At 43.9% G+C, this 72,089-nt stretch overlaps 1 long non-coding RNA gene across 1 annotated transcript; it reads left to right on the top strand.

Moving 5' to 3' along the window:
* The first annotated feature begins 26,480 nt into the window (after positions 1-26,480).
* On the top strand, positions 26,481-43,548 carry LOC115091558. The gene is made up of 3 exons (XR_003856769.1): positions 26,481-26,865; positions 42,680-42,775; positions 42,872-43,548. It is a non-coding gene; the product is annotated as an uncharacterized LOC115091558 (long non-coding RNA).
* The last annotated feature ends 28,541 nt before the right edge of the window (positions 43,549-72,089 follow it).

Below are 72,089 nucleotides of genomic sequence, written 5' to 3'. Positions count from 1 at the left end.
GCGTGGTCCGGCTATTGATATTGCTCTTTTTCTTACGGTAGTGAGTTTGGCGGTTGTGACTGATGGGATGTCAAGTTGGGCTTTCTTTGTTGATCTAGTGTTATGTTGAGTAATGTGTTTTTGTATTATGGTGTTTAGGCAGGTGCTTTCGCTGTTGTGTATTGCATTGTGAAAGATGGCTAATGGGTAAAAAAGGAAATATCTGAAAAGCTATGTATACTAATGCTCTTAGTATGAGAAATCAAGTTCTGGATCTAGAGGCAGTCAAGAAAGAGGCTGACCTGGATGTACTGGTTGTCACATGATACACAGAAAATCATGACTTGTTATGGGGAGCACTGGGAGAGCGGTCCACCTTAGAGGGAGTGTGCCCTTGGGCCCCTGGCACAATCCCAGGTGGGTCAGGACCATGCCAAGGGTAGGTGTAGCGTGTGTCAGCGTGGGTGGTGAGAGATGGCCCAACCCCCAGCTGGACCTGCATGCCTCTGGAACCAACTATGGAATGTTAGTAATGAACAGTCCTCCGACCATTCCCGGCCCTTTCGGACCTGCCGCTGGGATAGCAAAAGGAAGCAGGCCGGACTTAGGGCATGGGCAGACGGAGGTTCAGGCACAGAAGATGAAGACTCGGAAATTGTAGACGTAGACTCAGGAACTTGGAAGGTTCAGACATTGGCACGGTCCCTCAGGGTGCCCTACACAGCCAGTACCACTGGTCTGGTCACGGACCACACTGTCCTACATCCACGGGAGCGGGACCAGTGCAGGAAGGGAACGAGGTACTAAAGACAAGGAAACAGGAACAAAATGCTGCACACCGGCAGTCCAAAGCAAGGTACTACACACCGGCAGTCAGGAGAAAGGTACTGCACACCGGCAGTCAGGAGCGAGGTACTGTACACCGGCAGTCAGGAGCGAGGACTGGGACAGGAACAACAGGAACCAACATCAAGGAACATCAGGAAACATCAGGAACGTGCAAGACACTGGACACCTAGCTGGAACAAAGAACGAAGACCTGACGGAGCGCTGGAAGAGGAGACATCCAGAGAAGAGTAACTCCAATACAAGGCAATGCATGAGTGCTGGAGAAGAGCTTTTATACCCCAGGAGCAAGCAACTGCTTTGGAGGAGTCCAGATGGGCCACACCTCTCTGGCCCTACAAGAGTGGAGAGGAGCCATGGGCCCGCCCCTAGGTGAGGGGCGTGGCCCACACCAGAGCATCCAGGCTGCAGTGGAGTAGGCATCGGGTAGGCCCTGCTGACACCGAAGGCCTCCCAGGCTGTGGAGCAAGATCCGAAGGATTACTCAGGCGAGGCCCTGGCTTTGGAGCAGCCTCCAGAGAAGGTGAGAGGCCTCCCGTGGCACAGCTATGGGAGGAATCATAACATGACTGGCATATAGTTATACTGGGCTACAATCTATTGAGGAAGGAAAGGATAGAGAGAAGAAGTGATTATAAAAATAATATTAAAGCAAAAGAACTTCAGGGCATGAGAGGTAAATAGAGGCACTATGGGTTAATCTGGAAACAGGGAACAGAGCATCTATTTATATTGTTGTAATATGCAGGCTTTTATGGCAGGCAAAATAATTGGATAGAGATTTATTGAAGGGTATTCACAAAATTGATATGAAAGAGAAGGAGCTATTGCTAGGTGATTTCAATCTTCTGAATGTGGTGCTTATAGAAGCAGGGAGATCCTGGATTTTCTGTAAGAACTGTTTGTCAGCTGGTAACAGAACCCACAAAGGAGGGGGGCAATATGGACCTGGTGCTCACCAATGGGGAGAATGTTTTTCATGTCATGGTGTGGGTCAGTATTAGAACACAGGCAGTGATGGCTCACTCAAAGGCAAGGGTCCCAGACCTCATGAACACAAAATTTGCTAAGATGGAGGAGTCATTAGCTGGATGGGAAAATCTAGGGAAAGAAGAAGAGTGGTGGGCAAAACTAAAAGGAGATATTTTAAGGATAACTAACAGAGAAACATGTTGGCACAAAAATATGATTATGGTCCATCTAGTCTGTCCATCCACACCAACTAATCAGCTTTACGATCCCAGCCACTCCCTCAGAGATCCTCTATGTTTATACCATGCTTTCTTGAATTTAGATACTGTCCTTGTCTGCACCACCTCCACGGAGAGGTTGTTCCATGCATCCACTACCCTCTCTGTAAAGAAATGTTTCCTTAGATTTCTCCTGATCCCTTTAGAGGTGGGAGCAGTTCCAGAGGATTGGAGGTAGGCAGATTTGGTTCCTCTTCACAATAGTGGAAGTAAGGAGGAAGCTGTAAACTACATGCTGATTAGTCTGACCTCTGTGGTAAGCAAATTATTGGAATCACTATTAAAACAGAGGATAGGGCAGTTTCTGGAATCAGTGGATTACAATATCCGAGGCAACGTGGCTTTACCAAAGGAAGGTTTTGCCAAACAAATCTGACTAGGTGACCAGCGAGGTGGATTAGAGGAGAGCGTTTAGGGCTGTTCATTTTTGGCTTTTATGTTTTTTTTAATGACAAGAACAAAAACAGGAGAAAATCAGTGGAAAAATGTGATTCATTATTTTTCTAGATAAATATCAGAATTTATTTTGGTGAACAAAAGCCAGGACCATAAAACAATATTAAGCAGATTCTCCTATTCACCAACTTAGCAGCATCCCTATCTCTACCTCTATGTCCTTTCCAGCATTTCTTTTTCTTTACTCACATCTCCAATGAAAATCTTCCTCATCTACCTCATTGCAACAGCATTCATCCTTACTAATGGTGGCTCCAGATTATTATTATTATTATCATTAATAATGATAATAAAAAACGGGCAAGTGTAATATAATAAAACTAAATTAAATCACAAGCAATCAAATACAATTCTTAATACAATTACCTAAAATAAACCAAAACAGAAATAATATACACATTGATGATAACAAAAAAATAAATGCCAGCAGCATGACCTGTTTACAGTTAAAATTGTTTGCAGGGAGATCTTAAATACCTGTTTACAGGGAGGCATTAAATGCCTGTTTAAAAAGTAAAGCTTGAACATTCCTTCCTGAACTTAGTAAAGTTAGCCTCAGAATGAATTTCCAGTGGTAATGCGTTCCACAGCAAAGGAACATAAGAACATGAAATATTGGGTCAGACCAAGGGTCAATTAAGCCCAGCATCTTGTCTCCAACAGTGGCCAATCCAAGCCATAAGAACCTGGCAAGTACCCAAAAACTAAGTCTATCCCATGTTACTGATGCTAGTAATAGCAGTGGCTATTTTCTAAATCAACTTGATTAATAGCAGGTAATGGCCTTCTCCTCCAAGAACTTATCCAATCCTTTTTTAAACCCAGCTACACTAACTGCACTAACCATATCACCTGGCAACAAATTCCAGAGTTTAATTGTGTGTTGAGTGAAAAAGAACTTTCTCCGATTAGTTTTAAATGTGCCACATGCTAACTTCATGGAGTGCCCCCTAGTATTTCTATTATCCGAAAGAGTAAATAACTGAATCACATTAACCCGTTCTAGACCTCTCATGATTTTAAACACCTCTATCATATCCCCCCCCTCAGCCGTCTTTTCTCCAAGCTGAAAATTCCTAACCTCTTTGGTCTTTCCTCACAGGGGAGCTGTTCCATCCCCTTTATCATTTTGGTCGTCCTTCTCTGTACCTTCTCTGTACCTTCTCCATCGCAACTATATCTTTTTTGAGATGCGGCAACCAGAATTGTACACAGTATTCAAGGTGCGATCTCACCATGGAGTGATACAGAGGCATTATGACATTTTTCGTTTTATTCACCATTCCCTTTCTATTAATTCCCAACATTCTGTTTGCTTTTTTGACTGCTGCAGCACACTGAACTGACGATTTCAATGTGTTATCCACTATGATGCCTAGATCTCTTTCTTGGGTGGTAGCTCCTAACATGGAACCTAGATCTCTTTCTTGGGTGGTAGCTCCTGATAGGAGCCTGATAACTGAAAGAAGAATCCCTAAGTCTGTAAATGAATCACAGAAGGCGAAGGTAAAGAAAGTAGTTCCATCTTATGTTCTTCTGTTCTTAGAACATGCTGTGGTATAAGGAGATAAAAGTTTAGCCAGATATAATGGAAAAACAGAATGTAAAGCTCGAAAAGTAAGACATAGAACTTTAAAATGAATACGATAATTAACTGGAAGCCAGTATAATTGTATTAAAATAGGAAATATGTGATCATATTTCTTGAAACCAAAAATCATTCTAGCTGATGTAGTCTGGGAGCACTGAGAGGAGAGGATCACCTTGCTGGTGGCTGAAAGGAATCAGTAAGTTCTGCTTGGGAAATTTTTTTAAATTATTGGGGAGAAGTAAACTATTGGGGTATATTATTTAGTGTGTTTGTGTGTTTGTGCTTTAAATAGTCAGTAAGGCAGCTAATAAGCAAAAGTTAGTGTGTTTGTATTTAAAAAAAAAAAAAAAAAGGTAGCCAGAAGCTAGAAAAAAGCTAGGAGCAGTGTATACCTATGTAAAAAGGTTGAAAAGTTTAATTATTCACCTTGGAAAGGTGTTAAGGTAGTGTGATTTGGTTTGATTAGGTACCAACATTTATTAATCAGGACAGCAGTGAGTCACCCAGGACAACTAACTGTAGTGTAAATCTCTAACTACCTAGAGATGAAATTGGAAACCAAGAAAATGTGCCCTGAAGTTATAGAAGCAATCCTATTTGTTTGGACACCACTCACCTGATTAAAAAGGACTACCAACCTCACCTCAATATGTTGCCTGTATAAATAACACCTTAAGCTTCTGAAAGAAGCTGTTTGGCACAATGCAAATATTTAAAAAAGCAGAGATTGAGATCAGACCCAACATACTATACCCTGGGTTAAGAGTGGATAATTCATGTCATTGTATGTGCAAGACAAACCCAATATAACTTCTGTACCTTAAGTTCTGTAAATATATATTTTATAATCACAGAAACCCACCCCCAACACACACACACCCCTCTACTAACGGGAGCAGGGCAGGATATTTTCCCTTACACCTCACCATACAAAAAAGATTCTGGTGCCAGCTAAATAACATAAGATTTGCTATAATGGGTCATACCAAAGGTTCATCAAGTCCAGTATCCCAGGGATAAGCAGTGGATTTCCCCAATTCTACCTTAATAATGCTTTATGGACTTTTCCTCCAGGAACTTGTCCAAACCATTTTTAAACCCAGCTACACTAACAGCTTTCACCACATCCTCTGCCAGTGAATTCCAGAGTTTAATTATGTGTTGAGTAAAAAAGTATTTTCTCTTATTTGTTTTGACTGTACTAGGTAACATCATTGCATGTCCCCCTAGTCTTTGTAATTTTTAAAAGAGTAAACAACTAATTTGCATTTACCTGTTCCATTCCCTCGTTATTTTATAGATCTCTATCATATCTCCCCTCAGCCATCTGTTCTCCAAGCTGAAGAGCCTCAACCTCTTTAGCCTTTCCTCATAAGGGAATCTTTCCATCCCTTTTATCATTTTTGTTGCCTTCTCTGTACCTTTTCTAAATCTGCTATATCTTTTTCAGATGCAGTGACCTGAATTGCACACAAAATTCAAGATATGATAGCACTATGGAGCGCACAGAGGCATTATAATATTCTCTGTTTTATTCTCCATTCCTTTTCTAATAATTCCTAGCATTCTACGATAATGCCTATATCCTTTTCCTGAGTGGTGACTGCTAATGTGGAACCTTGCATTGTGTAACTATATTTTAGATTGCTCTTCCCTATTTTGCATAGGCTCGGCGGCGTGCGCAAGCCCCAGGATGTGCATATGTCCTGGGGCTTTGAAAAAAGGGGCGGGAAGGAGCTGGGCCGTGGGCGTGGTGCCAGTCTAGAGGGCGGTCCGGGGGCGGGACCGAGGCCTCCGGCACAGAGGCTGTGCCGGGGGATGGTGCGCCGGCACGCCAGAGGCAGGCGTAACTCCTGAAACAAAGGTGGGGGGGAGATGGGTTAGATAGTGGAAGGGAGGAGAAGGTGGAGGGGAGCGGAAGGAAAGTTCCCTCTGAGGCTTCTCCGATTTTGGAGAGGCCTCGGAGGGAATAGGGAAAGCCATCAGGGCTCCCCTAGTGCTCCCCCTTGCACCCCCTTGCAAGGGGGAGCACTAGGGGGAGTGTGCACCCCCTTGTGCGCGCCGCCCCCAGATTTTATAACGTGCACGCGACAGCGCACGCATGTTATAAAATTGGGTGTAGATTTGAGCGTGCAGGGTAGCGCACACAAATGTACCTCGTGCGCGCCAATTCAAAAATCTGCCCTTATGTGCATCATTTTCCACTTAAGGGGCAGATATAAAAGCTATGTGTGGGTGAAGATTTGTGCGCGCAATCTGGCGCGCACAAATCTACGCCCGATTTTATAACATGCGCGCGCAGCCATGCGCATGTTATAAAATCGGGTGTAGATTTTATAACATGCGCATGGCTCCGAGACCAGCAGCAGGATGCTGCTGGTCTCGGAGCATTGCATCTCTCTGTAGGCGCGAGCGCATGCCTCTTGACTGTAAAGGGACCACAGTGGGAAATTCCCTGTTCTCCTACTGATGACATCAGCGCCAAGGCCCTATAAAAAAATAATGTTCCAGTCTCAGCTCGCCTCAGCAACTGGTCTAGCTGCATCCTTGTAGTGCATGTTGCTTCTTTGTTCCAGCCTTGTCTTCAGTTCTTCATTCCAACCTTATCTTTGTTATGCCCGTCGGTCGCAGATGGCTGCGATCACTTCTGCTCACCTCTCTCTTTTCTGCAGTGACTCCACTGGGGAAAGTGGTGGCCTCCGCCAGCTACTGCCAACCCACCTGGTCTTCCCGGGACGGCGTGGGTGCTGCCAGCCGCCATCTTGACTCCGGGATCACATAGGCACGCGCACGCACACACAGGTCAAGTTAAGCACAGCTTGGCGGGAACCACAGGGTGTCCCCCACTGATGACATCTCCACTCAAGGATACTTAAGCTGACCGAACCTGACCACTGACAACTTGGCAACGAGTTCCCTCATTGCTGATTCCGCATCTCACACTACGGACTTCCTTCCAGCTCCTACTCTGGCAAGACACCCTCTGGTTACATGCTTCTCGGGGGCCCTTCCTTGTCTCTGGCTATCCTCTCCTCGGAGGGCCTTCTGCCTTGGGCTATGGCTCTATCCTGCATCCCAGGATTACTGCTGGAATGCACCTTGCCGTGAGTACTCAGACTCTTTGGATCTACTTCTTCTTTCTCTGGTGTACCACATGCTGCGGGCCACTACCACATTCATCTGCATAGGACCCTACTATGTGCACCTTATCCTGGGGACCTCCACCATACCATCATCTGTGGGAAACCTCTGGCGTACCCCATGCTGCGGGCCACTACCATTCCTGATCTTCGTGAGGAACCCCATTGGTGTACCCTGTGCTGCAGGCCACTACCAAGCCATCTCCACGAGAGGACCTTATTGGTGTACCCCACTCTGCGGACCATTACAGGATTGCTACTAGGAGGTATTCCCTCTGGGTATACCTCACCACATGAACATTGTGTTTGCTTTGCACTACCCAGTCCTCGGGCAGTGTCTCTCTCTCTCTGTCTAATAAAGACTCTATTCCACAGCTGTGTCTGAAGCCTGCCAAGACCTCACCTCCCGACGGTGAGACTCACAGGGCTCCTCCCTGTGGTGGTACCATTGCTCCCATTGGCCCAGGGGCTCACAAACATACAAAACCCTAAAAATCTTCAGTTTTTCATCAGCTTGTCTCCAGCCTTGCCCCTGCCTATTCTTGTCCTTACCTTCCTGCCCTGCCTATCTGTCCCTTGTCTCCTCCCTTGGACGGTCTTTGGCTTGACCATTTTCTGCACCTTGGATACACCTGTAGTCTAAAATAAATCCTTTATTGAGGTGGAGACACAAGAGTAGCCCGACTCTGGCCGAGTTTCGCCATCACAATACGGCTGCCTCAGGGGCTTACATCAATCGTCTTGGGTTCATCAATCATATACACATTAAAAGAAAGTCGTTTGACTTCACAAGTGGAGATCGATATTTGCGAGTGCTATAAGACGGAGCAGCATAAAAGATCATATAGTTATCTATACGATCATCTTTCTTTTAATGTGTATATGATTGATGAACCCAAGACGATTGATGTAAGCCCCTGAGGCAGCCGTATTGTGACGGCGAAACTCGGCCAGAGTCGGGCTACCCTTGTGTCTCCACCTCAATAAAGGATTTATTTTAGACTACAGGCATCTATTCTTTTCTTTTCATCCTGACGGCTATCATAGATTGCCTTCCTTTGTGTTTTCTGGGTCCTTGGATACACCTGACAGCCACCTGCCTCTGACCATTGCCTGCACCTCAGATACACCTGACTGTCACCTGCCTCTGACCATCGCCTGGACCTCAAATTTGCTTAACCGTCACCTGCCTACAACCCAAGCTATCCACGGACATCCATTTCTGCCACCTCAGAAATCCCACCTAAGACCTTCTTGGCCCGGCACCCAAAGGCTCAACCTGAGAGGAATGAGAGCTGGTATAGGTGAAGGTCCCGCTAGGTCTCTGCTTCATCTCGGTCCACCTACCGATGGTTGGAACCTGCAGGGCTCTTCCCTGCAGGTAGCGCCAATCCTACCTCTGCCCAAGGGTCCACAAATGCAACATTTATTTATCAATTTGCCTTATTACATCTTCCAAGTTCACTGAAATTTGTGTCAGTTCCTCTGAATCATCATCTTTAAATATAATTTCTGGCATAGGTATCTCCATTAAATCTTCCTCAGTAAAGACTGAAATAAGGAATTAATTTAGTCTCTCCACTATGGCCTTGTCTTCCCTAAGTGCCCCATATTCCCCTTACATAACATTGTAATAGTAAACCCATTGATCATCTAATGGTCCAACTGACTCCCTCACAGGCTTTTTGCTTCAAATGTATCTGAAAAAAAATGTCATTATGAGTTTTTGCTTCCATGGCAAACTTCTTTTCAAATTCTCTTTATGCCTTTCTTATCAGTGCTTTGCATCTAATTTGCCAGCACTTATGTTGTTTCCTATTTTCTTCATTTGAATCCCTTTTCCATTTTTTGAAAGATGTTCTTTTAGCTATAATAGCCTCTCTCACCTCACCTTTTAACCATGCCTGTAGTTGTTAGCTTTCCTTCTACCTTTTCTAATGCATGGAATACATCTGATCTGGGCTTTCAAGATGCTGTTTTTAAACAGGATCCATGCCTGATGTAAACTCTTAATCTTGGCAGCTGCTCCTTTCAGTTTTTTCCTAACCATTTTCCTAATTTTATTATAGCCTCCCTGTTGAAAGTTAAATGCTATCACAATAGATTTCTTTAATGTCCTCCCTCCAGTTATTATGTCAGATTTGATCATGTTATGATAACTATTGCCAAGTGGCCCCAAAACCGTTACATTTTGCACCAAATCCTGTGTTCCACTAAGGACTAGATTAGTACTTGTACAGGTTGTTCCATGAAGCAGTAATTTATTTCATCTAGGAACTTTACCTCCTTAGCACGTCCTGATGTGACATTTATCCAGTCAATACTGGAGTAATTGAAGTTGCCCATTATCAATGTGCTGCTAATTTTCTTAGCTTCCCTAATTTCTTTTAGCATTTCATTGTCTGTCTGTTCATTCTGGCCAGGTGGATACACTCCCAATGCTTTTCTCTCCTTGGCTTGTGCGGGTGCATCTTTCTTACCTACAAGCCAACTGTCACATAGGGGCCATCTTCAAAATTTTCATAGAGGCTCGATTGCCTAAGTATAAAGTAATGGTGCGCGGCTCCCAGAACCTGGCCACTACGTCAAGGATGCGCATTTGAGCATCACAGACCATTTGCATGTTGAGGGAGTGGAAGAGCTTTCTGTTGTGGAAGATCTCCTCCCTGTTATGGGGTGGAATGATGGCTATGTGAGTGCAGTCGATAGCTCCCAAAACATTGGGAAAATTAGTGATGCCATAAAAGCCTCTCTTCAATTTCATCAAATCCTGCCTGTCCCGAGGAAATGTTATGTAGCAATTAATGCGGTCAGAGACTACTGTGATGACCTGGTCCAGACAGCAGGAAAATATAGTTTGGAACATGCCCCCGATGACCCCTCCTGTCGTTTGGAAGGAGCTGAATACCATGAAATGCAGGGTGGCCAATAGTTTGGTGAGGCCTGGCACAGCGTGGGACCTTTCTGTGACCGGATACAGAATCCCTCAGATTTCTTCATATAATTCCAGTATAGCCTGAGAGCTGAGGCGATACCTACTAACCACATAATCCTCTGGCATGCCCAGCAATGATGCTCGTGGAGGAAAGATGCGCTCTCTGTACCTCCTTCACCATGCGCTGCCGTGGGCCCCAACCCTTTCCCTGCAGGGTCAGTGGCTCAGGATCCGCTGCAGGGACTTCTCTAGGAGGGCTTGGAACTTCCTTTGCATGTTCTTGTGGTTGTTCTTGTTGTCTGCGGAGAACATCCTGAAGCATCCAGTATCCCCTAACAAATAAACTTGCCACAAACATAATAGGATTAGGAGAACAGGCCACATAGGAAAGGTGGTTTTATAGGCCCAGGAGGGCATGGTAAGTGTATTTGATAGAAAGCCTCATTTTATTTCACGCGATAATAGCCGTGATAATAGCTGCGATACATGATAACGGGCATGGACATGCGCTAAAACATTTTTCCCTTCTACCACAAAAAAAAAGGTGTATTTATTTCTGAAATGAAATCCTGTGTTAGTGTGCATTAATCTATTGTGGAATGCAGTAAGACACCTTAATTTGCATTAAGTCCTCTCACTTGCATATTAAAATTAAAATTTGCATGTTAGTTTGTGTTGCACGCAACGCGCATTAGACCAAATTTATTGCTCCTTAAGGCCCTAACACAGTTTAATGAATTAGGTTCCTAATTTCATCTGAACTTAGGACCATAAGTTTTCAGCTGAAAGTTCACCTAAATTTGAGTCCCTAAAACTTACAGTCCTAAATGTAGGACTACTATTCATTTGCCCAGATGTAGAGAAATCAGTACTAAGCATCTATTTTTCCAGTCCTAACTCCTAACTCCAGCCCATAGCCACCCATTTTTTAGAAACCTAAATTTAGGGACTGAGCCGAGCCCTAGTATAGTTTCAAAAGGGCCAATATTGCTTTAAAATTGACCTAATTTAGGAGCTGAATATTTTTTTAAAACTTCCTTCTCAGCTTTTTTTCCCCCATAGTCACAGAAAAAAAAAAGCCTTAAAGGTGAATTTTCAAAATGTTCCGCAATGTCAAAATTAGCATAATTCTTTACTGATGTCAACTTTACTATGAATACCTCCGAATGTGTCAGTAACATCCCCCAACCCCAACTCACCTCCTGAAAACCCACCCCAATTCAAATTGCCCCTCTAGAGTGGTACGTATATATAGTGACAAACCCTTGCATCCTAGGCAGACCAATGTAACACCGCCCCCACCCCCCAACCCTCCCTGAGCTGAACATGCCCCTCTTACAGTGGGAGATATATAGAATGTCAGATTATCTCTTTAAAGAGTTTCTCTCTCTCTCCTCTCTCTCATTCAATAGTAAAGTTATGCAGGTAACATGGCGCACGCTGCTATGGTCAGCCTTGCAAAATTTGGGGGTTATGCGCATACACCCCAAACACCCTTTTCTGCCTCCTTATTCTTGACGCGCACACAGGTATGTGCGTGCTTCCTGACTTCTTAAAATTAGCGTTGCTCGCTCGCGGCCATTTTTGCGTGAGCGACGTTTTAAAATGTTCCTTTTAATGTGGAACCCCCTTCCTTTTACAAATCCAGCTTGATCTTCTCCTATCAGTTATGGTAAATACCTAGCTGGTCTATCTGTCATAAATTTTGCTAGGAGTTTTTATCTCAAAGTTCGATAGTGATATTGGTCAATAAGAGTCGGGGTCTGTAAGATCTTTATTAGCCTTAGGAATTATAGTGACATAAGCTAAGTTTGGGGAAATAGGGAAAATTCCCCCGTTGGATAAGGTCCTCCAACATCGCCTCTAGAGGCATCGGCCGCTTTTCAGCTAATATTTTTAAAAATTCTGCTGAATACTCATCAGACCCAAGAGCTTTGCGCAGCTTTACCTGTTTAATTCCACTCAAAATTTCTTATGCTTGTATGAGCATATTAAGTGCCTCTAACTGTGATTCTGTTACTCTAGGAACTTGGACCGCTGGAGGTACTATCTTATTTGATCATTAGAGGTATGAGAAGCTGAATACAAAGTCTTATAATAATTTTGGAAAACTTCACTGATTTCCTTTGTTATGTTCATAATTCCCCCTTGAGAATTTCGCATGATGGAGATATGTTTCCTTTCTCCCCCCCTCCCCCAATTTTTTGTCATATTTGCCAGTATTTTCCCATATTTATTACCATAATGATAATATTTCGCTTTGTAATACCAAAGAGTTTCTGGGTCCTCTGGTGTAACAAGGAATTTAGCATATATTGTATTTTTACCAAGTTTTCTTTATTCTCTTTAATTGGTGTCCTTTCATACAATTGTTTACTTTCCCTCAGTTGACCCTCAAGCTGCTGAATTTGTTTTACCATTGCCCTATTTTTTGCTATTGCAAAATTGATGATTTTCCCTTTCAAAACTGCTTTTGCAGTGTCCCAGAATAGAAGTGGGTTCCCTTTATGATCCATATTGCTGATTGAGTCTTCTTCCCATTTTTAATTAAATAGGCCCAAAACCATGAATCTCCATATAAGTATCTGGGGAACCTCCATGCAATTTTAGAGCTCCCCTGTTGAAATCCTTGTAAATCCATTGTCACTGGTGTATGATCTGTAACCTCCAACAGTCCAATATCTACTTTCAACACCTTAACAAAGTTACTATCTCTCATTAGTATATAGTCTATTCGAGAACCCATCCCATGTTCCCTAGATATGTGAGTATATTCTCCACACATCCACTAATCCCAGGCTGTTACATACTCCCCATGTTGCTGAGTCTCTCCTCCCAGGGCACCCTGACGTCTGGTCCCTACAGGATCTAGCACACAGTTAAAGTCACCCCCCTATCAACAAAGTACCCTGAACATTTTTGGCTACAAGTTTTATTATTCTTGTGAAAAAAGTGTGCTGATAAAAATTAGGAGCATAAATGTGCAAATGGTAATCAATTGCCCACATATCTCTCCAATAACTATGAGATACCTTCCTTCCTCATCCTCTAATATCCGCTCAACTTGGAATGACACCTGTTTACCAATTAATATAGCCACCCCAGCTGCCCTAGCCAAGGATTGTGCTGACATTACTTGCCCCACACACATTCGACATAGCTTTTGATGTTCTGCTTGGTCTAATTTTGTTTTCTGTAGTAGGGCAATATGTGCTTATGTCACAGGATTTTATAACTTTTAAAGACAGAACTTATACTGGAAACATTCCATGGCCAGTAACTATGTATGTATGATTCATGTATTCTCATTACTATTGAAAAAATTTCCAATAATAGCTTGCATTATTAATGAGCCTGGACCTCCTAGCCTAGATCTAAACTCGACTCGTGTAGTATGTGAAAATAGCGCATTCCTTTCCAATATATTTTCCAATATTACAATATACGCCCCCACCCTCCCCTATTACCTTGTCCTTCTTCTGAATCTGTACCATGTGTTTTCTCCACAATCTCTCTCCCCCTCTTTCCCACCCCATCCTAACTTCCAACATCAAAACCCTCTCAAGGGCCTGTGAGTCCATGTAACACATGTACCATTCCCTCTCTCTAGAGATTATGTTAGTTTCTAAAAAAAAATAAAATAGTCCAGAATAATGTTCAGAAACTGTCTTCCTTCTTAGAACTCTACAGTAAAATTCCACATAAGTTCTAGTCCTTGTTTTGTGACACTATTTCCTCAACTGAGATGTGCTGCAGAAGGACTGGCTTTGTAGATGGTGCTCCTTTCTGTAGGTCAAAGGTTCGAAGAGTCAGTGACCGGTAGATTAGGCCAAATTCCAAAGGATATCTGTGAATCTTCCAAGTCAACTTTGCAGCTTAATTTAACTTGTAAAGTCTGCATTCCAAAACTCATAGGAAACTCCATCAATTTCAAGAAAAACCTTTCTTTACGACAGAAGTCGTGAGATATCACTGCACTTACTGGAGTAACCCAATGGCCTCGCATCCAAGGATTGCAGGAACTTCAGCGCTTCCGCTGCCGACTCGTACATCAAAGTTTCATTGTTCCATGTTATTTTTAATTTTGCCGGGTATTGCAGGATGAATGCTATTTTGTTGTGTATTAGTTTAGTACAAACTAGCATGAAGGTTTTCCGTTGCGCCAACACCAACAGGGAATAATCTTTAAAAATCAAGATAAGAATGTCTTCATATGTAACAGTTTGATTCTTCCGAAAAGCTTGAAAGATATCCATTTTATGGGCCGAATTGAGAAATTTTACTATAACTCGGTTTATTCCTCCCAGCTGCTCTCTGGCCCATGCGATGAGTCTGCTCAATTCTGAGATTGACATGTTTGCCTGCAAGATCAAATACATATGGTAGCCAATTTTCTAAAATATCAGCCAGATCTCCTTCACGGTTAATCTCTGGAAAACCAACGAAACGTAAATTTCCCGGCTGAATTCGATTTTCCAAATTGTCAATTTTTTTTGCCTGTTTATCCAATTCCAATTTTAACTCTGCCAGTTGTGTTTCTAAGCTGCGCTCATCATTCTTGATCCCTGAAACCCAGTCTTCCACCTCCTGCATCCGCTTCGTCGAGTCTGCTATAAGCTGCTCCATTTCCTCAAATTTCGCATATAGTTTATTCAATTTCACGTCTAGCGTCGCTACAACTGCCGCTGTAACATCATTTACCTTTGGATCTTGGGCCTCTGGGGATGGTGAAGCGCTTGATAATGCCACCATTGTAGCATCTGCCACCTTGTTTTTCTCCAAATTTCTACTCTGTGGTTTTGCAGCCATGCAAACAAGACTGTGACTGCTTCTTTTTACTGTTTGTGCTGGGTGAAATATCACGCTATCACACTTCTAATATTGAGTCAAAAACAATATTAAAAATGTAAAAATATGCTTCTCTCGGAGGGAACTCGGAGCTCAGCAAGAATGTGTCTCACTCCTCCATCACATCAAGTGACCTTTAATATATTTAGAAATGACCTGGAAATGGGAAAAAGTGAGATGATCAAATTTGCTGATGACTCAAAATTATTCAAAGTTGTTAAATCACAAGAGGATTGTGAGAAATTCCAAAAAGACCTTGCTAAACTTGGAGACTGGGCATGCAAATGGTAAATGAAATTTAATGTGGACAAGTACAAAGTGATGCACTTAGAGGAGAGTTACCCAAATTATAGCTACACAATGCAAGGTTTCACATTAGAAATCACTATTCAGGAAAAGGATCTAGGCATCATTGTTGATAATACGTTGAAATCTTCTGCTCAGTGTGCAGCAGCCAAGAAAGCAAATAGAATGGTAGGAATTATTAGGAAAGGAATGGAGAATAAAACAGAGAATATCATAATGCCTCTGTATCACTCCATGGTGTACCTCATGAATATTGTGTTTAGTTCTGGTAACCACATCTAAAAAAATCATATAGTAGAATTAGAAAAGGTACAGAGAAGAGCAACCAAAATAATAAAGGGGATGGAATGAGTCCTCTATGAGGAAAGGCTAAAGAGGTTAGGACTCTTCAGCTTGGAGAAGAGATGGCTGAGGGGAGGTATAAGAGAGGTCTATAAAATGAGTGGCACAGAATTGGTAAATGCGAATTGGTTGTTTACTATTTCAAAAAGTTTTAAGACTAAGGGATACATAATGAAGTTACTAGGTGATACATTTAAAACTAATAATGACAATTTGTTTTTTACTTAAAACTCTGGAATTCATTGCCAGAGGATGTAGTCAAAGCTATTAGTGTAGCTGCGTTTAAAAAAGGTTTGGACAAGTTCCTGGAGGAGAAGTCCATAAACTATTATTAAGGTGGAGTTGCAGATATCCACTGCTTATCCCTGGGATAAGCAGCTTGGAATTTATCTATCCCTTGGAACCCTGCCAGGTACTTGTGACCTGGATTGGCCACTGCTGGAAACAGGATACTGGGCTTTATGGACCTTTGGTCTGTCCCAGTATGGCAAGTCTTATGTTCTTATAAATATATGTATAACATAATTAACCTTCCATATGCATCTTAAAAAGCTGTTAAAGTTTCATAAATATATTCACATATTTTAAATAGCGAAATAGGCTTTACCTCTGGATTATGGTGATTGTGCTAATTCTAATTTTTCTCTCTGTAGTTCATCTGACATCACATTTAGTTGAGTTAATGTGCCCATAAAGCATTTCATACTGTTTCATTCAAGGGAGGACTCAAGAACAGTTTCTGTAGACAGCATTTCGCAACAGGCATGTTTATCTTTTCTTTTCCTCTAATACCTGTACAGCTGGCTTCACTCAGATGTTTCTTGACGACTGTGAATTGGAAAGATTACAATAAGAATAAACTTGCAGGCATAAAGGATTAGTTAGGCTACCTAGACCCAAAGCTACTATTTCCTTTTGACAGGCTCTTAAGAAAGTATTCATTGTTCTGTCATGAGCCAGGAAATGTAAATCACAAGGACATTATAAATGTGATTCTTAGGCAGGAGGTCACTTTCTTTAATAAAATAAATGTATTTTTAGCATTGACAATATACTCTAATATTCTTTATGCACATGTACAAATTGGCTGCAAAGTCATCCATATTCTTGTAGGTGGATCTTCTCAATTAGAGTATGTCGCGGTAGAATTTATTAATCAGCACTTAATCTCTCATTTCTCTTTCTTATGCCCCTGCTGCACAAGACTAACTATAAAGATGGTCTTTGGGTGCATGGCTTCACTGCCATCTTAATTCCTTGAGATTGTGTGTGAAATGTCTCTGTAGCAGAGGACTTAATTTTTTTTACTGTCTGTTAACTTAGAACCAGAATACGGTGACAGGAAAAAAACTGTAAGGTCATCTTTTCTGCCCAGTTTTCTTCCTGCTGCATGAAACACCAAGAACTGCCCCATCTTGATCTCCAGCATAGCCGTCCTTCCTCACAATTAAGGATCTTATGTGCTCATCACGGGCTTTCGTGAATCCCGTGACTTTATTTGTCTCCACCACCTTCACTGGGTGGCCGTTCCATGCTTCTGCCACATTTCCTGAGGTTACTCCTGATTGTGCCTCCTCTGAGCCTCATATCATGACCTCTTGTTCTAAACCAGAGGTAGGCAACTCTGGTCCTCGAGTGCCACGCACCAATCTGGTTTTCAGGAGAATGCACTCTGAATATGTATGAGATGCATCTGCATGCACTGTCTCTATTTTTTGTTTTTTAACCAATTACCAATCCACAATAGGACACTGCCTCCTATCCCATTACTTTCAAAAATACAAAAAATGCATGCTAAATCCTTAACCTGCCCCCCCCCAAAAAAATCTGCCTCCCAGAGCACCCCTTCCTACTGTGGGAAAAAGTACTCCTGAAAGCTGGTTTTGTACATACTTTTACTCACAAGTAGCTGTGGATTGATTTGTAAAGCATGATTTATGCATACAAAGGACCTGATTTTCAAAAGGATTTACGTGTTTAAAACTGGGCTTTACATGTGTAAATGCACTTTACCCAGGCGCTCCAGGCGCAAACAAAAGTACGCTGGATTTTAGTAGATACGCGCGGAGCCGCGCGTATCTACTAAAAAACCTGGATCGGCGCGCGCAAGGCTATCGATTTTGTATAGCCGGCGCGCGCCGAGCCACGCAGCCTACCCCCGTTCCCTCCGAGGCCGCTCCGAAATCGGAGCGGCCTCGGAGGGAATCCTCTAACACCCTCCCCTCACCTTCCCCTCCCTTCCTCTACCTAACCCACCCACCCGGCCCTGTCTATACTCCCCCCTTACCTTTGTTGGGGGATTTACGCCTTCCGGAGGGAGGCGTAAATCCCCGCGCGCCAGCGGGCCTCCTGCGCGCCGGGCCGCGACCTGGGGGCGGGTACGGAGGGCGCGGCCACGCCCCCGGACCGCCTACCCGCCCCCAAAACGCTGCCGACACGCCCCGAAAACGCCGCGACGACCGGGACCGCCCCCGACACGCCCCCCTCGGAGAACCCCGGGACTTACGCGAGTCCCGGGGCTCTGCGTGCGCCGGTAGGCCTATGTAAAATAGGCTTACCGGCGCGCAGGGCCCTGCTCGCCTAAATCCGCCCGGTTTTGGGCGGATTTAGGCGAGCAGGGCTCTGAAAATCCGCCCCGCATTGTTTTGAATGGGAACACTCCCAACACAATATGGATAAAAGCATGCGTGGTTGTGGAAATGCACAAGTCGTTTTTACCTGCATTCGGGGCGAGCAATATGGAAATGCTTTTTTTTATGTGTGTAAATCCCTTTGAAAATTGTCCTCATAAAGGGGTGGGTAGTAAACAATTCAGCCTCGCTGTTAGATCTGAGCTTCTTTTAAAGGAATCTTGCAGTACTTCTTATTATACTTTGCAGCTCACCACCATTTTGTTGAAAGGGTAGTTAATCATCCATTCGATAGTATAGCAGACTCAGAAGGGTATTGTATTGTCTCATGGCACGTAGATCCATTTATTCCTACCAGAGATAGTACTGATAGAAAGGAATCTTTTACAAAAACATGGCATGCTGTCCTAGTTTTGCAGGCTGTTTCCTTTCTCGGGAAGCCCCTATAATCATCATCTCTTTCTAAGACTTCAGCCTTTTCTATTTCAGTTACTGCACCACAATTTTTTTTAATTTGACAATTTTTATTCCATTCAGAATGCAAACATATAACACAGAGTCAGAACTGGAGCATTTACAAAACCATTAACACTGTAACCCCCCCCCCCCTCCCTCCCAAAGAGTGTCATATAAACGCAAACAAACAAAACATCCCTATGGCAAATAACGCGTACATGGAGGAGGTGACAAAATATAATAACTGCAAGGAGCACCATCAGACAGGCGTACTCAAAAGCAGCTGGTGAGTGATACATACATGGGATAAATACACAGAAAAGCATACCTAAGCATATCAAAGGGTCGTTAAACTGAAAGGTTAGTTAGCCAGTAGGTTAGGAGTCACTGTGCCAGACCTAAGGAGTCAATAAAGGGTTTCCAGGAAGCCAAAAAAGCAGGGAGACGATTATGTCTCGATGCCGTCAGGTGTTCCAGGCGGTAATAAGAATAAAGTTTACTTTCTATGTCCCGCAGCGAGGGAAGAACCGCAGACTTCCAATGATAGGCTATGAGGGTACGTGCTGCTATAAATAATTGTGCACAAAACCGCTGGAACTTCCTGGGGATAGTATCCGGGAAAATGTGTAACAAAGCCACTGAAGCCGCAGGAGCAATAGCAATCTCTAAGAGCTTGTTCAGCCAAGTGAAAAGTTCTGTCCACAAGGAACTGATGCTTGGACAAGCCCACCAAATATGTAAGTAGGTGCCAACAGCACCGCAGTTACGCCAGCACTCTCGCCCTAGATTAGGGTAATATTTATGTAACTTGTCAGGGGTAAGATACCAACGATATATAATTTTAAAACAATTCTCCTGAAGTCTGGCGGAGATCGAGCAGTGCCTGGCCTGTTTCAGAACGTCCTCCCATACTCGGGGCCCTAGCTGAACTGCCAGATCCTCTTCCCAGCATCTAACAAATGAACACTGTTCCACTCCCTGTTGGAAAAATAGCTGATACAGTTTAGAGATAGCGCCTCTGAGGATGTCACTATAAGAAAAGTAGGATTCAAACAGAGATCGTCCCGGCCTGAGCACGCCCAACCGCTGTAAGGAACGTATAAAATGTAAGATTTGGGTATAGGCCAAAGCGTGCAAAGGAGGGAGTGTGTATTTAAGCGCTAATTGCTCTACGGATAAAGGGTCCCCCTGTGAGAGGAAATGTCCTATAGTAAATATGCCCTTGGCACGCCAGGGTTGAAAAAGGGGGGAGGAATGTCCTGGACTAAAACGCTGTGTGTGGGCAAGGGACGACTGATAAAAGTAAGTAAAGTCCCCCACCAACAGCCGGCGTGTCTGTCCCCAAATGCGCAGTGTGGTCCCAAGAGTCCAGGGCACACAGCGGAGCGGCCGCCAGTCGGCCCTAGGCAGCCAGAACAAAGCCGATAGCGCCATAGAACCCACCATATCCTGTTCTAACTGAACCCACTGTTTAGGATGTAGAGTACGGTTAACATCCAAGACAGCCTTGAGCTGAGCAGCCTGGTAGTACCGTAGCAGGTTCGGTACGCCCTGCCCCCCTTGTTGCTTGGGTATATATAAGAGAGCTCTCGGGAGTCGGGGCGGCCTCCGGCGCCAGATAAAATCAAAAATTTTACGCTGCCATCTGCGGATGAGAGGAATAGGGAGATACACAGGTAAAGAGGTAAATAGGTATAAAAATTTGGGTAGGATATTCATCTTAACAATAGCAATTCTTCCCAGCCATGAGTACGGGCCCCTATTCCACCTGCTCATATCAATGGTGACTTTATCATCCAACAGTTGATAATTCAATCTATATAAGTCAGTGAGTTGAGAAGAAATACGCACTCCCAGGTATTTGATATAAGCACGAGCCCACTTAAATGGAAACCTTTCTTTGATCTTTTGGACCATCCCAGGCGGCAGATTGATATTGAGTAACTCCGATTTGTCAAGGTTTACTTTTAACCCAGAAACAGCACTAAATCTGTCCAGTTCACGCCTCACCCCCGCAAGGGAGGATATTGGGTCGGTCAGAATCAATAACACATCGTCGGCAAATAAGGATAACTTGTACCTAGTGTCCCGCAGCTCTACCCCACGAATATCCATAGAGTTGCGAATGTTGATGGTAAGAGGTTCCAAATAAAGAGCGAATAAAAGGGGAGAAAGCGGGCAGCCCTGCCGGGTACCCCTGCCAATCCCAAAGGCCTTCCCATAGCCACCGTTCACCTTAACTCTTGCTCTAGGGTCAGCATACAATTTTTGGAGCCAGTGAATGAAAAAGGGACCGAAGGCCATGCGTTGCAGAGTCTGAAATAGAAAGGGCCAGTGGACGAGATCAAACGCTTTCTCTGCGTCCAGGGAGAGCAAGACGGCTGGAATGCGTTCTTTTTGCACCCACCACAGTAAATCAAGCACCTTACGAATGTTATCCGCCGCCATGCGGTGAGGAACAAATCCCACTTGGTCATTACACACAAGGGAAGGTAGGCAAGTATTAAGCCTAAGCGCCAGGATTCGTGCTAAAATCTTAAGGTCCACATTTATAAGAGATATGGGCCGATATGAGGCACATTGCGTGGGGTCTCGGCCCGGCTTGGCCAGCACCGAAATGCCCGCGACATTCGCTTGTGGGGATATAGACCCATTAGTGCGTAAGCTATTAAAGAACTGCGTTAGAGGTTCAGCAAGGCTGGTAGCGCACCGCTTGTAATAAACGCCGGCGAGACCGTCGAGCCCCGGAGCCTTGCCTGGTTTAAGAGTTTTTATGACAGCTAATACCTCTTCTATCGTAATGGGTGCCTCCAGAGTTTGCTGCTGGCTGGGGGTGAGACCAGGCAAAGCCACCGCTTGCAAGTACTCCAGAATACCATCCGGGCCAATAGCGGCGTTTGTAGAATACAAGCGCTCATAAAAGCAAGAAAATGCTTCCCTAAGGTCGTGAGAGGCCGTCAACATCTCCCCCTTGGCAGATTTGATTTTTGAGATATTATTATGCACCATTCTGGCTTTCAAGCTACGAGCCAGCAGACGCCCCGCCTTGTCTCCGCCCTCATAGTAGGCCTGTTTGGTAATCTCCAAAGAATGAAGCAAGTGGGCATTATCCAAAGCATAAAGTTTCGATTTTATTGCCAGTATTTTCTGATAACAATGTGGGGAGAGAGTGTGCATGTGTTCCTTAGAAAGTACTGCCAACTGATTGATGAGGGCCTCTCGCTCCTGCTGTCTAAGACGCTTACATGCCGCAGCCCTAGAAATCAACAACCCCCTAGCGTAAGCCTTGGAACAGTCCCACACCGTACCCGGGTTGACATCAGGGGTGGCGTTCAGTTTAAAGTATTCAAGGAGTTGAGATTCCAGCCTCTGAACAAAAGCTGTATCCTGCAAAAGGGATTCATTCAATCTCCAGAAGGTTTCCCCTCTGTCCCCGTCACTCACATCCACCTCTATAAGGATAGGGGCATGATCCGACCAGGAAATGACATCAATATCCACCTTGCGGATTCTGTTGCCCAACTGTTTATCCACTAAAAAATAATCAATGCGGGAGTAGCTATTGTGTGGAGCCGAGTAAAAAGTATAGGAGCGAGAGTGGGGGTATCTGGACCGCCAAACATCAGTAAGAGACCAGTCTGCAATAAGGGTCTGCAGTTGCTTGCGCAAGGTCAGGGGCGTGGTGGACTTAGGAGACGAGTTATCTAAACTCTGATTTAGGGAAACATTAAAATCGCCACCCAGTACAAGGGTGCCCTCCACGTGTTTTAAAAGCAAATTTTGGATGGCAGCCAGAAAAACCCCACAATCCTTATTGGGGGCGTAAAGGGAGAGTAAAGAGTATAATTGGGATCCCAGTTTAATCTTTAGCAAGAGGTAACGGCCCCCTGGATCCGCGACATGGGAAACATATTCATACACAAGAGAGGCAGCCAGCAGGATGCCCGCCCCAGTATATTTAGCCCCACCACTACATCCTGCATGGTACACATGTGGATAGGCCCTAGATTCTAGAAGGTGACTATGCCTAGATTTGAGGTGCGTTTCCTGTACGTATACTATATCTGCTTTTTGGCTTTGTAACTCTTTCAGAAGAAGATAACGCTTTCGATAGGTATTTAACCCCTTGACATTAAGGGAAATAAGCCGCACCATAATGAAAGTTATATGGGCACCACCTGCTATGAAATATACAGTATCCTGTCACGACGGTACTAACATAGACTTTGGTGCTTCCCCGTCCTTGCATGAATAAACATAGGGGTAGATTTTCAGACGAGCGCGAACAGCCTACTTTTGTTTGCGCTCCAGGCGCAAACAAAAGTACGCTGGATTTTAGTAGATACGCGCGTAGTCGCGCGTATCGGCTAAAATCCTGGATCGGCGCGCGCAAGGCTATCGATTTCGTATAGCCTGCGCGCGCCGAGCCGCGCAGCCTACCCCCGTTCCCTCCTAGGCCGCTCCGAAATCGGAGCGGCCTAGAAGGGAACTTTCCTTTGCCCTCCCCTCACCTTCCCCTCCCTTCCCCTACCTAACCCACCCGCCCGGCCCTGTCTACACCCCCCCCTTACCTTTGTCGGGGGATTTACGCCTCCCGGAGGGAGACGTAAATCCCCGCGCGCCAGCGGGCCTGCTGCGCGCCGGGCCGCGACCTGGGGGCGGGTACGGAGGGCGCGGCCACGCCCCCGAGCCGTAGCCACGCCCCGTACCCGCCCCCAAAACGCTGCCGACACGCCCCCGGAACGCCGCGACGACCGGGCCCGCCCCCCGACACGCCCCCCTCCGAGAACCCCGGGACTTACGCGAGTCCCGGGGCTCTGCGCGCGCCGGGAGGCCTATGTAAAATAGGCTTCCCGGCGCGCAGGGCCCTGCTCGCCTAAATCCGCCCGGTTTTGGGCGGATTTAGGCGAGCAGGGCTCTGAAAATCTACCCCATAAGGGATGAAGCATACACAGAAACAAAAGCAAAAGACACTCTATCCCCTTTGGGTGTAACATCGAAAGGGATCGCAATTCCTGTCGGATCCCAACCCTGGGGGTAACAGAAAGCAACGCCCGTAGCCAACATGAGGCCCCCCCCCCCAAAGCTCTCCCCTGATAAATATATCTCTGTATAAGATTTCAATAAAGAATTTCGCCATAGATCCAGGTAGCCCATTAAGAATGGTACACATTGAATTAAACACCTAGGTGACCAGTGTCACCAATAGGGAACCAAACGTTAAGTGCAACATATGACTGAACATAACAATGGCTGACCAGACGCCACAACCTAGCGCCCAGAGTAAGCACAAGAAGTCTCAGCCCTTATCAGCTGTGTGGATGGTGGCCGAAGTAGTCTGCCTCCGAAGTCGTCCCTTGCCCGTCCCCGGTCGTCTCCAACGTGGTGTGGCATCGACCGTCGGCTTTTTGCCGGTGGGCCCCTCAATAGCGAAAGCAAACTCCAGCCCGGCCTCCTTAAATGCCTGCGCAGCTTCTGGTAGTGAACGCATTTTATAAGTAATACCATTGTGCTGAAACTGCAATGCAAATGGAAAAGTCCAGCGATATTTAATCCCCGTCCGGCGAAGAACTGCGGTAGCATCACGTAGTTGATAGCGTCTCTGAAGCGTGGAAGGGGCCAAATCATTAAAAAAGGTGACGGATAGGCCCTGCCAGGTCCAGTCAGTATGTGTACGAGCTAGAGACATTATTTCTTCCTTCTGCTTAAAATTGAGAAATTTAAGTATAATGTCTCTGGGCTGATTATCCCTCCGTTGCCCTAAAGCACGATGGGCCCGTTCCAAAACAATAACTGGTTCTGGCTGTGTATCCCCCGCTTCAGCCATGTGTTCCTGAAGTAAAGCCTTGCAAATGGCCGCCGCCGTCTGTTCACTGTCTTTGTAGATCTCAGATTCGGGAACACCACGTATGCGGAGGTTAGAGCGGCGGGACCGGTTCTCTAAGTCCTCCAATTTTTCCGCCATCACATCCACCTGAAGGGTAAGTTGTTTGGAGGAGTCGGATATAGCATCGATATGTGCGCTCTGGTGGTCGGCCCTCGTGTCTAAATCGTCCACCCGACGTCCCATAGTATTGAGATCTTCACGGATCTCTGCCATGCTTGCTTGGAGGTCTGCCTTATAGGATTTAAGATCCGTCCGAATTTCACAGAACCAGGACCGGATCTCTGATCTGGTGGGGATGTCGGGGTGTAGGCCACTCGCGGCAGGTTCACCTACTGACTCAGCTTCCGGGACGGCCATGCTCTGTACGCCACTCCGCTGCTTAAGGCCCTGCACGTCGTCATCTGGAGGAGATTCGTCCTGCAATTTGCTAAAGGCAAACTGCTGCAAGTCTGCCGTTTTTTTCCTCACCGCCATGCTATACAAGGTACCAACGTCTGGAAAAGTATGAATGAGCCAAAAAGGACCCGGTAATTGCGAAAATATAGGCAAATAAAGAGCCCTGGGGAGGGAGCTCAGCCTCTATGCGACCATCTGCTAGCGCTGCTCAATAGCGCCCCCTCTGCTAGCGCTGCTCAATAGCGCCCCCACTGCACCACAATTTAATGTCTCACTGTTTGGTTTTTTTCTTCTGTCTCCACCATTCATAGACGCTTCCTTGAGCACCGCATTCTAACCAGATCATCTCACGCAGTGGAGCACGGGAGTTTGAGATGCCTGGGAAGTGAGATGGCTGCCTTTTTGTTTTATCAACCATTGCATCCAGAACTGAGCCAACACACCTACGAAACCTAAAAGGTGAATTTTAAAAGCCTGGCACATGCCAAAACCGGGAGATGCACGCACAAGCCGGGCCGGCGCACGCAAGCAGATTTTAGAAGTCACCCGAGGACACGTGTGTCTCCCGCTGCAAGCCGCAAGTAAAACGTTTTCCAAAAGGGGTGTGGCATGGGCATGTAAGGGCCTGGCCAAAAGATGTGCACATAAATACTTATGTGCAGAGGTGTGCGCCTAGGTCCCCCAGCCACTTAACTTTGCTATTGCTGTGGATGACATATAAATCATAAAACAACGAAATATAAGCTAGTCAGCGGGGTTTTAAGGGTTTAATGCTAACAGGGAGGCAGGGAGATTATTAAAGTAGGGGGGTTTGGAAGTCCTATCCCTTAACTGGGCAAACTGGGAATGAACTGGGAAGACTAGCTATAGAGTTGGCACGCATCCCTTGCAAAATTTCACTTACGCAGTAGATACGGGATTTGCGCGCACATGTGCACATCCATTTAAAATTGAGCGCAGATTTACGTACATCCAGGCAATTTTATAACATGCGCGCCTATACACGCATATGTTATAAAATGGACGTAACTCTAGGAGCAGGCTGACGAATACCTGCACGTGTGTGCCCGTGCGCCTATTTAAAAGCTACCGTCACTGCGAGAGGGGTAATAGTTTATGCTTTGCTGTCCGTGAAACCCTTGTCTCTAGGGCATGGCATTTTGATAAAGATCCTTGTTGGCTTGAAATAGCATGTCCGGTAAAAGCACTATAGATTTTAAGACTACTGAGACAAGGCCTTTGAAAGGAATTACAATCTAATTTATTGTTGCTATTTTTTTTTTTAATAGTTCAAACAAGCCAAATTCAAACTGTGGACCCCTATTAAATAGCTGCATTTTTTTTTTGGGGGGGGGGGGGGTGGAGTGGGGGTGAGTCAGGCAGGAGATGCTTTCCGTTTATTAAGTCCTGTTTTAAATGTTGCCCTGCTATGACTCACACCCCCTAGTCGATTTACTGATCATGTAGTTAAGAGTTATTAGAAGTAATGAGCAATATGAAAACAGCGAGGTGTATTGTTTCTGTTTGAGCTGGAAGCTTTTAATATCCCCAAAACCAATCAAAAGCCTTTTGTCTTCCTCTTCCAGTGTGATGATTAGTATCTTTGAAGGGTTTACACAGGTGCAGCCTATTGATCTTTTATGATGTATTCAGGCGACTTTTCTTAGAATCATCTTCCAACGTGACGACAGGACAGGAGACATCAATGAATTACTGCACATGCTGCCTCTGTTGTCCCAGAAAATTGCATACGATTAAGAAGTCTGATTCATCTTGCAAAGAAGGAGGATTATGCCATGCAAAGTAGGTGCATCAGCACACTTATAAATTTGTGATGTATAATGTGCTTCTCTTGAGTGGATTATTATGCTTGCCACAGATGAGAAATAATCAGACGTACTAAGATATTTATACCGGAAAAAAGGACAGTGAAAAGAAAATAATGACCATGGATTGATTTAGCTGCACTTGGAGAAATAAGGGTTGAATTAGCATGGTTTTGAAGTGTGCTAGCACTAGTGCCCATCTTCCAGGCTTCAGCCTTAACATCTGGTGCTGCTGCTCATGCATTTCTTTTAATTCGCGCTGGTTTTCTGTATGGGTTACCATATGTTCAGTGTATGTGATGTGCATGTACTTTTCTGTGCATTTAGCTGCTGTACAACAGGCCAGCTCTGGGGACTGGCAGTATCTAACATTGCCTCTGGAGTGCGCGGAGGGAACAGTGGTGGAGGGGAAGGGCTGTTGACACTTTCTCCCCACCAGGTGCATTCCAGCTGGGTCCAAGGTTTGAACCACATGGTGTGGCCTTGGCAATCTGCAGAACAGCTGGAATGCACCTGGCGGGGAGAAAGTCTTAACAGCCCCAATGCACTTCAGAGGAAATATTGGCACTACTCCTTTGGGACTGATTGAAAGGGAGTTAGCTGTTGCTTTTTAAAGCTAGAGACTGGCCAGCTCTGTTGGGAGTTGGAATTAAACTTTTTAGTTAAATCCACAAGGGACTCAACAAAAGACTCAGTCAAAACCCTGAGCTTTTTGTCTTTTCCAGAGGTGGACAGAATAGGCTGTGTGCTGCTGACCCTGATGTTCCTTGTGGTTGTCATTTTGAGCGCGATCTTTTTGACACTGGACTTCATTCTCCATTGGGAGTTGAATTTTACTCAAGTCCCACTGGTTTGGAAGCTCTGTTGTGCTGCACATCCTGTGGCTCAAACAGCATTATGCCCAACAGAGTTTCTAGGGGTAAGATGCTGAATAATCTCCTGCAGTCACAGGAAATGTTTTGATTTGATTTTTTTCATCAGGGGATCTCTGAATTTGAACTTGAAGCTTCAGGCTGCTAAGCAGTGCTTTCCACAGAGCTACACAGGCAGTTCCCCAGGTATACCAGCAAAAGAAGCCTATAGTTTTAACCTGATTGCTCATTATCCTATTTTTATTTCTTCCCATGTCATAGATTTATTACCACTTCAATTAATATCATGCGACAAATGAGCTGATGGCTAGAGAAATGAGCTTTCATGGCATTCCCAAATATCAGTTAGGCACAGTTAGGGAGTAAATTTGTATTGGGGGGGCTAGAGGAGGAGAAGGAGGGAGAGGTCAGTGAAGGAATATGGGGTGACTGGAGGAATATAAATAAATAAATAATACATACATAAATAATTGGGCAAATGCATGCTTAAGTTACACCTATTTACAAAGCAGACGTAGATGCATAAGTGCACTTTGACAATTATCTCACCAAATTTGCTCACACATACTTGCATCTGCTATTGGATGCACATATATTTTTTTGGGAAAATATGGGCTGGATTTTAATACCTACGCGCGGGTGTAGATTCGTGCGTGCAACCCGGCGCGCACAAATCTACACCCGATTTTATAACATGTGCGCGCAGCCGCGCACATGTTATAAAATCCGGGGTCGGCGAGCACAAGGAGGTACACACTTGTGCGCGCAGAGCGCTAGGGGAGCCCCGATGGCTTTTCCTGTTCCCTCCGCCCCCCTACCTTCCCCTCCCTAACCCGCCCCCCCCAGCCCTACCTAAATCCCCCCTAACCTTTGTTCCATACGTTGCGCCTGCCTCTGGGCAGGTGTAGGTTGTGTCGCCGGCCAAGTGCCGGCGCGCAATCCCCTGGCATGGCCGTTGTGCCGGAGGCCTCGGTCCCACCTCCACCCCACCCCTTTCACAAAGCCCCGGGACATATGTGCCGGGGCTTTGTGAAAGGGGTGGGGTGGAGGTGGGACCGAGAAAAAAAAAAAAAAAATCTGCTCCTATATGTGCATGCGTTTGGATTTTCAAAACTATGCAGGGAAGTGCAAGCCTCTCCCCGGATCCACCTCCATGAATGTCTGCTCTCGCTCCTGGTGAACTTACACACAAACAGCACAACCACGCGTCAGTTTACTTGCATGTTGCAAGGGAAATTTTTGTAAAAGGGCAATTTCTGAGTGTAAAACATTGTTTTACCCACAAAAGTGTTGTTGATCTGATTAGATAGGTGCATCGATGTTTCCATGCAGTGAGGAAGTTACACACCGATCGTGTTTCCATATCCAGTGGAGAATGTGTGTACAGATCTGCATGTCACTTTATGGACAGGGAAGATTTGGGGAATTAAAATCCCAGCTCTGGCATGTGTCTCCCGTTCAGAGGCAATCCGCATGCTGGGAAAGGCTGAGGGCTTTCATCTGATCAGCAGATTTGATATTTACCACAGTATTAATCCATTTTGCGTGCCACATACATACAAGTCATGAGGTTGAAAGGCAACAAAAGTCACTTTGAGAAAGCAAAACCTTTAGGTTACCTACATATGGCAAATCTTTGACATTCAGGCCTCATCTGTATCCATTCAGTGGAGTGATTAAGAAAGGCAATACCATCCTGTTCTTTGAAGATGTCAGTTCTTCACAGCATCTTCCCGAGTTCTGCATTCCACTGTGACAACTTTAATCATTCATTGGCCACTTCATTGGCCCCAAGCATTTTTTGGTGCTATTTTCCGCAACCCCATTACATGCACACTTCAGTATTACTTAATCTGTGGTCCAGCAACAGAAGGCTGTTCTAAATTTTCTCGTTCATACTATATAAATTTTTCAACTGAATCCAGCAGAATGGGCTCGGAACTTATAAATGGACGCAATTGATTGTAAGTTTTTGAGTTTTGGTTAATTGCTAAAGTTTCTCTCCAGATGTTGTCCTTGAGCAGTAATCTACACAAAGAAAGAATTGTCCTTACAATCAAAAGTGGCAGTTAATTGTCTATCGGGTTAAGTCGGCCCCACACGTAAAATCCCGGGGTTTACGCACGTAGCCGGGACTTTCATGCGCCAGGCCAATTTCCAAACGGGCCCGGCCACGCACATAAACCCAGGTACGCAATTAAGTACCGGGGAAGAGGGTGGGAAGGGGCGGTCTGGGGGCAGAGCGGGGCAGGGCTGGAGGTGGCCGGTATAGTGGCCATTTGCCACTGTACCGAGGAAGGGAATCCTGGCGCGCGCAAGTTGCTACTGCTCCAACGGAGCAGTAAGCAACAAAATAAAAAAAAACCGGGTTTAGGGGGTGGGGAGGAGAGGGGAAGGGGAAGGGGAAGGGAGGTTAGGGTAGGGGGTAAGGAACTGGGGAAGACCGCAATGCATCCCTGTGCAAAAGTTGCATAATCTCCTCCCCCATGCGTGCCGCGCGCCCATGCGCACACAGATTTAAAAATCCGGCATGCATGTGCATGCGGCCCAACAATTTTATCACATGCGCGTACCGGTATTAAAATCTATCCCTATATATACACACACAAATATATATATATATATAAACATAAACACAAGCGATAACCTTCCTCCCTTGTTTGGAACTACAAAGGATTTTTAACTCCAACCCACAAAGTAAACAAATGATTTATATTTATAGTCTAGTAAACATTATATAAGACTCATATGAAATATGTATACATAAAATAGCATCTCAAAATTTTTAAAGCAATTTCTACATGACACATATTAAAGCATTAAAAAACACATACACTTTCTCATCCACATCATAAAATAAAAAATAGATGTCAGATGCTGTTGGAAATAGGATCCGATTTGGTTGAAATGTAACCAGGTATACCGTTTTTCTGCCTCTCAAGGAGTAAAAGTGAAAAAACTCTCTTCCCCCTGATGAAGCCCATGAGAGTGCAAAACAACAGGCCTTTGTTGGGGGTCTCATTATTTGTTGGAGAGACATTGAGAAGTTTGGTAAATGAGGATCTTATAAAATGTTTAGTAGTATATAAATAAAAATCATTTGTGTACTTTGTCTGTAGGAGTTCAAAATCCTTTGTAGTTCTAAACAGGGGAGGAAGGATATTGCTTGTGTTTACATTTATATATTGTTTATATATTTGGTTTGTGCCAAATAGATGTTCATTATAAAAAAAAATATATGTATACTTGTTTACTATATATATATATATATTTACTTGAAATGTATTATAATAATAATAATAATTATTATAATTAACATTTCCCAATACCCTGAAAGTTGTATTTATTTTTTCTTCAGTCTCCATTTAACTTCCTGCTTGGTTTAAAATGCAAAGTGTTCCTACCACCTTTTTTTTAAACATTTCATTAAAACTCTGGTTTTTAACAGATCCCCCTGCACACAGTGAAATAAATGTTATCCATGACTAAATAGTGCAGGCTTTCTCAAAGGGTAAATGAACCTCAAACTGTACGAAGAATCAGTACAATAGGGTGAGATTAGGCAGGGAGATAAAAATGTTACAGTCCCTGAACTACTCGTTTCCAGATGAATGTGTAAGGCTGGACACAGGTGGAATGAAAGCATTCATTTCCAGATCTGCACTGCTACATTAATTTCCCTATCAATGAAATGCCAGCTTTAAAATGCAAAGAGCATAGAATTTGAAGACCCAATTTAAGCCTTTATCTCTCATTTGGGGAAAGACAGAAAAGAACTGAACCCACGTACTTCTCCTCTTCTCCTCTTCCCCCGTGCAAGGGGGTCCTAGAAGCATGTGTACCTTTCGGAGAGACTTGCTGGAGATTTTAGTTATTTAAATTACATTATTTTAAAGTGATTTTCTTCCGCTTTTCACTACATCACAAAACTCAAGGAAAAATAAAAAAACCACAATTTATGAAAACCAGAGAAGTGCTCAGAATCACAAAAGGAAGCCAATGACAAATCTATTTGGGAGGTCTGACCGCTTCCTGCTCCCAAGATTTCTTCATCCAAGTTAGTGTAGGAATCCTTTTAAGGATAAATTATGCTCAAGTACATTCATTTGCCTGTTCCTCACAGCACCTGAATGTAATCTGCTTTGAAGCACCTGAAAAGAAGAATAAAAATGTAAAAAAGAAAAGTGCAGATGGGAGGTCTCACCCACCCCAACTGCAGAACTGAGTCCCAGATTCCCTTTCAGCTCTCTGTCTTGGCAGAAATGGCCTGGAGACCTTTAGTGCATTCTCTGAAGGTTTTAACTGTTGCTTTACTCTGTCCTTCCAGTGGGGTGGAGCAAATAAGGATTGCTCCTGCCCTGTTTGGACTTTAAAGATGAGACTAAATGCATAATTGAATCTTTATGGGTAGAAATCCCTTGTGTGTCAGGGAAGACTATAGTGATAGGACTATATACCGTCCACCTGGTCAAGATGGTGAGACGGACATTGAAATGCTAAGAGAAATTAGGGAAGCTAACCAAATTGGTAGTGCGGTAATAATGGGAGACTTCAATTACCCCAATATTGACTGGGTAAATGTATTATCGGGACACGCTAGAGAGATACCGTTCCTGGATGGAATAAATGATAGCTTTATGGAGCAATTGGTTCAGGAACCGACGAGAGAGGGAGCAATTTTAGATCTAATTCTCAGTGGAGCACAGGACTTGGTGAGAGAGGTACCGGTGGTGGGGCCACTTGGCAATAGTGATCATAATATGATCAAATTTGAATTAATGACTGTAAGCAAATCCACGGCTCTCGTGCTAAACTTTCAAAAGGGAAACTTTGATAAAATGAGAAAAATAGTTAGAAAAAAACTGAAAGGAGCAGCTACAAAAGTAAAAAGTGTGCAAGAGGCACGGTCATTGTTAAAAAATACCATCCTAGAAGCACAGTCCAGATATATTCCACACATTAAGAAAGGTGGAAAGAAGGCAAAACGATTACCGGCATGGTTAAATGGGGAGGTGAAAGAAGCTATTTTAGCCAAAAGATCTTCATTCAAAAATTGGAAGAAGAATCCAACAGAAGAAAATAGGATAATGCATAAACATTGGCAAGTATAAGACAAGCTAAGAGAGAATTTGAAAAGAAGTTGGCCGTAGAGGCAAAAACTCACAGTAAAAACTTTTTAAAATATATCCGAAGTAGAAAGCCTGTGAGGGAGTCAGTTGGACCGTTAGATGATCAAGGGGTTAAAGGGGCACTTAGAAAAGATAAGGCTATCACGGAAAGATTAAATGATTTCTTTGCTTCAGTGTTTACTGAAGAGGATGTTGGGGAGGTACCGTACTGGAGAAGATTTTCATGGGTAATGATTCAGATGGACTCAACCAAATCACGGTGAACCTAGAAGATGTGGTAGATCTGATTGACAAACTAAAGAGTAGTAAATCACCTGGAGGTATCCACTCCAGAGTTCTGAAGGAGCTAAAAAATGAAATTTCAGACCTATTAGTAAAAATGTGTAACCTATCATTAAAATCATCCAATGTACCTGAAGACTGGAGGATAGCTAATGTAACCCCAATATTTAAAAAGGGCTCCAGGGGCGATCCGGGAAACTACAGACCAGTTAGCCTGACTTCAGTGCCAGGAAAAATAGTGGAAAGTGTTCTAAGCATCAAAATCACAGAACATTTATTTATTTTTTTACTTCTTTTTAATATACCGACATTCAGGACAAAGTCTTATCACACCGGTTTACATCAAACCAAACCTGGGAAAGTTACATATAACAAGAGATTAATCAAGATAAGATCAGGATAACCTAGCATATAGAAAGACATGGTTTAATGGAACAAAGTCAGCATGGCTTTACCCAAGGCAAGTCTTGCCTCACAAATCTGCTTCACTTTTTTGAAGGAGTTAATAAACATATGGATAAAGGTGAACTGGTAGAAGTAGTGTACTTGGATTTTCAGAAGGCGTTTGAAAAAGTTCCTCATGAGAGGCTTCTAGGAAAAGTAAAAAGTCATGGGATAGGTGGTGATGTCCTTTCGTGGATTACAAACTGGCTAAAAGACAGGAAACAGAGAGTAGGATTAAATGGACAATTTTCTCAGTGGAAGGGAGTGGACAGTGGAGTGCCTCAGGGATCTGTATTGGGACCCTTACGTTTCAATATATTTATAAATGATCTGGAAAGAAATATGACGAGTGAGGTAATCAAATTTGCAGATGTCACAAAATTGTTTAGAGTAGTTAAATCACAAGCAGATTGTGATAAATTGCAGGAAGACCTTGTGAGACTGGAAAATTGGGCATCAAAATGGCAGATGAAATTTAATGTGGATAAGTGCAAGGTGATGCATACAGGGAAAAATAACCCCTGCTATAGTGTAGAATAGTGCACTGCATATATCCTGCACATATGTAGTTATAGCACTATGAAGCACTGATCACTGAACTTGCCAGAGAATCATCCAGCACAGATGACATCATTCCTGGAAGGATGGAACTAAGTTTGTTATTCTAACTGATAAGAAGAGGCCTGTGGCCTATAGTAAGAGCAAGTTAAAGTACACATGTTAACATATATATTGATTGGTTATTAAAGGTAAAGGGTGTGGATTATGCAGATAACTGATAATAGCAGACCCCAGACCCTTTATAAGCTGAAGCACACATCTTGAAGCTCTGAGCAGATTTTAAAACAGACTTTGTACACCTTTGCTTGTACTATTTTTCTTTCTGTAATTCTCTGCTCCAATAGAGGAATCTTCCGCCTTCCTCTGTTTAATTACCTGTATTAATAAACCCCTTTCTTTATTACCGTTTGAAGCTGGTATTCATTCTGTAATTAGAGGGGACGCCCCTCTTTTAACAATAGTTACACAATGTTAGGTTCCATATTAGGTGCTACTACCCAAGAAAGAGATCTAGGCGTCATAGTGGATAACACATTGAAATCGTCAGTTCAGTGTGCTGCGGCAGTCAAAAAAGCAAACAGAATGTTGGGAATTATTAGAAAGGGAATGGTGAATAAAACGGAAAATATCATAATGCCTCTGTATTGCTCCATGGTGAGACCGCACCTTGAATACTGTGTACAATTCTGGTCACCGCATCTAAAAAAAGATATAATTGTGATGGAGAAGGTACAGAGAAGGGCTACCAAAATGATAAGGGGAATGGAACAGCTCCCCTATGAGGAAAGACTAAAGAGGTTAGGACTTCTCAGCTTGGAGAAGAGATGGCTGAGGGGGGATATGATAGAGGTGTTTAAAATCATGAGAGGTCTAGAACGGCTAGATGTGAATCTGTTATTTACTCTTTCAGATAATAGAAAGACTAGGGGGCACTCCATGAAGTTAGCATGTGGCACATTTAAAACTAATCGGAGAAAGTTCTTTTTCACTCAATGCACAATTAAACTCTGGAATTTGTTGCCAGAGGATGTGATTAGTGCAGTTAGTATAGCTGTGTTTAAAAAAGGATTGGATAAGTTCTTGGAGGAGAAGTCCATTACCTGCTATTAATTAAGTTGACTTAGAAATCAGCCACTGCTTTTACTAGCAACGGTAACATGGAATAGACTTAGTTTTGGGTACTTGCCAGGTTCTTATGGCCTGGATTGGCCACTGTTGGAAAAAGGATGCTGGGCTTGATGGACCCTTGGTCTGACCCAGTATGGCATGTTCTTATATTGGAGTAAGAGGTACCCAGCAGAGAGGAACAGAACCAGTGGGACTTGAATTTTTAAATATTTTGAAGTAAAATTTAAGACCCACATGTGGGCGCACATATGTATGCACATGGATGCCGCAATTTTATAACATACACGCATGTATACGCACGTGTTACAAAATCAGCTATATGTGCGTACATGTGAGCATGATTTTAATTTGACAAGTACATTTGCGCGCATATGGCTACTTGAGCGCGTAAGTGTGGGAGGAGGGGTTAATAGAACTGTGCACCAACACATTTATCTGTTTCTCCAGTTTGCTCCCACTTCAGCCCAGTAAAGGAGAGGACTTCCTAAACCCCCTAGCTAACTTGCCCTTCTTTTACTTGTTAGCCCTTAGCCTTAAAATCCCACTGACTAGCCTAGTTTTATTTATTATAGAACTTACACGTCGTCTATAGCAGAAGTAAAGTTACGCAGTAGGGGAACCTGGAGCACGTTTGTGTCGAAACACTTATGTGCAAACTTTATGGTGCAGTTCCAGCCCACCTATGTCCCACCCATGCCCCGCCCAGATCATGCCTATGCCCCACCCCTTTTGGTGAAAACCTTTTTTATGCACGTACTGGGAAATAAGTGCGTACCCGTAAGGGTTTAAAAATCCATGCAGTGTGCTTGGGTCCGAGACTCAAACACGGCTTTTAAAATCGACCGATTTAAGTGCTAAGTTTTTGGGGTTTTTTTTTACTTTATTTTATTGGATTTCAAATCAATTATATGCAATAAAATTAATGCAAAGAAGCATAATAAGGTTTATATCCCTTGAAAAATACAAAATAAAAATAATGTTTCACAAGTCCTTATTAAGAAGAAGGATAAAAGAAAAGCAAAAATAAAGGAAAATATATTATACATATGACCACACAATGCAGACTGTAAATAAGTTTTAGGGGTGTAGGGACCTGTCTGCTACAGGACACTTCCAGTTCCCCTCCCACTTCACCTCATGATCCTAAGTTCAGGAAAAGATAACATCTTCTCCACAGAATTAGACTTAAATTATTTATCAGATTTGGCAGGATTAGCATTTAGAAGATAACAACAATACATGTCTCTAATATCCTGGCTATGAAACACCAGTTTACCCTAAAGAAAGTTCTGTACCATAGGTGGGTTAAAACATGCCATAAACCTTAGCCTGCCTAATATAGTAATACATATGGCTAACTTACTTACCCCGGTCCCAACTTCAGGTGATTTTCCTCTGTTTACCTCTGAAGCAGTCTCTGGCTGGAGGTCTGGAAAATCATCTGGGAAGGAGATGCACTTCCAGGACTGGTACTGGCAGAGCTGCTGGGCTGCTTTTGGCTCCTCACTGCCTCAGACTCCCCATCACCATCCAACCTAAAGCAGGGCGTCTCCTCTCTCCAGTCTCCTGGCCACACCTAGTCTTCTACCTCCTCGAAAGCAGGGGTTGCTGGGGCTGCCTTGGGGTCTGCTCTCTTTCTTCTTATTTGCCCCCATCTTATACTTTCCAACTGATAAATATGCATAAGCTTGTGCATAATCATGTAGTGGGTGGAGGGTATTTGCCTCATTGAAGGTCTTTTCCCCTTCTCCTTTTCTTCTGGAGGTTGGGTCCTGCCAAGTGTGGACCAAGACTGTCTGCCACCATCAGCGTTTTCTCTATTTCAGAGTGCTCCCCCTTCATCCAAGGGTGGGGATCCCTCTGACCTCTGGACTTCCCTTGGCTGGTCCATGATTTCTGCTTATGAGCAAAAGTTGCTGCATTGTCCCTCTTCCTTGGTTTTATTTACACAGGAGCTTACACATAAGTAGATCTTGATAAGTATCCTTCAATTCTGGTTTTAAATTCTCATCTGGGCAAAGTTTCTTTTCTTTAGCTCTGACAGTGTTTTTGGCTTGTCAGCATCCCTCTTGGCTATTATGATTCATATTGGGTACTTTTGGTGGTTAAATGAACCCGCCTAACCACTGGGTGCCTATAAAACATGATGTTTTATCTACAAAAAAGGTTTCCAAGCGAAAAAGCACAACAAAAATAAATGTATTACCTTGATAGACCACCTCACATTTGCAGGAAAATTTCTGGAAGAAGGATACACCCAAAGCCAATACACAATGTTTAAACTGAAGAAAAAGCTTCCTCCTTGCCCGAGTTTTTCTAGCAACATCTGGGAATTTCAAGATCTTCTGGCCACAAAATAGACTTCCCTTATGCTTGAAATGCTGTTGTAAAATCAAATCTTTGTTGGAGTCTAAAGCAAAAGTTGAAGTAAGGGTTCCTCTAGCTGGATTGTGTCCAGAGAGCTCTGTAAAAAAAAAAAAAAAAAAGAGACAAATCAGAGCTATCAAAGCCTATACATCTGGGGAATCCTCCTTGCAATTGGGGACCCTCTTTGATTCAGGAATATAACAGTTAGAAAATAAGAAGTCCCTATCTACGGGAAAGTGCAAAAGCTCTGTTAAATATTTTTTGAAAAGCTCTCGCCCATAAAGAAGTCTGGTTTTGGTAAAATTCAGTAATCGGAAATTCTTAGATCTCGTCATGTTCTCTAATATTGATAGTGCAAGCTTAAGCTAACTTTAATATTAGCGGTCACATTAGATTGTAACTTAGTCATCACAGTATAATGATATAACACCTGAGAGTCAGTGGTCCCCAGGTAACTTAGAGGAAATACTAGAAGAGTAAGTATTTAGCTGTGAAACAGCACATGCTAAAGAAGTTTCCATTCGCATCACAATCCTCCCTATGTTTCTGAGGGAAATGTCTGCAAGCTCAGGCAATCCATCCCCTACTTCAACCCCATCCAAAGCCAAAGGAAGAAGGATAGGGTCTGGAACTGGCATCCAAGTGTCCACCGAACTCTCAAAATGAAAAGGCAAAATAGAAGTGACACCAATATTTTCAGAAAAACGGCATGGGAGGAGAAGCTCCCAAAAAGGGAAGACCTTTTGTACTCCGTGCAGTTGAGACATCGACTCAACATCTGGGGAGCCCAACCTAACAATGGAGCTCTTCTCCACCATCCCATAAGACTGAAGGTGGGTCAGCAACGGCGGGGGGCAAACTCCAGGACTCAAAGAGATTCCCACTGATTCATTATTGAAAATTACCTGAGAAGAATTAGACAATAACTTTCAAAAAGGCGAGCAGGAGCACATGTACACTTGTGCATTGCCAAGCGCCAGAGACATGGCCAATTTATAACGTGTGCACATAACGCATACATTATTAAATAGCCTGGGAGCACGTATGTGTTTTCTTAATGTTGCAAGTGGGAGCACACAGCTGCGTAAAGTCAGATTTGAGCTGTGCATGTGGGAGAATTTTATAACAGGTGCGCATCCTCGCCAAGGCCAGTTTCACCAGTTCATCCACCAGTTCTCCCAGTCTAGAGCTAGGTCCTCCAAACCCTCCTGGGTCTTTAGCCTGCATTCCTCCAGTTACCCCAGATCCCTTAAACCCCTCAGGGATACCTGCATTTTTTTGTTTTCTAATTACAGCTCCTCCATAGCAGAAGTAGTTACATGGCACTGGACCTGGGTGCAAGGCCAGACATTTAGGTACTTGCATGCACATCTCTTGGCCACACCCTGGAAGGCCCATGCCCTGCCCACACCATGCCCCTTTTTTTTCTGATGCAAGATATGCATGCATCGGCAAATGAACGCATTGCCCCCTACTTTATAAAATTGGGAGGTTATGCACATTGTGCTAGATGCGCACTCAACTCACGATTTTGGTGCAAACATCTCTTTAATAATTCATCTTTTAGGGTATATCACATGTGAATCCATGGGCTCTCTGATTAGAGTTGATGCCTTTGGGGGAGTAGTTATCTTCCCCTTTCTTTTCCTTCCCATGGTTTCCCTCTGAAAGCTGCAATGAGAGGGGTGCCCCTTTGGCACATGGCTTTGGCTGTGTGCCGCAGCACAGCTGGTCTTATAGGCCCCCTCGATGCTCCTGATGATGTCAGTGCCAAGCTGTTCAGGGGAAGCCTTGCAGGACCCTTGGGGAGGTCATGGACAGCACCACCAGCCAGGTAATCCCCTTATGTGCTTGGTTTTTATAGCAACCATTTAGGTTGTTGTTTATTTAATTTCAAATAAACAAAATGCAATGAAATAAACCACACACAAAATGAAAAAGAAAAAAAAAAAGAAAAAGAAATGACAAACATAACAAAACTAAACCAATTAAGGTACGCACCCCTAGGTTTGAGTGCTTATTGATATTGGTTTGATTGTGCCAAGAATGCAATTAGCGTCTGCACTAATATTTTGTTTCTCAGTGGAAATCGATGATCAGGTTGAATACATTCCACTTGACTGAAGTGGGTTAGATATTCAAAATATAGCCGGTTATCTAAGTTAACCGGATAGACTTATCCGTCTAACAAACAGGGTCATTTATTATTTTCCGTTAGGGCCTTAATGCTAGCGTTACCTTTCATCACTCCAAATGACAGAAAATCTTCACTGTTGGTATTACTGGCATCAGTAGCATGGGATCTTCTGGGTGTTTGGGTACTTGCCAGGTTCATGTGGCTTGGTTTGGCCTCTGTTGGAAACAGGATGCTGGACTTGATGGAACTTTGGTCTGACCCAGCATGGCAATTTCTTATGTTCTTGTGGCACCTTTGCTGTTCGTACCTCTGACTGTGTATGTAAAACTGCCCCCCCCCCCCCCCCGAAACCTACCCTACTGCCCAAACCTCACCCCGAGGTAATAGTGCCCATCTTACAGTGGTATAAATAGTAGACTGACATATTGGTTCCTATAGAGCAGTGGTTCCCAACCCTGTCCTGGAGACCCCCCAGCCAGTCGGATTTTCAGGATATCCACAATGTATAGGCATGAGAGAAAATTTGCAAGTTATTGAGGCAGTGCATGAAACTGTTCTCTTATGCCTATTCATTGTGGATATCCTGAAAACCTGACTGGTTGGGGGGTCCCAAGACAGGGCTGGGAACCACTGCTATAGAGTTTCTCTCTCTCTGTCTCATGTTTTTTTTTTAATCACAGGTGATATTTCCACTATATTTATGGCATTTTCATGAATCTAGGGCTTAGTTATTTATCTGGCTGTGGCAGCCACCGAACATAGCCGGATATTCAGCAGCCGTCACTTAGCTGGATAAGTCCAACTTAACTGGCTAAGTGCCAAATGAATATTGGGCTCAGTGTTTATTGTGACTTGGAAGTACCATCATTCCAAAATATTGTAATAAATACATATTCAGTCTGTGGACAGTAATTGGAATGTTTCCAGTTTTACATAAGACCATATGGCATTTTTAATGCTAGAGCAGGATGAATTAAAGTCCCCTAGTTCTAACATTATTAGGCCAGCACAGATTTGATAGAGAGAGAGGGGATTTAATGCCAGATACTGAAAATATGAAGAGGATGTTTATTTGCTACAAGCATCACCACTTACTGCATTTCAGGCATGGATTTGTAGCTCTGAATGGCTGTTTTTCCTTGCTAGCTGTTTATTTTGTAGTAATTTCATATTATTAAGACTAATGCTATTGGAGAAAAAGAACCTATAGCTCCCAGAGATGAATGTGCTGCTCATTGGAGGAAAGTCAATGTATTCTATATAAGGAGGAGAAATAGGAGGAGAAAAGGATGCAGGTACTTCAAGGCTTTTAGTGTTGATTTTGACCCTGATAATGGAAATATGATGTGGGAGCCAGTCTGAGAGTGTTGGGACTGGCGCTAGAGTGCTGTATATGTATACAGTGTCCAGCTGCTGCTGAGTAATGAAGGACTCTGCTGCTGAACTAAACAATGTATTTCCATTAGGCAAGGCTGAGGTCCCATGTCTGTCCATGTTAGAATTTATCTGAGTGATAGTTCATTCCTAAAAGAAGAGAATTATCATACAACAGCGGTCCTGGAAAAGATGGTGTTCAACTGTACATAATATGGGCAATTTACACTAAGCCAGTCAGTGGCAAGGTACCCGCGTGCAAAAGAACCTGCATTACATGCAAGTGAATTTTCAGAGAGAAACTGCCCAGATAGTTTGAAAATTTGCTTACATGTCCACGAGTACAAAATTATCCATGCACTTTGCCTCTGGTATTTCTGCGGATGGAGAAGTAGGAGCAACATTCAGTGCATAGATTTGAAAATTCAGTCCTATGCAGTTATGCCCTTTTTAAAAATGGATTCAAATACACAGAGGGAGGATAACTTTGAAATAACTTTGCTGGCCCCATATATGTGCATATATAGCTGCACACAGATCTACCCTAGTATTTTATAACCGATGCATATCATAATGGTGTGGTCTATAAAATATAAATCTGCCCTGCCACATTTGTGTGTATGTATAGATACGCATGAACATGCAATTAAGTTAGCTGGATAAATCTAAAAAAAAAGCACTACTCTAGCTAAGTGGCGCTTTTTGTGACTTTTCTGGCTAAGTGGCAGCATTTAGCAGCTGCCACTTAGCCGGATAAGTCAGAACATATCCAGCTAAGTGGCACTGAACTACTGAATGCATATATGATGCAAATAATGCACACATTTTTCCAATCTATTTTAACATTATATGCACGGATAATTTACGTGCAAAAATTAAGTAGAACTTACCCACATAAGTCCCTATTTATGCACGCAAGTCAGCAAATTTTCAATTCCTGCATCAGTTCACCCAGTCTGGCTCCAGGTCGTTGAGTCAGCCTAAATTCCCCTCAGTTCACACTGACCTCTCACCCAGCCAACAATGCAACGTAAACAGATTTGATATCACTTATGCAAGATAATGAGTAGGGCTAAAATTATGCGTGTAAGTTGCCAAATCTACATGCGCAAGTCTCTTTTAAAATAGCCACTTACCCACATATACATTGGCCTCACCCCAGAATGTCCCTTTCAGACACACATATATTTGTGCACGAACTCTTATTTACGTACATATGTTTGTTGTTTCTAAACTAGCATGTGCACGCACACATTCTATTTATATACATATAGGCTCATTTTTCCACACAAAACCTTTTGAAAATGTACCCCATACTTTAAACCACTGTGGGGGAAGATTGCAGTTTTCCATGGTTATCCAGCTAAACCCCTTTTGAACATTGTTGTCCCCATGCGTCAATCTAGAGCTCTCTATATCTATCCATACATTTTTTGTAGCTATTGTTCATTTTATTTCTATATAAATAACATATTATACTTATTTCTTATTTCTCAGCCTTCAGTTGGACAGCAGGATCCTTTAAAAGGCTTCACCTGAGGAGACCATGTGATGCTGTGAGAGAGAGCAGACGTGTTGCCTGATCTCTCCCAGGTCCTTCTCCTCAATTTCTTACTTTTGCTGTGGTGCACGCTTGCAATTTGGGGAAATCCCTCTTTGGATAATTCCTTCTTGTCTTGGTGATTTCAGCTCCAGTGGTTGCGATGGTTTAGCATTGGTTATGGCCTCTAAGTTGGCTTGAAAAGATACGGACAAAATGAAGAGCAGCGACACCAAAATGGCCGACATGATTGATTCCCAGCTTCCGACAATGCTGACCCGAAGATCGCTGAAGTGGCTGCAGCAGTTTTAGCCCTATTGAAAAGTAGTAAATTCATACTGCAGAGCAGTGCATTTTGGATGTTGAGGACAAGATGAGCACTCTGCAAACAGCTATGGACATGGTTAAGAAGCAATGTGAAGTGATGCAGCTCAAAATTGACGATCTTGAGAATAGATCCAGGTGAAAAAAATCTACGTGTGGTCAGGATCTCCAAATCGGTGCTGGAGAATTTGCTGGTCACCTGTTTGAAGACTTGGCTCAAGCACACCCTCAAGCTGGATGACATGGCACTCTTAACATAGAAAGAGCTCATCACATGGGCCCAGCGATGGTAGAGATCACTCCTATGTCCAAGCTTCAAGTAGATGTTTTTAAAGTTCTTAACTTTGCACATAAGGTGGATATCCTGAGAGCTTATCATCACCATGGGAATCTTCAATTTGAGGGAGTCAAGGTGCTATTATTTCAAGATTATTCAGCAGCTGTTGCAACAAGAAGATCTTTTACTCCAGTATGCACACAATTGATGAGGCTACACATAATATCTACCTGCTATTTCCAGCAAGACTGAAAGTCTTTTACAAGGGGGAAAATGTTTTCTTTAACACTGTGGAGAAAGCTACAACATTTCTCCAAGATAAAGATTTAGGTTGATTTGCTGCAACTTTCTTGTAGGTTTACCAGATGAATCTGTATGCAATGGGGAGGACCATCATAACACACATAGATGGGTTTCACTTTTTGGATAGTATGATTTTTGGTGTCCCTGGTTGATGGGTTTTTAGGAGATCTCTTTATTTTCTCCTGCCCATTGTATTACACAGTTGGGGTTTTCAGCTTGGGTATTATTGGGAAGGTTATCAGACAGAGATTATCGGGGTGGGGGGGTTGTGATATTCATTCACATAAATCTATTTCGAGGGGAAATGTTTGTCGATAATGGCATGGAAATGTTCATACACAAGCTATAATCTTGTGATGGAATGATTTCTAAACGGTGGTATATAAACCCTGATAAATAAATAAAAATAAATATCAGTTTATATATTTCATTCTTGTGTGTGGGTCCAGGCAAAGGAACCCAGCGACAAGTTATAGTTGATTTATTTTTCATTCTGCTCTTAGTAATTTTCTCTTGGAGGAATGGCCTTAGCTCTTAGATATCTAACTTGGAATGTAGGTGAAATAGGCTCCATAACTAAATGATATAAAATTCTCCAGGCCATGCATAGATTTTGTACTGATATTGCTATGCTCCAGAAGACAAAACTTTCTGAATTGGAAAATTTGAAATTATAGAAACAGTGGGTTGAGGAGGTTTTTTCTCTCTCTTCAACCCAACGGAAAGTGGGGGTTGCTATTTATTTCATAAGTCTATCAATTACAGTACAAACTTCTATTGTTGATTCGGAGGGAAGATATATTTTTCTGAGAGTGGAAATTTATGGTAGACAATTCTTTTTGGGTAGTGTATATGCTCCAAATGTCTATTCTCATTTTTTTTCACTAACATTCTGGATATCCTTTCATCTTATTCACTTATGTCAATCTTAGGTAGGGACTTCAATATTGTCTTTGATAGTGAGGCTGATAAGCAACCTGCCCAGCCTGTTTCTTGGGGTGATCAGAATCATGGTTATATCTTATTTATGTCACCATTTGGACTTATTAGGTATCTGGAGAACATTGCATCCTTCAGACAGGGGCTTCACCCATGTCTCTAGGGCACATGATTCAAAATATATATCGTATAGACTACTTTCTGATACCTAGAAAATTTTTCTCAAAGGTGGTGGGAGCAGAGATAGGTCCTCATGAGACTTCCAATCATGCCCCAGTATGGTTGGACATTGAGAGTCTCTCACCTATAACTGGTAATGTGAGAGGGAGATTTCCTTTCTATCTTTATCACAATAGTAAATTCCATGAATATATGGGTTAAATGGAAATGTTAGGTTTTGTAGCTATCGTGGACCCTTGACCCGAAGTGGGGGTTGACACTACCTGAGGGGTTTGGGCCCCACAGGTCCCCACTGTTGGGAGGCGAGGTAGACTAGAAGCACAGGTAACAGGACCACGGCTGTGGCCCAGGAGAGAGGAGGCGAAGAAGAGCTGTCTGCATCACAGCCAAGTGATCGCAGACACCTGCACTGAAGCAGTACTGCGGGGTGCCCTGAGGAGCAGGGTCTGAGAGAGTCAGTTCAATGGTATCGCAGTGCTGGGCAGATCAGGAGAGAGGATATACCAGACGAAGGATCTCCAATGCAGAAGCGCACAGGGCAGGCCCCGAGGAATGGGGAGTGTGGAGACAGGGCCCCTGATGAGGTAATGCTGAGGTGGCCTCGAGGAGTGGGGAAGCGTGGAGACAGGATCTCTGGTGTAGTAATGCTGAGATTACCCCGAGGAGCGGGAAAGCGTACAGGCAGGATCTCTGGTGTGGTAACGCTGAGGCTACCCCAAGGAGCAGGGAAGCATAGAGACAGAATCTCTGGCGAAGTAGCACAGCGGCTACCCTGAGGAGCAGGTACCCAGAGCCAGAGAGAGCAGAGATCCAAGGCAGGAACCGCAGGTCCAGAGAACAGGAACAAGCACCAGAGGAGCTCAGGGAACTTGTTGCCAAGTTGGTTAGCGTAGGCCAAAGGAGATACTTAAATATCTCAGGCTTGTGATGTCATCAGCTGGGGACGACCCTGGAGTTCCCGCCACTGGGCCTTTAAAGGGAGGACAGATGATGCGAGCACGCGCCTAAGGAGGCTCGGAGTCGGAGCATAGGTCGGCGGCGTCCCAGCCACCACATGGAGCACGGAGAACCAGGAGGAATGCGACGGTAGCGACTGGCCACAGCCGCGAGTTCACCAGGAGTGAAGAGCCAGGCATGACATGACATGAGTTGGGTCGGCTGCAGACGGCTGCGGCCGACGGTCATAACAGAGTATGAACATTTTAACCAGATTCTCCAAGATATCCCCATATTTTTTTGGGAAACTGCTAAAGCAGTATTAAGAAGAGAGATAATAGTGTATGTTGCTAAACAGGGGAGGGAAGTTGCCCAGGAAATTCTATGTTTGGAAACGCAATTGTTAATAGATAAGTGTAGATATTGCCATACTCCTTCAACAACAAACCGAGCATAGTTTTTTGCCACCCAAGATGCTTTAAATGAGTTTTTGCACCAGAAAACTAAGAAAAGCTTGCTCTACTATAAGCATAAATTCTTTCTCCATACGAAATAACACAGGGAAGTTACTGGCTAACATGGCATGGGAAAGTGTATATATTAGCCCTAAAGGATAGTCAAGGCCAAATAAGACATTCCCTTAAAGAAATAAGTGACATATTTTATTGTTAATATCAGGACGTATAATCAAGCTGAGTCCTGGGAAGCAGAATCTGTTAGGGCTTACTTAGCCAAGGTCCCATTACCTCAACTGTTGGATGAGAACTTACAGTGTCTAAATGCTCAAATCACTCTTCAAGAAGTCACAACAGTGATTAAAACTTTAGCCCTATATAAATCTCCAGGTCCCAATGGTTTGCCTAGTGAATTTTATAAACTTCTGAATGATCAGGTATGTTTGCCTTTGGGCCAGTTGTTTGAAACCCTCTCAGACCCTAATGTTACTGGTGGAAATCCAATAGAGCAACCATAGTGGTTGATCCTAAACCGGGGCTTGTACTAGCCTGTCTCACTTTTAAACTATGATATAAATATTCTAGCAAAGATTATGGCTGATCATTTAGCCAAGTTCTTTCTCAACTGATTTCTCCTGAACAAGTGGGATTTATTAAAGGCAGACAGGCAGTTTTGAATGTAAGAAGAGTATTGACCTCCATGGCATTCTCTCAAAAATCTCAGTTGAATTCTCTGTTGATCAGCTTTGACACTGAAAAGGCTTTTGAATGAGTGAATTGGATGTTCTTAGAGCATATGGTTTCAATGGTTAATTTATCTCTTTCCTTACTATGCTCTATACAACTCCACAGGCAGCCATTTTTGTGAATGGAGAATTATCTAAACATTTCAAATTAAGCAGAGGTACCCATCAGGGATGCCCACTATCTCTTCTACTTTTTGTACTTTTTCTTGACCCTCTCCTTCAGGTCTTGGATTCCATGGCAGATATTCATGGAATTCAGCTTGGGGCAAACTACTTTTAAATTAGCAGCTTTGCTGGATTTATTAGTTCATGTTACAAATCCTGTTAGATCTTTACAAGCTACTCTCAGGGGAACTTGAGGAATACAGTCCTCAAGTTCCTGGACGTTGGCTGGATTTAATCTGAATCTTGATAAATCTGAAGTTTTGCCTATTGAGAACGGGAATATCAATATGTGGGAAGGTTTATTCCCTTTGAAATAGGTAACCGACAAAATTAAATATCTGGGGGTTTGGTTTTCGAAGGATATCTCTACTATAGCGAATCCTTGCTAATTCACGGGCTGATTCAGTAAAGTCAGCGGGAGAGCGGACGAACGCCCGCTCTCCCGGCGTGCGCACAGGCCACTCGCCTGTGCGCGCGATTCTGTATTTAAATTAGGTGGTGCTGTAGAAACGGGCAAAAGGAGGCGCTAGGGCCACTAGTGCGTCCCTAGCGCCTCCTTTTGACCCGGAGCGGCAGCTGTCAGCGGGTTTGACAGCCGACGCTCAATTTTGCTGGCGTCGGTTCTCAAGCCCGCTGATAGCCATGGGCTTGGAAACCGGACGCTGGCAAAATTGAGCGTCCGGTTTTCGGCCCGACAGCTGCCGGCCCATTTAAAATTTTTTTTTTTTACTTTTTTTACTCTTCGGGACCTCCGACTTAATATTGCCATGATTTTAAGTCAGAGGTTGCACAGAAAAGCAGTTTTACTGCTTTTCTGTGCACTTTCCCGGTGCTGGCAGAAACTAGTGCCTACCTTTGGGTAGGCGCTAATTTCTTAAAGTAAAATGTGCAGCTTGGCTGCACATTTTACTTTCTGTATCGCGCGGGCATACCTAATAGGGCCATCAACATGCATTTGCATGTTGAAGGAGCTATTAGGTGCCGCGGGTTGGACGCGCGTTTCCGGCCCTTACTGAATAAGGGGTAAGGGAAAACGCGCGTCCAAGGGCAGGTTAACAGTGAGCTTCGTCGGAGCGCACTGTACTGTATCGGCCTGTCAGTTAGTTAGCGATAACAGAGACCTTTAAATATTGGAAGCGGATGACGTCATCTCAGGGGGACGCCCTGACGTTCGCAGCCCTTGCTGGTACTTCAATCAGAGCGCGCGCGCGCGCGTGCGCGCTCTAAGACTTCAGGCAACATGGCGGATATGCAACATCGAGCCGGTCCAGGGACACCTGAGGAAGACGGCATGGAGATGCCGCAGCAGCCAGCCATCCATCAGACCCGGAGGGAGTCGCCACAGAGGTAAAGAGGGGTGGAGTGAGGGCGTCGAGCAAGATACACTCTTAGACTTTTTACCTTGGAAGAAAGGATCTATTCTAGAATTTTCAATCAAGCAAGTGGGAAACACATTGGGGCCGGCTTTTAAAACGGTTACGCGCATAAGGTACACGCGTAACCCTTCTAAAACGGCCCTGCGTGCGCCGAGCCTATATTGAATAGGCTTCCGGTGCGCGCAAAGCCCTGGGACGCGAGTAAGTCCCGGGGCTTTCTTGGGGTGGGCGTGTCGGGGGCATGGCATGGTCGGCGTGTCATCTGGGGGTGGTGCCTCAGGCGTGGTTTCAGCCCGGGGGCGTTCCAGAGGTAAAGAGAAAAAGTACAAGTGTAGCATTGCTGATAGAAGTATCAGCACCAAGTGACTGTTCTGTGGATTATGTGGAGAAAGAGAAGATCCTCAGAGCTCCCGAAGAAAGCTCTTTGCGGCACAATGCAAGTATTAAGAGATTGAGATCAGACTCAACATACTCTGGCTTACGAGTGAAGTTCATTCCTGTCAAACTTGACTCATTCCTGCAAAATTGACTCATTTGGAGACATCCCGAGAGTTTTAGCCAAAGAGAAATAGGAAAGCAGAGTGTGGAATAGTTTGGGGACAGGTTTGCAGCACAGGTATATGGAAGGGGAGATACATGAGGGATAGGAGGAGCTTCTCCATTGCACCCTGGAGAGCTTTAAATTCCACTCACAGGAAGAGACTAAGGGGCCACAGACACAAATAGATCTGGATTTTATTTATTGAAGTGTTCATGGATGAAACAAGCAGAAAATGTTTTTTAGTGCCAGTTTATTACCACTGAACAGTAAACGTTTTATATTCTGGTGCAGCCTACTCAACTGCCCAGCCTGGGTATTGAAGATCTTCAGTACAGAGATTCAGCGCTGAACTTCACCCACAGAAAAGACATTGGCACTACGTTTTAGACCATGGAGATTTGTCTATCCCCCTTCCCCAAATCCTCTTAGGAGAATCCACACCAGGTTTAGTGAGACTTTGTAAAAACTAAGCCTTTTTGCTTTTCGGAAATAGTGCGCACTAAAATGTTTCGTTTTGTAAATGATAAGAAACAACATAGTCAGTGTTGTTAACAATGTCGTTGACATTGTCTATATTGTTTCAAACAAATGCATATCTCTATAAATTCCATATTCTGTTAATATCAATGTAAGTGTCCAAATAAATTCATAATCCTTTCCATCATACAGATGTACTACATATTTTTAATCACAGCTCAAGGAATAGCTTATCTAGCGAGTTCTAGTTCTTAACAGTGTTCCTTCTATTTGCACTGGTATCCTGTAAGAGCTAAGTGAGAAGAACCAAACAGTAGCAACCATGGGTCTGCAGGAAGACATGCATTGGTCATGTTGGATTCGTGGACCCTTGGGCCGATCGGAGCCTGAAGAGGAGCTGCTGTAGGTGTTTGCAGCAGCGGCCCCGACCGGGAGGCGGAGAGGACAGACTAGTGGCTGGCCGAAGGTGGAACTCTGGGAGCCCTATGCGACCAAGAGCTCTGGCGAGGGTGGAGGTGATGGAGGCGCTGGCACTGTGTCGAGGGAACCTTCGCCCTGGAAGCCGAACCTCCCCCGAGAGGAGCTCGTAGGAGTTTGGCCGCTGGGACTTAGGAGATTCACCCTGGAAGCCGGAGTCCCCCCAGGAGGAGCCCGTAGGAACCCGGCCGCTGGCTCTTAGGAGGGCCCGCGGGGGCCTAGTCAGCTGTGGTCCAAGGTTGAGTGCCGAAGGGTCGTTGCTCGCCAGTCCAGAGTCAGGAACCAATGGATCGCCGTCAGCCAGTCCGAGGTCAGGAGCCAGAGAATCAACGTAAGCCGGTCCGGGGTCAGAAGCCAGGGGGTCAACGTAAGCCGGTCCGGGATCAGAAGCCAGAGGATACCAAATACCAGTCCGGGGTCAGGAGCCAAGAAGATACTTAAGCCAATCCGAGTCAGGAGCCAAATAGGAGACAAGACAGCACGAACGCAGCAACTGAAGACAGGAGCAAGCCTGGGAACCTCGTTGCAAGGCGACGTTCTGGTCCAGCTACAGGGCTTAAGTACCCTGGAGGCGTCTGAGGTCATCAGGGGGCGTCCCCAAGGTTTCCCGCGCTGGCCCCTTTAAATTAAGGACTGAGACGCGCGCGCGTCTAGGGGGCGGGGCTTAGCGCCGCGAGGCGCCGGCTGCTCCGGCGAGGCAGGGAAGCGAGAGCAGAAGGAGCTGTGGGCCCGGGCGAGCTGGGGAGGTGCCGGGCTTGCGGCCGCCGGCGTTCCTGGAGGCCCGGGGAGCGCGGGACCCGCGGCAACCCGCGAGCAGGTGGGTGACGATTCCGGGGGTGGCCCGGAATCGCAACAGGTCATGACAACAATCCATGAAACTATGTCAGCCTAATACATCTTGATAATGGGGCAAGACCATCAGATATGTAAAAAAATATATATTTGCTCCACCATAACCACGTCAGCCATCTGGCTATTAATCTAAGGACTGCTCCCTACAATCTGTCAGGTGTATAGTACCATCTGGATAGTTATTTTCTATCCATTCTTGAAGTAGAATTTTTAGTAGAAGCATAAGCCAATACCAGTTTCTGTGTCTTTGAATGTGAAACCCCTTGAAATAAAGGAATCATCATTTTTTCCCCTCTGAATCCATCCCCATGAAATGTCATAGTTACCTGGAGCTGCCAGTAACATGGACAAATTCTTAGCAGAGCCAAGCCCGATAACAGAGTAACAGCAGGCTATCCATTATTCATCGTGAAGACTAAGTCAATTAACTGGCTTATAAAGCAGAGAACAGAGAGTCTTGACTGGCCAGGATGAAACTTGGTTGACCTTTCCATACTGCTGTTGTTTAAACAGTGGATGCTAAAGTTCTTTTTACTACATCACAGATATAATGGAAAGAAAGAGAGTTCTGTTATTGTGGGTATTTGCAATTTCTTTCTAAGTAGCTTAATTCTGCCTCTCCAGTAGCTTCAAGCACATAATATCTTGCTGCGCTAAAGAAATATAGGAACAATTATGAGTTTCTGTAAGCTCATTCAGGGTTGCTGAAAAATGGCTGATCCCATGGTACATTTCAATGGCTCTACTATTTTCCTTTTTTTCCCCCAGTTTTATTTTGGGAAAGTGCAGTCACTATAATAACAACACCTGCTCTTTCCTCCGAAGGATGGCTCATTTCCTCACTTTGTTTTTTGATTTCCTGCTGTGCCCTTGTTTTTCACTTGAGTCTACCCTGTAAATTCCACCCAGGTTTGAAAAGCACGTACGCCTTGATCCTCAATCTACCCAAGTCACGTAAATGGCTGAGCAGATGGAGATCTGGGTGATTTGATGCCAGCGGTGTACCAGGGGTCCATAGCAAGCAACTAAAAATAAAAATGGAAAGCAAATGAATGGCAGACACCTGCATTATAATAAGTCACAAACCAGAAAATGGCTTTCTGTCTTAGGTGATGGTCACCCTTAAGCCAGTTACGGTGAAATATATTTGTCAAAAATAAATATTCTAAGAATGAGCAAACTACCCAAATTATTTTGATTGACTACATGAGGCTACAGTCTAACTTTGATTTCTCCAAAATTTAGTTCTGAATACCCTAATCTGGATGTTAAAGAATAATCTGCAAAGCTGAGAAACACAAGAATACTGTAAAAGATTCTACAGTAATGCTGCTGGTAACAGGAATGCTTGTTTTAGCTGGCCCTGAAACAGTATTGTTCTTATGGACAATAAGATGTTGTTGCGTGAGCGCTAGGGAGCGGTCCCGATTCTAGGGAGATGTGTGCCCTTGGAACATGGCATGTCAGCAGAGAGGAGCTCCGTGGAAGCGCCGAGGCAGACAAGACTTGTCCAACCTTTGCCAAACCTGCATGCACCGGTAGAGACCCAGCAACACAATGCTAGTCTCTGGGATAGCCCTCCGGCCACTCAATAGCCCTTTCGGACCTGCCGCTAGGGAGCGACAGATACGGCAGGATGGCAGATGTCGAGGACAGGCGATGGTACTGGAATTTGGAACAAGACGGGACCTTGGGCTTGGACTAGGCTTGAAGACTTGCACAAGACGAGGTTACTTGGAACTTGGAGCTTGGAACTCAGACGAGACGAGGTCGCTTGGGACTTGGAAATCAGACGAGACGAGGACATGAGGATGCTTGGAACTTAGAGGTCAGACGAAATGAGGATGTGTGGAACTTGGAAGTCAGAACTCAGATGAGACGAGGACGCTTGGAACTTGGAACTTAGAACTCAGATGAGACTTGGACTTGAGGATGCTTGGAGCTCAGAGGTCAGATGAAACGAGGACGTGTGGAACTTGGAAGTCAGAGCTCAGTCGAGACAAGGATGCTTGGAACTTGGAACTTAGAACTCAGACGAGATGAGGACGCTGGGAACTTGGAACTTAGAACTCAGACGAGATGAGGACACTGGGAACTCAGATGCAAGATGCTCAGATGTGGGTGGAAATCAGACGTAGACTCGGGAGAAGATTCCGGTTACTCAGACGAGGACTCTTGGAACTTGGAAGGACTAAGGATACTCAGAGACTTAGACTGGCACTGTCCTCAGAGCACCCTACACAGCCGACGTGGGCTGGTCATGGACCACCCTGACCCACTGTGTGCACTACACAACCTGAAGAGGCTGGTCACGGACCATGTGGAGAGCGGGACATGCGCAGGACTGAGGTTCAGGACGGAGGAGGAATCCAGGCAGTGCTCAAAGACAGATCCAACTGGAAGAGGGCTCCAGCCACTGGAAACGGACACTGGATAGGAATGGATTTACTCCCAGGGAAGGTCAGCTGGAGGACAAAAGTCCGGGGCAAGGCAAAGTTGAACCCGGAGCTAGGAACTGGCGGTACTTCAGGGATCGGAACTGGACCAAGGACATCAGGATCAAGACTCGGAACATCAGGATCAGGAGTTGAAACTTGGAAACATCAGGACTGGAACGTAGGACATCGGATACGAAAGGATGCCGGTACCTCGGGACACCAGGACATCAAGGCTTCTGGACATCTATGGCATCTGGACATCAGGGACCTCTAGAGAGGTGGACCTCAGGGATGTCTGGAACATGCCAGATGAAGACATCAGAAGGCAGGGACATTGGAACATCTAGAGATAAGTCTGGAGACGAGGAGATGTCTGGACATCTGAGACAAGGAGATGGGATTCCGACAAGAGACCAGAACATGGAACGAAGATGGAGACAAAGGTTCAGTAACAACAGATGAAGACAAGGAATACCAATGAAGAATAGAATGCCTTGAAGAAGCGCGGAAGGATCACAGAGGTCTCCTTGAACAAAGAGCTGGAACTGAGGATCCAGGAGCAGTCCAACTCCATGACTGACTCCTTGCGAAAGCAGCGATGGAATGAAGGAAAGACCTCTTTATAGGGCTGAAGAGGAAACACCTTGGAACATCAGCAGGAGGAGCCCAGGAGGACTGCCCACTGCTGGCCCTTTAAAAGAAGAAAGGAGGCGTGACCGCATACCTACGGAAGAGGCAGTACCATGGAGAGCAGTGTCCTGCCGCAAAGGACGAAGCAGGCCCAACGTCGGTGGCTCCCTGCCGCAAAGAACAGAAGATTGATGGCAGCTCCCTAACGCATGAAGAGGAGCTCCAGAGCGGCCTTCAGGCTGCGGAAGAGGACGTCGAAAGTGGCCTCCAGGCCGCGAAAAAACGGCGAAGTTGGTGGCGGCCTCCAGGCCGCATGAGGGAAACAAGTCAGCAGCAGCCTAGCTGTGAAGAGGCCCTGAAGACAGCGGTACCAGCGGCGGCCTCCGGGCCACGCAGGAAGAGACATTGGTGGTGGATTAGCTGCGAAGAGCCGGAGGAGGTGGTGCCCAGGCTACGGGGAAGGCAGAGTCAGCAGCGGACTCCAGGCTACGAAGAGGAGCGCCGGTGGCCCCAGGCCGCATAGGAGGTAAGAGGCTACTTGTGGCCTAGCCAAAAGCAGCATCATAACAGATGTCATCAAAGACAATTATCAGAGCTCTGAGAGACAGAAAGAGCCCTCCCAGCAATGGATCAAGCACAACTGGAAGGAATGAGGACAATCAAACCAGATCACAATAAAACAGGAAAGTGCGATAAATACTTTAAGAAATTCACAAAGTATGTGAGATGTTTCTTTTTATTTGACAGAAAGAATGACTGCAAGGCCCATCTTATCTGACTATTTTCCCTTCCTACTGCAATACTGCAAACCCTACTTGATTTGTCACTTCAAACCTCTCATCTCTATCATGAAGGCTCCTGTGTGCGCTTATCCCATGCCTTCTTGAACCTTGTTCCTGCTTTTGTCTCCACCTCTTCCATTGGCAGGTTGCTCCATAAATCATAAGAACATAAGAAATTGCCATACTGGGTCAGACCCAAGGGTCCATCAAGCCCAGCATCCTGTTTCCAACAGAGGCCAAACCAGGCCATAAGAACCTGCAAGTACCCAAACACCAAGAAGATCCCATTCTATTGATGCAATTAATAGCAGTGGCTATTCCCTAAGTAAACTTGATTAATAGCAGTTAATGGACTTCTCCTCCAAGAACTTATCCAAACCTTTTTTGAAACCCAGCTACACTAAACTGCACTAACCACATCCTCTGGCAACAAATTCTAGAACTTAATTGTGCATTGAGTGAAAAAGAATTTTCTCCGATTAGTCTTAAATGTGCTACTTGCTAACTTCATGAAATGCCTCCTAGTCTTTCTATTATCCGAAAGCATAAATAACTGATTCACATCTACTCGTTCAAGACCTCTCATGATCTTAAAGACCTCTATCATATCCCCCCTCAGCCGTCTCTTCTCCAAACTGAACAGCCCTAACCTCTTCAGCCTTTCCTCATAGGGGAGCTGTTCCATCCCCTTTATCATTTTGGTTGCCCTTCTCTGTACCTTCTCCATTGCAACTATATCTTTTTTGAGATGTGGCGACCAGAATTATACACAGTATTTAAGGTGCGGTCTCACCATGGAGCGATACAGAGGCATTATGACATTTTCCGTTTTATTAACCATTCCCTTCCTAATAATTCCTAACATTCCGTTTGCTTTTTTGACTGTTGCAGCACACTGAGCTGACGATTTCAAAGTATGATCCACTATGATGCCTAGATCTTTTTCCAGGGTGGTAGCTCCTAATATGGAACCTAACATCATGTAACTACAGCAAGGGTTATTTTTCCTTATATGCAATACCTTGCACTTGTCCACATTAAATTTCATCTGCCATTTGGATGCCCAATCTTCCATCATGCAAGGTCCTCCTATAATGTATCACAATCCGCTTGTGATTTAATTACTCTGAATAATTTTGTATCATCTATAAATGTGATAACCTCACTTGTTGTATTCCTTTCCAGATCATTTATATATATATATATATATATATATTGAAAAGCACCGGTCCAACTACAGATCCCTGAGGCACTCCTCTGTTTACCCTTTTCCACTGAGAAAATTGACCATTTAATCCTACTCTCTGTTTCCTGTCTTTATCCAGTTTTATAATCCATGAAAGGACATCGCCTCCTATCCCATGACTTTTTAGTTTTCTTAGGAGTGTCTCATGAGGGACTTTGTCAAAGCCTTCTGAAAATCCACCTTTATCCACATGTTTATTAACCCCTTCAAAAAAATGAAGCAGAATTGTTAGGCAAGACTTCCCTTGGGTAAATCCATGTTGACTGTGTTCCATTAGACCATGTCTTTCTATATGCTCTACGATTTTGATCATTAGAATAGTTTCCACTATTTTTCCTGGCACTGAAGTCAAGCTCACTGGTCTGTAGTTTCCTGGATCGCCCCTGGAGCCCTTTTTTAAATATTGGGGTTACATCGGCCACCCTCCAATCTTCAGGTACAATGGATGATTTCAATGATAGGTTACAAATTTTAACTAATAGATCAGAAATTTCATTTTTTAGTTCCTTCAGTACTCTAGGATGCATACCATCTGGTCTAGGTGATTTGCTATTCTTTAGTTTGTCAATCTGGCCTACTACATCATCCAGGTTCACAGTGATTTGGTTCAGTTCGTCTGAGTCATCACTCTTGAAAACCATCTCCGGAACTGGTATCTCCCCAACATCCTCATTAGTAAACATGGAAGCAAAGAATTAATTTAGTCTTTCTGCAATGGCCTTATCTTCCCTAAGAGCCCATTTAACCCCTCGGTCATCTAACGGTCCAACAGGCTCCCTCACAGGTTTCTTGCTTCGGATATATTTAAAAAAAAATTTATTATGAGTTTTTGCCTCTATGGCCAACTTCATTTCAAATTCTCTCTTCCCCTATCTTATCAATGTTTTACACTTAAATTGACAATGCTTATGCTTTATCCTATTTTCTTCAGACGGATCCTTCTTCCAATTTTTGAAGGATGTTACCTTGTATAAAATCGAAATCCACCACTGTTTTCATGAAGAAATGCTTCCTTGCAACACTCATGAGTTTACAATGTGTTTTCCCTCTGAAAAAATGCTGGACCTTCCTGCATTATTTATACCTTTGAGGTATTAGAATGTGTTTTGAAAAATATAGGATTCTGCGTGCCATATCAGTTTGCTGAATGAGGACAGAACTTGCATCAAAAAGCCCTATGAAATGGGAAGTAAGGACCTATACATGTATGCTCTGGAGGAGAGAAGAAATAAGTGGGAAATGATAGAGACATGCAAGGACTTTAATGGGTAATTTTCAAAGACTTACACAAGGGTTGTGCACATCAAATTGGCACATGCATGCAAAAGTATCTTCTATGCCACAGTAACAAAAATTTCAGATGGACGGGAGTAGATGCATACCATTGCTGCTGGGTGGTAAAACATGCATGTAAAAAGAGGGCATTCTAGGGCAAGGTCTAGAAGTTCATGTACGTTTACGTATTTTCTAAACGGATTTTATATATACACAGGAGGCCATGATATGAGGCTCAGAGGAGGTAGTCTCAGGGGTAATACCAGAGCCGTAGCCAGGCCATTTGACACCTATGGCCAGTGAAAAAGTGTGCCCTCACCCTGAACACAACATATAAGACCACAAGCTGGGGGACTCTGTTAAACTGCTGGAGGCTTTAATTTTAATTTTTTATTTTTCCCCAAACAGTTTCCCCCTGTTTCTTTGGGCTGCCAGCTCAATTGGAACCAGTACGATTCTGGCAGCATACGTCTTCATTCAAAAACTGAACTGGAAACCCTGAGAAACTAGATGTTGCGCGTCCCGGCCACATTGGTGCTGCGACCGGGCCTGCTCACCTCGCGCTGGCCTTCCATTAGCTCCGGCCTTGCCATGGCCGCCAGCTCCCTATGTCCCCAACGCGCTCCTCAGGCGTCCTCGGCTCCATCCACGTCACAGGCCTCGCAGTGGAGCTCCCGGAGGAGCTCCGCATCCTACATCTCCTCGCCCTGCCCCTAGGCACACGCGTGGCCGACGTCTCTCTATTTAAAGGGCTAAGCGCGGGAAGCCCATCTCGGACGCCTCCCGATGATGTCACATAGAAGCCCTATTTAAAGCGAGGCCCTGTCCCCAGGACCTCGCCTTGGCAATTGGGTCGACACCTCGGTGTTTCAAGTTTTGCCTGTTCCTTGTTCCTGTACCTGATCCTGTGTTCCAGCGTCTCCGTGTTCCAGTGTTTCCCGTTGTCCTCCATGTTCTTCCAGCGTCTGTCTTGTTCCTGCTCCATGGTCCTTGGTAGTACCCTTCAGACTGATTTTCGGTACTGACCTCTACTTGCCTGACTATGACTGATGGCTGCCTGGACCTGACCTTTGCCTGCCTTCTGACCACGTTGACTGCTGCCTGGAACTGACCTCTGCCTGCCTGACCACGATAACCGCCGCCTAGAACTGACCCCTCGCTTGCCTTGACTATGCTCGGACTGACCTTGGCTTTGACCCTTGCACTTCACTCGGACACTCCCTTCTTGCCTTCCATAACCACCAGACCGACCTCTTGGACTCTGCCCGCGGGCCTTCATCCAACCAGGCCCCAGGCGCTGCCTGTCTCGCCCGGAGGACCTTCCTAAACTGCTACCTCCCTGAGGTCTCCAGGATCTCCAGTTTGGGTCTGGTCCATCCTCTTTGCATCAGCCGTACAGCCTTGCTCGTGGTGGGCACACCCCTTTGCTATCTCTCCGGTAGACCCTCTGAGGCCCACCTAAGTCCAGGCGGTCCAGGTACCCAAGGGCTCAACCTGCGGAAACCCCAGACTGTTATTGGTGACGCTCCAGCTAGCCTCTGTCTCCTAGTGTATTCCGCCTCCTGGTGGCAGGCGCTCTCTGGGTCTGCCAGAGGACCGTACCAATCCTGCACCAGGCCAAGGGTCCACCTCCAGCGCAACACTAGATATTGCATGACATGCAACACCAGAGAAATTTATTTATTTATGAACAAGAAACAGAAATGCATTTCCTACTGTATTGTGCAAAATAAATTATCTTGAGTCGCATATTCCCAAAGTTAGCATCTTCCATTCACTAGACTGAATATAAAATGCTTGCTGTCTCTATCCTTGCTGTCTGCACACTGGGAGAGTTGGGACATTTTGCGTGTGGATCGTGTTCAGTTTGTTCACAGTCATGTAATATTACACATTTACAATTTGAAAAGTTGCGTAATTTTCATCCGAAGACAAGGACAACTTGTGCTTCAAGTAAAGTTGTGCATTTAATTTGGTATCCCTGCAACTTGTTGTACTTAGGAAAAACTATGTGGATGTTAAAAACACATCAAATTGAACATCGTAGTGCATTGAAGTGTCAAAGGGTGGAAGCACCTTTAGTGGATCCCTTTCTTGCTCTTCACCATTCTTTTGAAGATCTTTCTTTTACTGTTTTGGAAGCTCTAAAATTGAATGTATGAGGAGGAGACTATAATTTACACTTCTTGCAGGTGAAACAATGTTATATCTTTAAATTACAGATGGTCCATCCCACGGGTCTATATAAAGAAATTGATTGGTCTGTGTTCCTGTGAGGAAGGTGTAGTTGATAGCTATTGGCTGAGAAGGTAGGCTTGATGGGTGGATAAATTCTTAGTGGCTTAGTGATGCAGGTTGAGCATTTGCCGCCATTATTAATGGTTGTTTTGTGAGCTGTGCACTGTCCATTGATAAAGGTATGCTCCTGCTGGGTTTAGTTCAATTTTATTTTAAAAAATTCTTTTAATTAATGTGAATGGTTTATGTAGGTGTTTGTGTTGTAGATGTGGCACATTCCCCTGAAGCAGGTAGAAGTTGCTGAAACATTGTCAATGTCAAAGGAAGGCATAAATACTGAGCCCTTTAAAGAGAGCGGGCTTACATTTAAAAAGATAAGTGTTTGTGGTTTGAAAATTATAATATACAGGGATATAAGAGAACCAATGATAAGAAAGTTTTTTATATATATAAAAAATTTTTTTGAATGAATAAAAGTAAAGATTAAAGTGATATAATAGGTGGGAATAAGTAAATGACATGAAAATATTGTGCTCAGTAATATGATGCTGGTTGAAGCCCATTGGGGGGCTTTGATAATCTAGTTTATCCAGGACTCTCAGGATATTATATCTAAAAGAGCTACTTGGTTACTTTTTTTAACAGATATGGATAAGGATTTAATTTTTAAACAATATTTTAAATTTAAATCCATAGAATTTTGTGGTCAAAAGGTTTTTTTTCTACCCAGATGTCTCCCGTGAAACACAGTTTCATAGAAAATTATTTCTTTCCCTTGGTGCTACTTTTTTCTTTAAGTTTCCCTCCAAGTGTTTAGTAACTTACCAAAGATAATTGTATGTGTTCCTTGATCCAGCTCATTCGGAGACTTTTTTGAATGATAAATCTTCAGTGGTTATTACAGATTAAAAGGCCGATACAGTACAGTGCGCTCCGACGGAGCGCACTGTTAGCCTGCTCTTGGATGTGCGTTTTCCCTTACGCCTTATACAGTAAGGGGAGTAAACGCGCGTCCAACCCGCAGCACCTAATAGCGCCCTCAACATGCAAATACATGTTGATGGCCCTATTAGGTATACGCGCGCGATTCAGAAAGAAAAATGTGCAGTTAAGCCGCACATTTTACTTTCATAAATTAGCGCCAACCTTTCTTCCGTCACTGGGCTGAAAACCGGATGCTCAATTTTGCCGGCGTCCGGTTTCCGAGCCCGTGGCTGTCAGTGGGCTCGAGAACCGACGCCGGCAAAATTAAGCGTCGGCTGTCAAACCCGCTGACAGCCACCGCTCCTGCCCAAAAAGAGGCGCTAGGGACACACTAGTGTCCCTAGCGCCTCTTTTTACCACCGGGCCTAATTTAAATAAATTAAATTACTGTATTGTGCGCACAGGAGAGTGTCCTGTATGCATGCCGGGAGAGCGGGCGCTCGCCCGCTCTCCCGTGTTTTTTACTGTATCGGCCCGTAAGTTCTTTAGCAGGGTATAGTAGTCATTGTATGTAATTTACAGTTGCAATGGTTATTTCATTTTCTTTTTTATTACCTAATCTTATCCCCCTAGATGTAGGCTAGAATTCTGTTACATTAATGGTAAATCCTATTAAGATTTATACCTGTTGTTATATTTCCTTTTAATGTTCAGAATATACTTTTTGTTGTTTATTCATGTATATGATAAATAATCAATAAAGATATAATAAAGAAGAAAAAGAAACGTGGAATGCACTCATTTTTTGCTATTCAGGAGAAGGCACAGTGGCCCCATGGACAGTCACCAGGAGCCAGGCTATGGTGGTGGTGGGGTACCAGACGATTGGCTCAGAAATGGATTCGGGGAGGTGTGGGGATTCGGAGCAGCAGCAACCTGGTGAGATAGGGGAGCCTATTGATGCAGTGAGAGGGAACGCTGCCTGGAGCCTAAAGTCCAAGCCCCCCCCCCCCCAGCAATCTAGTGAAAGTGGCACCAGAGTTAAGAGAATGCAGTGACTTATGAAGTTGTGCCACCATGTTTGCCTTTTGAGGGGGATGTTCTGGGCTGTGAAGGATAAAAAGAATATTTATAAATGGTTACCCCAGTTGGTGACTTAGAGACTGGACTGGCTGTGTGAAAGGAAGTGAGCCAGGAAATGGAAGGAGGAAGCCCATTGGGATCATTTGGTTGGTACCTTGCTTTGTGCACATTAATAAGGCAAGTTAATACACATTTGAAATAAATGGGCCGGTGGAAGGACAAAGGTGACAAATTTTACTCCGTTCGTCCAGGTGTTTGGAATTTTTCCCGGTTGAAAGTCGGGCAGCCCTGCTGGGCTTTTGGACAGAGACATCTGCTGGTCAGGGCAGTAGTGGGCATTGTTTGGGCTCTGAAGTGAGGCACCAGCTTGCCATGTTGGAAGGGGAGAGCATGTCGCTGTGATGGGGAACCAGTGGGACTCTCGCTAGCTCTGCATCGCTCACTGAGATGTGCTTTGCTTTCTGTTAAACCATTAAAGAAGGGGGCTCCCATTCCAATACATCACTGGGATGAGGGCGGCTGTTCGCCACTGCCCCCTCCTCTCTTTGGTGCTGGAAGGGGTGGAGAAAGGAGACAGACACTGGGAGTGGATGAATGTCTAGGAGGTTTTAGCATAAACTAATCAAAATGTTTTTTAGGTCCAAGCCTATTATATTTAGGATAAGAACCCTATTTTCCCCCCCCCCCCCCCCTTATTTAAAACTTATGGGGGAGTTTTCAAAGGGTTTAACCGGGTAACTTCAGGAGGTGCTCGGTTTAACCTCTGCTTCTAAAAATTCCTCCCTCATCCTCCTATCACTGAGCAGCTAAATTTAACCTCCTGTAACCCCCTGTACCTCTGGGGTCGCATTCCCAGCCTCAGGGAGCATTGGGGTCACTCTCCCGAGGTGGGGAGGGATCAAGTCTCAGGGGCTGTGAGCTGGGAACAGGATAACCTGCAGGGCCAGTACCAGGCTGAGAAAACGCCACACAAACCACTCTCCAGGCACAAGCTGTGCTCCAAAATAAAAATAGCGTACTGTACAATTTTCAGAGCAAAACATATCGACAAACCCCAGTAGATGCAGAAAAATAAAACAATATCATAGTTCCAGAAAGTGCCACCTCGTCTCACTTCAAACGTCTCTTCCTTTGCTAAGTTACTTCTTTTATTAACACGGTGTCCCTTTCTGCTTTGTTTCTTTCCTTTACTCTGTTTACTCACAGGCCAGGCCTGGCTCTCTCTTCCTTTCCATCCTTTAGAAACATATTTACTCACACAGTAAAGGGCTGTTTCAGCTCAAGGAGAGATTCCCTCTGGTGCAGCAGACAGGAACCCACCGAGCACTGCAGCAAAGGCACTGCTTGCCTCCTGGTCCAGACAGACACCTGCAGCAGTTAAGCAGAGGCTTCTTAAATCTTCCAAACAGTACTGCAACACTTTAATTTTCTTCCCTTCAGGCCTCCTGAGATTGTGGGAGAAAATCTCTGTCCCCTGCTCCTGCAACTTCCTTCTGCAACCCTGGGAAGGGATCACAGCTCCAACTCTGTCTCTGTCCTTCCAAATCTGGAGCAGCCCCAGACTCAGCAGAGTCAGGGCTTTTATGACTTTTCCGAAGCCACAGGGGATGTACCACACCATATCTTATCAGGAAGAGCATGTACCACCCTCTGACCAAAAAATGATCTATAAGCCCTGGAACATTCTTACTCTGGCTGCAGGATAATCTTTTGCACTCTGATCATCCTGTGCACTACCAGCAGATGGCTCAGGCTTGTGAGACTTTAAAGATTTCCCCTAAGGGGAAAATCTGCACTTTACCATGCACCTTTTTCAAACCTCGGCTCCTATACATTCTGTGGCATAGGGGTGCCACATTCCAAATGTGGTGCCCCTCCGCGCCCCCCCTCCCCCCCACCCCACCCCCGGTCACTGCGTAGGTGAACCTTTTATTATAAGTAGGGGCTAGGATAGCAGAAGGGGTGGCATTTGAGTTTGGATTTTGAAGAGTGATGGATTTTCTTCATAGTGAGGCCTATCCTCAGGGCTGCTGCAAGGGGATTAGGTGCCCTAGGCACCTTCTGCCTTTCAACTGCACACCCCCCCCCTGGTCAACTCCTACCAAGTGTGTGTTTTTCTGGGCCGCGAGCAGGTTGGGCGCTGCTTGCGGCCTGCCGAATCTCCACTCCTCTTTGCCACGTGGCTCGCTCCCCCTAATCGTCTGCACCCTAGGCCCAGGCCTAGTGCTTCCACCAGCCCTGCCTATCCCCTCACTAAGGATCTTTTTAGGAGGCTATTCCTTTCAGTGTACTCTATGCCAGGTTGGAAACCCCTCTATTTAGAATAAGATATTTTGTTAATATTTTATCTGCTTTTTGAGAGTTGTGTACTGGAGTACAACCTGGGTTTCTCCTAGCGATGGCCATTCCCCGGATCCGGAGGCCAGGAAACTGAAGGAAGTGTCATCTTCCTTCTAGGTTAGAGAAGGACTGCAGTGACAGTGTCACCTCAGAAAGGTTCAGGACAGTTGAGTGAAGTATTTTTTTCTGTTTTGTGGAGAGGTTTTTGTCACTTTTATTCTCCAGTGCAGATTGAGCTGTATAGCTTGATCTCTGGAAGGCCAACAAGGACTGAGTTGGAGGAGAAGAGGAAGAGAAGAAGAATTGGAGACTCACCAGGCACAGGCTGGGTAGTCAGGTAGGATTGTTTCATGCTTTAAGGGGATCCCACCCAAGCTAGGATTTCCCCAGAGACTGGGACTCCCAAAAACCCTAGTGCAGGAGTGTCATGATTCACCCAGGAACTTGACTCATCACCTCATACACAGAGAGAAGAAACATCCAGCTGTAATGTTTGTTTATTTACAAGTTGGACATTGATTCAGTTTTGATAAAATCAGTAAGCTATTATTTGAACACCCAGTTCTGCTTCTTGCTCCTCTGTCCCACTCAAGCAGCACTTCAGCACCACTACAGATAAACAAACACACGGATATTATCTATCAAGGCAAGGAAATTAAATAGTTTTTTTGAAGAATGAGGCATACATCTTTTGTTTTATGTTATTTATGATTTATCTCATAACTTTTGGTTTTATTGTATATTTTCTTAATTTCTTGTAATTTATTTGTTTTTACTTTGTGATATTGTAATTTTAATTTAAGTTTATGATTTATTGATTTTATTATTTTATTTCTTGTAAACCATTATGGTCACATAATGATGCTATTCAAAAGTAATAAATAAATAAAAACATGTTCAATTCTTAATGCAGCTCTTAATGAGAAGAACACAAATACCCAGATTTTGAAAGAGCAGAAGAAAGAGTAGACTGTATATGGTGAACCTGCAGTGCCACAAAAAAAGAAAAAACTCTTTAATTTTGCAACAATCTAACCTGTTCCCAGATGGAAATAAATCAGAGAGGCGAATGTCGCCCTCATTTCAGAGGTGTGGTTTTGAAATCTTCAAACCCTTCTGGAGAATCTCCCCTGAAGCAGGCAATGAGTTGCCGAAACGCCAGTGTTGGGTCTTACTGAGATTTGCACAAATAATTTGTGGACTGCGCATGAGGGAACATTTTGTTTGAAGCTCGGTACATAGACTGTGTTTGACTTTGGGACTTTAAGGTTACAGATGGAAATGATTGGCATCAGACAAGTGGTTCTATTTTTTTTATATTTGATAGTTGCAATTTTCACAAAGGCAGTTTAAATGGATCGTAAGTGTGTGATTATACTTTTTGGGTGCCCAGTCACTGTTGGGTGCTGATGTCAAAAAGTCTGAACACCTTGTTAATACGTCCCTTATTTCTTCAAAATGGATTTAGATAGATTAACCAGATGCCCTACTTTGCATTATATTAAGCAGTAACAACTCATTAGGCTTTCAGCCTTTTGTTACTATAATTCACTTTTCATAAACTGAGAGAGAGAGAGCAAGAACAAAAGCAAGAAAACAACAAAATATTTTGAGTTATATCTTAAAAAATATACCCAGGCAAAGTGAAGTCTCTGCTGCTCCCCGATGACCGGCAATGACCCTGAACAAACTGGCAGATGCAAGCAGATGCTGAAGCTATTTTTTCACTTGAAGCCCTTACAGCTTTCGAAAGTGATTTTTCAACTAGCATGCTCCCCGAGGCAGAAAAAAAAAAGAGCAGCCCCTTCTAAAATCAATTTCTGCAGAAATCATCCCATCAAGGAAATAATCTTACATCTCGTGGTTCTCATCTCAGTTAGCCTCCAGTAGTGCAGAAAGCAGCGCCATCATTTACAAATCACTTCTTAGAGCAGACCTGGGAATTCAGTCTTTTAAGATCTGAAGTAGGCGTTAACAGATCATGGGGAAAACAGTTGTCCCACTGTAATAAAAATAATTTCTGTGGTGCCGTGGGTCCCTTACGGTGGCAGACAAGCATGGGGTTGATGCCAGTTTTGGATTATTCTGTTATGTCTGAGTTATGATTTTATATTCGTTTTGTTCATTTTCTCTGCGTGCTGTCCATTTGTTGTTGCCATTTTGATGAATATGGCTTTCATTCTCTCTTTGTTTATTTTCTATTGTACTCCACTTTGAGAGATTATTTTTTTATTTGATGCTGTGCATTGCCTCTGGTGGCCTGAAATGGCCAGGAAAGTGGCTAAGAAGTGTTATAAATAATAAATGTAATAAATACATATTATCCAGCTTGAAGTCATCTTTCCAAATAATTGAGCTCTTTGGTGGATAGACGATAAGAAATACTTATACCTGAATGTAATCTGCTTTGAAGGGCCGAAAGGCAGAATATAATTAAAAATAAAATAAATAAGATGCCAGTGAGAATTAATACTATTTAAATGATATTAAGTAGTTATTAGTTAGCCATTGCAGCAAAATAAATCCAAAACAGTAATATAAATTAATGCAGTAATAATTACAGCAAAAGCAATTATCCAAGATACAAAGGAAGAGAACACCAACTACATCATTTCTATAGGTCAGGGGTGGCCAACTCTGGTCCTAGAGTGCCACAAACAGGCCTGGTTTTCAGGATATCCACAAGGAATATGCATGAGGTATATTTGCATACAAGGGAGGCAGGACATGCAGATATACCTTATGTAGATTTATTGTGAATATTTTGTAAGCCACATCAGTTTGTGGCACTCCAGGATCGGAGTTGCTTACACCTGCTATATATAGAGGGGCAGATTTAAAAAGCCTACGCGCGTAAATCCAGGTGGATTTACGCGCGTAGGGGAGGTTACGCGCACCGGGCCTATTTTCAAAAGGCCCGGCAGCACGCATACAGCCCTGGGACGCGTGTAAGTCCCGGGGCTTGAAAAAATGGGCGGCCTGGGGCAGGGCGGGGCATGGCCAGAGGCCTCTCCACGGCTGCTGGGCCTAGGGATCGCGCGCCGGCACTTGGCTGGCACGCGCAAATTATGCCTACCTCTGGCAGGCGTAACATCTGGGATAAAGGTAAGGGTTGTTTTTTTTTGGGCTGGGGGCGGGACAGGTAGGGGAAGGGAGGGGAAGGTGGGGGGGGGGGGGGCGAAGGAAAGTTCCCTCCGAGGCTGCTCCGATTTTATAACATGCGTATGGCTGTGTGCGCATTTTATAAAATCGGGCGTACCTTTGTGCGCGCCGGGTAGCGCACACAAATATACCCCCACGCGTGTAGGTTTAAAAATCCAGCCCAGAGAGTCTTACAGACTTACACAAACAGTTGTTAGAAGACTAATCCCCAAATTTAAGATTTAGGTATATTTCCCAGAAAAAAAAAAGAAAACCCAGTAAAGTGTTCAGTAACTGTGGAAGTAAACATTGTAAGTAGATGCATGAAATTTAAGCCCAGCAACCAAAGGTGCCGATGCAATATTATTTGTGGAAAGCGGGCGCTGACTTTTCAGTGCCCGCTTTCTTAATGCACGCATGGTGCCCACAAGGGGGGCGCCATGCAATACGCAAATTAGGGGGTCACGCTCGCAAGGAGGCGCTAGGGTCACCAGTGCGACCTTAGCGCCTCCTTGCTAATGCGACCCCGCAGTTACCGGCGGTCTGCCAGTTATGAACACCGATGCCGATAAACTCAGTTTTCATAACCACAGTCAGCCGGTTTTCATTACTGCAGCCGTCTGGTTATGAAAACCGACGCCGAGCATATTGGCATCGGTCTTCAAAGTGGCCGGCAGAGATTTTTTTTTCTTTTTTTTTTACTTTTAAAAAGGTACAGAAAAGCAGTTTTTTCTGCTTTTCTGTACTTTTTTTCAGTGTGCTCAGCTATTAACGCCTGCTCCAGGCAGGCGTTAATAGCTGAGCAATAAATGTGCGTTTGAGATACACATTTATTTTTTTGCATTTGGAGTGAATTAGTAATATGCTCATTCACATGCATTTGCATGTGATGAGCGCTATCTCATTCACTCCACATCGGACGCCCGTTAAATAGGCGCTAATCCCCCTATTGCATTAGTGGGTGGATTAGCGCCTATTTAACCCGCGTCCGACAGCGGGTTAAACAGTGCGCTCGGCTGAGCACACTGTATTGCATCGGCCCCAAAATTAGAAAAAACTGTAAATACAATAAAAAGAAAAATAACACAGTTGCCCAAAATATTTTGGCAAAATGCCAACATTTAATCCCAGGCAAACCTTAACAGCAGAAATGTGACACTTTTGTTGGACTTCTTTCAAGCTCTTAGTGGATTTCTGAGAGCTAAGCTTAGAAACTGTTTTTTTTTTCCATTGAGGATTTCTCTTTTTTCTGTAGGTTGCTGCTTGGAAGAGATTGTATCTATCTATATCTGTGTATATGTCTCGCTTTATATATATGGGCGTTTTTAACTTGTCTTATACGTCTCCACTTATTAAAGAATTGGCAAAGAATTTCTTGGGCATCTATTCTTTTGTTGCTTCTTCATCGCTTTATATATATGTCAGGGATATACATTTCCAACATTTTTGTTTCACTATGATTTTTTATTTCAGTGTTTTTTAAATTTGGATTTTGGTTTGTTTAATATTTATTTCAATTTGGTTTGTTTGCTGAAGAGAAAGAAAATTAAATTATAAATCAAAACAAAATAAAAACAAAAAAAGGACCTTAACCGGCTCCCCCATCCCCCTGTAACTTATATGGGGTCTTCTTAGACCCCTCACAGCTAAACTGGGGCCTCTCCATCTGACACTTACCTCTTCCATAGGTTCTTCCATGCAGAAAGGGGCAAGAGTGATCCATGGTCGCTCCTGCCCTGCTGGCTTCTGCTTGACAATGGTGCCGGCTGGCCCTGAGACTGGCACCGATGTTTCACGGCCACAGAACAAAATGGCGCCCGTCTCGGTAACACATCACCACCACTTTGTTACACAGCCATATGATTGTATGGACATACAACAAAATGGCACCATCTTCATGGAGCATAACCAGGAGTGGGCGGGGCAGAAGTGACTAGGGATCTCACTTGTCCTTTTCTACGCAGAAGACCCCATGGAGGGGGTAGGTGGAGGGAGGGTAGGCCCTGTTTCAGATCCATGGGACTGAGGAGATTAAGGGAGGCCCCTGTTTTAAATGAACTGAAAATATTGGAATATTTTTTATATTTTCAGCTGAGTCAATTTGTGGTTTGTTGCATTCACACATACACACACACACACACACATATATATATATATATATATCTATATATCTATCTATATATATATCTTAGGGATGTGCGTTCATTTAAAACAACTTAGGCCTAGATGTTCTAAGGTACCACGGCTTCCTGAATCGCGTGGTAACGGGGGGGGGGGGGGCCTGCGAAAGCCGGCAGTGATTGCACCTCCGCGGTGCAATCGCTGCCGGCTTTCGCACCCACTAGCGCCATCATAAAAGGTGGTGCTATTGGGCGCACTAGTGACAGCGAAAAGGGCCCTTACCTTTTCGCCGTCAGCAAAGTCATCGCGGAGTCCACCCCGACTCCTCTCCTTCCAGTGCGGACTCCACCCCGATTTAGTGATTGCACGCGAAAAGGGACTTTTCATGTGCGAAAAGTCCCTTTTCGCGTGCGATCGCTTAGGAAAATGACCCCCTTAATCTCATAGCGAATAAGTTGAGTTTTGGTTTGTTATGAATGAAACAAACCAAAAATTGACTCAGCTGTGAAAATTTTGTTATGAAATTTGCATTTGTTTTAAATTAATGTGCATCCCTAAGGGAGAGATATATATTTATATTTATGATGCACTTTCATTTAAAAGAAATATAAATTTCCTTACAAAGTTTATATATTCTATAAAAATATTCCTTCGAAAGACCGATGCAGGGAAGTGAAGGAAATATTCATATTTCTTCTTTTTCTTTTTTTGTAAATAGAATTCTAGGTATGTTAAAGTAGTAATAGAAGAAGAATAATTTTACTTATCAGCTAAAAAAAATCATTAAGAACATCCCCCTCACCCCAAATGTTTATTTAATTCTGGAGATTAGTGTGTAAAGTTACGGAAGGATTGTCCGCCTTTGACAAGCATACCATTATATGTATGTGTTCTGTGCTGATCCTCTGGAGAACCCCAGGTAGGTTTTACATTGAGATGAAAATAGTCTGAATACAGCATGGACCACTGAAGCAGGGACTCAGGGAAAGGGGATTTTTGTTTTTATTCAGCCAGACTAATTTTGCTTCTGGAGGTCGAGCCTGTAGATGGTGGTGACATCTTTTTTCCAATATTCCAACCCCACCACTTTTCCCCCTCCCCTTGAATAGTTTGTGCTGTCTTATGTAGTAGAGTGTATACATGCATGCTTTATCCTCGAGAGGAGAATTAAACCTGTATGCTATGCATAGCTAATATGTGTTGTTTGTGAAGGAAATGGGTTGTTTGCGAGGAGCTGTGCTGCTGAGAAACGAGTGAGGGGCAAGGCAAAACATGAGACATTAACAAGAAATTTTATTCTTCTCATTTTTTTTCTACTTATGCATGAGCTGTCTCTAGCTCTTGTAACGTATTTATAAATATAAATATTTTTCAACCATAAATGAGAGCTTTCCTTTTTTTGACATTTGCTTCTTATTATCTCAATTAATTTCTATGGAATTAGGGTATGTGAGTGCCTTAGAACATAGTAATGAGGCTGTGTGATGACTGAAGTGTGGACAAATGTTGTCTTTAATCTGAGTTGATTTTATAGTTAGAGCATGCGCAGGGAGATTTTTTCACCCAATTCCAGATATACTTTACATCACAAAGGCAACGCCACATTTCAGAAGAATAATGTGGGGAGCTCCATGATTACCTTTTCTTATCCCTTGTTACTTCTTATGGGAGCAAAGCATAAAGCCCAAATTCAGGCTGGTTTAGCTCTGACTGACCACTTCTGCTGGCCCATTGATTTATGGGTCTCCATGTAGTATCTTATGTGCTGAACACGAATATGACCATGAAAAGTTTTTATTGGCTCTCGTTTTGAAGATATTTAATATAGTTCACTTTCTATGTTTAGTCATGTAAATTTATCCAGTAGGACTGTAAATAAGCCTAGAATGATGTAATATTGCATCATATTGCATAATACCATCATACACACATCATCCAGAGTTTATTACATCATTTTCTGATGCAATGTAGTTCTACTGCCATGCTGCTGCTGAGTAAGCTGACGTCAGCAGTGTACTATATGAAGTCCAGTCAGAAAGGGTGAGCATTTGAAATATTCATGCTGGCTGACTACTGCTGGACACTCCGCAGAGATGCTCCCGAACAGGTGTACAAGAGACAAGCAAAGAAATCTAAGATGTAGTCTATGACTTCATTTTTCAAACGGTATTAACCGTAGGTCTCCTACTATTGGCATACAATTCAAGATGTAATTATATTATTGCATATTACAAAAAAACTAGAGCCAATTTTGCATTTTCACAGTCACATTCATGTTTAGCACATGGAAATGTATAAGACTTGACTAATTTCATTTCCGTAACATGACTTTTGTGAAAATTTGTTGCCCAATGAGCTATTGGCATACAGTTCAAGATGTAATTATATTATTGCATATTACAAAATAACTAGAGCCAATTTTGCATTTTCACAGTCACATTCATGTTTAGCACATGGAAATGTATAAGAATTGACTAATTTCATTTCCGTAACATGACTTTTGTGAAAATTTGTTGCCCAGTCGAAAGTGTAAATAACCGATTCACATCTACTCGTTCAAGACCTCTCATGATTTTAAAGACCTCTATCATATCCCCCCTTAGCCATCTCTTCTCCAAGCTGAATAGCCCTAACCTCTTCAGCCTTTCTTGATAATGGAGCTGTTCCATCTCCTTTATCATTTTGGTTGCCCTTCTCTGTACCTTCTTTTTTGAGATGCAGTGACCAGAATTGTACACAGTATTCAAGGTGCTGTCTCAATATGGAGCTATACAAATGCATTATACCATTTTCCATTTTATTAACCATTCCTTTCCTAATAATTCCTAACATTCTGTTTGCTTCTTTGACTGCTGCAGCACACTGAGCCGAATATTTCAAAATATTATCCACTATGATACCTAGATCATTTTCCTGGGTGGGAGCTCCTAATATCATGTAACTATAGCAAGGGTTATTTTTCTCTATATGCAACACCTTACACTTGTCCACATTAAATTTCATCTGCCATTTGGATGCCCAATCTTCCAGTCTCAAAAGATCCTCCTGTAATGTATCACAATCCGCTTATGATTTAATGACTGAATAATTTTGTATCATCC

The sequence above is a fragment of the Rhinatrema bivittatum genome, chromosome 5 (assembly GCF_901001135.1).
Source record: "Rhinatrema bivittatum chromosome 5, aRhiBiv1.1, whole genome shotgun sequence".
Lineage (NCBI taxonomy): Eukaryota > Metazoa > Chordata > Amphibia > Gymnophiona > Rhinatrematidae > Rhinatrema > Rhinatrema bivittatum.
This window is presented reverse-complemented; position numbering and strand designations above follow the sequence as displayed.